The sequence below is a fragment of the Microtus pennsylvanicus genome, chromosome 4 (genome assembly GCF_037038515.1).
Source record: "Microtus pennsylvanicus isolate mMicPen1 chromosome 4, mMicPen1.hap1, whole genome shotgun sequence".
NCBI lineage: Eukaryota > Metazoa > Chordata > Mammalia > Rodentia > Cricetidae > Microtus > Microtus pennsylvanicus.
Genome location: NC_134582.1, coordinates 104,165,621 through 104,226,568, shown reverse-complemented (window position 1 = coordinate 104,226,568; position 60,948 = coordinate 104,165,621). Strand labels below are relative to the sequence as shown.

The 60,948-nt window shown below is 42.1% G+C and overlaps 1 protein-coding gene across 1 annotated transcript; it reads right to left on the bottom strand.

The window, feature by feature from the left end:
- Positions 1 to 816: 816 nt before the first annotated feature.
- Positions 817 to 19,986, bottom strand: Nrsn1 (neurensin 1). The gene is made up of 4 exons (XM_075969985.1): positions 19,841 to 19,986; positions 18,073 to 18,141; positions 11,856 to 12,052; positions 817 to 2,553 (listed from the first exon to the last, which is right to left on the bottom strand). Exons 3-4 carry the CDS (start codon positions 12,042 to 12,044, stop codon positions 2,155 to 2,157), a joined length of 588 nt encoding a protein of 195 aa, XP_075826100.1. The 5' UTR covers positions 12,045 to 12,052; positions 18,073 to 18,141; positions 19,841 to 19,986; the 3' UTR covers positions 817 to 2,154.
- Between the last annotated feature and the right edge of the window lie 40,962 nt (positions 19,987 to 60,948).

Genomic DNA, 60,948 nt, shown 5'->3' with positions numbered 1-60,948 from the left:
ACCTCCAGGTCAGATCTCATTTCTAAGGCTCTTCAGACATAGTCGCAACCTCTCATAGCCAGCTTTCTTCTATAGCTGGGGGCATACAGAAGTACCACCGTTTCTGAGGTTTGTGTCAAAGGGAAGATGCAGTATAAACAGTCCGCCAGAATCAAAGCTCTCAGACTATCCTCTACAATCTAGGCACATGCCTAGCTTTAGAACAATCATTTTTGTTGATTTATACTGGCCAACAACGTATGGCTTGCATCTCTACCTAATAGCCTCTGTCCTTCCTGCTGCCATTTGGTTTTAGTCTTTCCTCCATGTTGCTCAGTGACTCTTAATCTCTGCCTTGTGGGCTGTGGGAGTGCTTATAGATACCCACTTTCATAGAGCTGGGGTTGTACAGGGGTAGGGAATGTCAGATGGCTGGTAAAGCTGTAACTTCTATTTTATTCATTGTGGCTTTTTTTTTAAAAGGCTTTTATCTAAGGGATGGAGCTCCTCCTATACTCGAGTCTATGCTTCCAAGCTGCACCAACTATTAATTTTAATTGCAGAGCCTAATAATAGTCAAACTCATTCTCCAATATCCAGTGGTACCAAGACAGAAGCAAACCCAGGAAAGGTGTTCAACACAGATGTTTGGGGACCTTGGGTAAGGCTTCAAAGAACAAAATTCTAGAGGTGTTTCCATGGGAAGGCAGAGTACAAGAGGAAACGAGAATAATTTCTCCCAAACCTGGTAGATGAGCCCCACGGAGGTGGCTGCTTGCCCTGTGAGTTAGGCAGCAGGATGCAAAATTAACAGCACACACGAAGACCACTAACTGCTTCATTTATTCCTCCATTTATTCAGGGAAACATCAGGGCGTATTCAGTTTCAGAATGGAAAATTACAGGTTGGAGAGAAAAGAGCCACGTTTGGGGGGTGACAGTGTGGTTCTGGCCCTGCTCATTCACGTTTGAGTTTCCCTTAGAAAAAAGAACATGTATACACACAAAGACAAAACTTGAAGGAACACGCACGAGGGAATACCAAAGTCATACCTGTCCCTTTCCTCAGTCTAATCTACACTGCAGATTTAGTGAAAATGTGAGGGACAAGGGGCACATCTCGGAAACCATAGCGTTTGGGGCTCAGTTTCTCCTATTTGAGGACGAAAACTCTTTTTAATGTTAACACCAGTTGAGGGCTTCTTATTTAAGGCTAGCTTGCTCATCTCTATAAATGCAAGGCCGCGTCATCCAGCCTGCTTGGGTTGGATATTTAAGGTAAATACTGTAAGGTCTACAGGGTTGGAGACTCTAGGAGTCCAGTTCTGAAAAATACCACCCCCATACAAGACCATTATAAATATTACCAGGAAAGACTCATGACAAATGGCTGAAAAAAATTCATATACTTGAACGAGAATGTTCTTAGAGCCTCATATGCAAGTTGGGGAACTGAGGCCTGGGGAACAATTTTTATTTTTTTTCTGCAAAGTCAAATGGCAAAGTTAATGACTGGAAGTCAAGCTCCCCAGCTGTTAACCACTGTCAGATACTGCATAAATGTACACTCCCAATATTATTATTGTTGCTGTTTTTTTAAACCAAGATTCCAAAATTGGCAATTTTATCTTTTTAAGTGGAAAAGAATCTGGAGAAAACAAAGTGATTTATGTGGACCACTGATACATTTCTATTCGTTCTTAGGACTTTTGTGCTGAGATAAAATGAAAAATCACCATCCATATCAAAAGTCGGGAAACTGCTTTTCCATGAACATGTGATGAGAATCATACACCAAGAGAGACATGGAAGACAGCGCCACACAGGGGGGTCAGAAAAACAAATGAGGAAATCAAGTGGATCACGGTGATAACTAGCGGGCTGGTCTAGACTGCTCAGTGCTTTCAACTAACACAGACAACACAAGGTTGAGATACCAGAGAGATTAGCTCTAGAGGGGCTGGCAGCACCCGTCAGAAGTGGGTGCAGATTGACATATAACATCCACTGTCACCTGACCTAAGCCTGCATGACACTGTATCCAGCTCCACATGGATCTAGGGATAGGTCACTGCCAAATGCATGTCACCTCAAAAACTGGCTACCCTTTCTTTTTTTCTTTTTAAACGATGATGCATGTGAATCAGAGAGGGGAGGCCTGAGGCAGCGAATGTTTCAAGTGGATGACGGGGGCTGCACATTCTGAACTCTGGACAAAGTGACTGGGATCTTGGTGTCCCCTGGGCCTGGAGCTTTAGTGACAGGCTGGGTATGGGCTTTGATGTCTGCGATTCGTTCTTTAAACTTCTGCTGAAGGAACCTTTCTTCTTTGGAATAGCTCTTGGCAAACACGGACATCAGTAGGCACCCTGCCATGGATGTGCCCCCAATGCAGAAGAGCACAGCCCCCGCTAGCTTGCACGTGTCCAGGGCACCGTTGAACTGCACAGCATGTGTGTCAACCACCATGAAATCAGCTTCACCAAAAGCTTCAATTTTGGGGGGCACAAGAAAGCCCACTGCCAGGATAGTTAGTCCGAGAATCACAAATACAGTGCCTGAGATGAGTCCGACCTAGAGAGACAGGAGAGAAGCAGGAGAGGGTGAGCAGCTGGGTCTTTCTGCTTCCATTCAGTCACAAGGGCACCACCCATTTCTTCAGAGTTCTGGGCTATTCCCAGCCACCTCCAATGTGCATAAAAGATCAACTTAATTGTATACCTAAAGGGGGAGGTGAGATGGAATGCCAGCCGGAAAGCACAGTCCTAAATCTTCATTGCTAATTGGACAAGCTGAAGGAACCGGCTTTCATTCACCTACCTTGCTTGGTGTTGGGGAAGAAAGAAGCTGCCCTGACGTCCAGAGCTGGCCTCACTCTGTCCTTGAAAACCTTGATGTCCCCAGAAGCTGCCATGTCATAGTATGCTATGGCAAGCACAGCACATCTAATAGTGTTAGCTCAGACATGCTTAACCTGTGACCATGATGGAAGAACACAAGTCCAAGCCACTTCATGATTCTGTCATAGCTTCTATAAAACAAGGTCATCATGTTATTCCTTTCTCCAGCAAGGCCGCCCTTTCACTGCAGCCTGCCTTCCTTACAGACAGCTTTATCAGAGAGTTGTCTAGACAATACAGAGTGCCCTGTTGCTTCTGTAGCATCCTCCCAGAATCCCCTAGCCAACGCTACACCCTATAATCCATTCTTTCTCACTCCCTCGTTCTGTTCCTGTGGTGTCATTATCTTCATTGCAACCCAGAATGCTCACCTAACAGATGTGGTTCTTGTATTTGGGGCCTGAGAACACTGACAACCCTTTTCAATGATGATGCCTTTCTAAAGTAATCAGGGAAGAAGGATCGACAGCCAGCAGGTAAAGCTGTGGAAGCTCCAGAAGGTCAGTCACTGGCTAAAGATAGAGCCACTACAGAGTCAGGATTTGGCAGTCGTACAGGTGACCCCAGACCCATGCTGTTTCTCTTCACATGTGATTGAGTGGAGTTTGTGCAGATGCCAATGTGCAAGAGCAAAAGAGGGAAGACAAATGGCTGTCTTAAGTACAACGGTTATGGTAGGCTCTCACTTCTGTAACCAAATGCCTGGCAAAGAAACCTAAGTGAGCAAGGGTTTGTTTAGGCTCAAGGAGAGACAGTCCACCATGGTGTGGAAAGCATGAAGCAAAGACAAGGCTTGCTTACATCTCATTGGGTCAGGAAGCAGAGGAAGGGGACTACAGGAGTCAGTGGGTGTGATGACTAATCTTGGCTGTCAACTCGACTACAGCTGGAATCAACTAAACTCAAGTGGTTGAGCAAGGCTGTGAGATTATTTTCTTGATTGGGTGGATCATGGAAAGTGGGAAGATCCACTTCTTCATTGCTGGTGGGAGTACAAACTGGTACAGCAGCTTTGGAAATCAGTACAGAGATTTCTCAGAAAATTAGGTAACAACCTTCCTCAAAACCCAGCAATACCACTTTTGTGTATATCCCGAAAGGATGCTCAATTGTATCACAAGGATATGTGCTCAACTATGTTCATAGCAGAATTATTTGTCATAACCAGAATTTGGAAATAGCCTAAATGCCACTGACTGAAGAATGGATAAAGAAGATGTGGTACATTTACACAATGGAGTACTACACAGCAGAAAAAATTAATGACATCTTGAAATTTGCAGGCAGATGGATGGATCTGGAAAACGTCATATTGAGTGAGGTAACCCAGACCAAGAAAGACAAGTATAATATGGACTCATTCATAAGTGGCTTTTAGACATGAAGCAAAGAAAAACCAGCCTACAACTCACAATTCTAGAGAATGTAGACAACAATGAGGACCCTAAGAGAGACATACATGGATCTAATCTACATGGGAAGTAGAAAAAGACAAGACTTCCTGAGTAAATTGGGAGTGTGGGGACCATGGGAGAGGGTAGAAGGGGAGGCAGGAGGAAGAGAGGGAAATGGAGAAAAATGTATAGCTCAATAAAAAAAAAGTGGGACGATCAATCATAAACCTCGGTCACACTTTCTGGCATCAGCAAACATAAGAGGGCGTGGAAGAAGGAAGTTTCCCTTTTGTTGTCTGCTTGCTCTCGCTCATCCTGTGGCTGAGGTACTCCATTTGCTGTTATTAAGATCTGTTTATTTGGGATTTCAATGTAGACCAAAGACTCGCAGCTCTCTAGGAATCCCCTGAGACTCCAGCACCAGATTGAGACTGCTGAGAATCCAGCCTCGTGGACTGAACAACTACTGAATCCTTAGTGTTTTGGTCAGGAAGCAGCCATGGTTTGACAACCCTGATCACAGCCTATGAGCCACTCTAATACTCTCCTATGTATTTATATGTCTATATATCTATATGTCTTTATCTACATATTCACTCTATCAGTCCTGTTCCTTTAGAGAACCCTGGTTGATCCAGTTGGCATTCTCCGCCTTTTTCCTTTTATAGTCACTCTGGGACCCCAGCTGATGGGATGGGGCTTTCCATATTCAGGGAGGAGCTGTCCTCAGTTAGTTCTCTGTGGAATTATCATCACAAACACTCTAGTGATTGTTTCCTTAGTGTCCTAGGAGTTCCTTATGGCAACCAAATTGACAATGAAAATTAATCAGCGAAGAGCAGGGAGGCAAAGTGATGTGCCCGGTGGTGATCGGAGCCCAGAGGGGTGGTAGATTCACCTCGGGCTCTCATCCTGCCATTTGTACTGAATCGTAGAAGTAAAGTTACTTGGATGCTTGTATTACCATTTTCCCTATTTATAGAATGACAAATGATTATAGTATCTACGTTATGACACTGTGAAGGTTAATTATGACTGTGTTCAAAAGCACTTAACTTTGATTTGGTAAGTTACAAATTCTAATGACTAGCTGTTATGAGGGGGAAAAACTTTGGTTAACAGTATTAAAACATTTACTTATCATTTGGAATGAGGATTATTTAACACAGCTATCCATTTTTAAACATCTTTTTTCATTTCCTCCCATTTCTGGTTGCTTTAAGTTAGAGTAGCAAATATATAATCCTACCTAATCTTGGAATTAAACGTGTTTATTTTTCTGTTGAATTTTAGAGGTCATGCATTGATTGAGGGGGCTTGGCTAATAGAAGAAAAATGCCCTCATTAACTCATGACCTTGGCAAGGTCCTCACTGCTGTTCAGCATCAGGTGTGGCCCAGACACCAATCTAGATGCAGGTGCATTTAATAAAGATGCTTATGAGAAGCAGAGATTTTCATAGTCACCATCGGAAGCCGCAGTCTTGGAGAAGCACATTTCAAGCTTCTGTACTTAGTATTATCTGGATCTCTATGATTCCCCTGCTTTCCTTATGCCCACAATACTATTCCAATTACTGTTTTGCATAGTCTCTGTCAATTATTTTAATTTCAAAAGTTTTATTCACCATATATGGGCACACCTCCTTTAATATGATACAGCGAAGAAACGAGAAAGCAAGTATGACAGTGTGAGCTTAATTAGAAACAGAGAAGCTGCTCTGCATAAGACGCAAGGAACAGGAAAAATTGGATGGTAAAATCATGTTTTGGATTGCTAAATATGATGGTAAGTAAATTCACCTTCAGAGACTAGCCATTATTTATAACTCTTCAAAAATGACTCACATTGAAAAATTCTGGAAGCACAAACTAAATTAACTTAAATATCCATGGTGACGTGCTTCCCATGTCACTAAATTACCTCCCTCCCCAAGAACTGTGCTGGAGCCGAGAAAAATATATAGCTCAATAAAAACAATAATAATAAAAAAAAGAAGGTGCTGAAGATCAAAAACCAAGGAGAAAAGCGGTGGCTGTTTTCATTTGCAGTTTCTGCAGAGCGAGGAAGGTGGCACCCCTGCCTTTTCTGCCTCTCCTCTTCAGAGTTCATACTCAAGTCTGACTCTCAGAAAACACTCCAGCCTCCAGCCTACTGCAGTGGGCCCCGGTGATAGAGCTCAGCACAGCCTGCCTCCCAGCTGAGCAGTACGCAAGACAAAATCCACTCTGAGAATATCACTCACAGGCAAAACGCAAACTGTGGCTTCCACATGGAGGAAGCTGCGACCATTGTTGGAAGTAGAGGGTGACTGGACAGGCAGAGTCTCCTCTCTTTCCTTATCTCCGGTAGAATCTCGTAGGAGGAGGAGACTGCCATCACGGGCTGTCTGTAATCAAGGCAAGTGTCATAGAACCTCCAAGCAGTGTGCCCAGAGATGGACTGAAGACAGGAAACAACTTGTGACTGTAGGCATGAAGGACTGATGAATGAACGAATCATGATAAACCTGCTTTTTAAATTCCCACGAGAATCATGAAGGGGAGGGAAGGTGATCCTGAGATCATGTCAGAATACTGGAGGGAACTAAAATCTGGGGAGCGATTCCATCAGGCTCAATGTGGACTGTATCTGAATGTACTTGTGAGTTGAAGTCGTCTTCGGTCTAAGACAAAACTCAGTTAAAGAGCATGGACACGCAAAGGTCATTTAAGGTTCTAAAGAAACCCTAGAATTTTGTGCAGCACCATGTGTTGGGAGGACCAGAATGCTGCTGGAGCGGTCCCAATAGAGCATCCTCAGGCTACGGGACAGTGGGGTCACTCTCAACGGTGAGTTTAAAGGTGACATCATTAGGTGATGATAAACTTCCACAGCAGCAGCAAAGCCAGGGCCTATGCTGAGACTCCTGATGTCTACCTGAGCTATGCAGAGTGTGTGTGAAACCCATCCCCTGCTGCAGCCAAGGAGAGTTGCCTATAGGGAGGCATTTGGGCTCCAGAAACCAGCCAAAAATTGCTGTTATTTTGACCAGCATCTCCTTTCTTGTTCTCCAGTGTGCTGGAGAAGTCTGGATGCACAGAGTGTGCCAAGCTGGTAGACAGAGCCAGCAAGCAGCCTCTGTAGCCCAGCTGTTCTGGCATAGAGGAGGCAATAAAGACTTCCGGAGGCCAGAAGCAGCTAGGCAGAGAGGAACAACCTGGGGAGGCAGGTGAAGGCCGGATGGAGGTAGGCGAGAAGGAGCCATCTGGGGCGTAGATCATTCAAAGCACATGGGGAGTGAGGGGGATTTTGATTCTCCCCTGTCCCCAAGGACTGCTGTTGCTTTCTCTGTAAGCCTTGAGCTCTGAGTAGTGACTCAACCCCTGGCCATGGCAGGGTCTTGTTCAACATTTCCTACCTACCTCAGGTAGATGCTGGGCTCAAGCGAAGCCTGATGTAAAACTTTGGCTCAGGTGCTTCTTCAGGCCTGACCCCATGCAGTGTGCTTGTCATCCCTCCACTGGGATAACAAACTTGCCCATCAGCCCTTGCCCTTCACAAAGATTATCCCCTCCAGCACACAAGCAAAGGCAATAGCTTTCATATTCAAATAATGTTTTAGTTCCCATGTTCAATTCTTGGGGTCATTCCTAACCTTGACATCCAATCTTTGGCTTCTGCGATGCCCTGAAAACAGCATTCTCTTGGTTATCAAAGCTCCTGAGTCAAATACACTTGAAAGTATGTGTTTACCTCAGATTACGAGACACTTCTTAAATAGAAATACTGTCTTTTTTCCTCATTGTACTCAGAACACTGTATGGCTGAGGAGAAATTCCTGTTGCATCCAAAGCTTTCTGTGAGCCTCTGGATGCATTTCCAGCTCACCTTGGGCCCTTCTCTCCAAACCTGCAAACACTCCTGCCTGCTCTGTCTGGGTCCCTGCTGCCTGCTGTGCTCTCCACCCCTCCACATTTGCAAGGCACTTCTTTCTACCTTGGTGCCCTGCTTCTGCAGATGCACAGGGAGTCTCTACTGGGGTAAAGTTCTCCAGGCTGCTCCAGATGCTCACTTCCTTCGGCCTCCCAAACTCTGTGTGCCAATATGCACCATGACCATTTCAATAGGAACAGTTAGCATGCTGGATTGTAATAACTTGCGTCTGTCTCTATTTAATTGTGGATTTCTATATTTTATTCAAAGGCAAGAAAGTGGACCTTATGTAATCTATTGCATTTACCAGGAGGTCTAGTGTGTGCTGGGCCAACAAGTATTTGTAGAAAGAAAGAATGGCGCTGAGATAGATGCCATGTATGAATAAGCAGGGAGGGCAGAGTACAGATTTTAACTCAGGTCCATGTGATTGTACTCTTTGTTCTCACTAAGCCTCTCCTGTCTGCTCTCTGCTCAGGGCAGAGTGTTAGCTAACAAGGTACTCTAAGCACAGCCCCAAGGGACAGACTGGCTCGACTTTTGCAATTCCATAGTGGAAAGCAAAGGGGTTGCCAGCACCTTGAATTATACCTATAGTTGCAATTTGAAAACCAAGAAAAAAAATTAGACAGGGTCTTACTAGGTCATGTGTGCAATGGGACCTTTGTCTGTATTATTACAAAGTTCTTCCTGAGAACATTTCCACTCAGCCTGCTTTGGAAGTTCCCCAGAATAGCCAGTCTCTGCCCCGAGTTAGAGCAAATGTCACCAAGACAGACTCCTTAGGCTGTGCAGGCTGACATTAGGCTTTTATATGAAGGATTTTATTGGAATGTAGCCTCGGAGAAACTTCAACCTATATTTTTCTCAAATAGGCTTAACAAGATAGGGAACAAAGATTTTGGACCTTCCTTGTGTAAGATAGAGGGAAGATATTAAAATTCTAACGGAGTTGGTCATCTGCTGTGAGTTCTTTATTTTCAGTCCACATTTCTATATTCTTTAATGGATTTGCAGTTCCCAGGTCACACACCAGTGCTCTGGATGTATACAAATGCTTCAATAGTCTTTATGTCAGTGGTGTTTAAAGATACTGGCAGTGTAAATATACTCTACTCATGCATATACATCCATCTATATGTATGGAGAGAAAGAAGAGGGGAAGTGAGAAAAAAGAGGGAGAGAACTTCGGAGTGAAGATGCCTGCCGTTGGTCCAGGCCAGTAAGGATGCGTCTGAGCTGCAGTGTCTGCAGAACAAGGATGCTGACTGGTCTAACTCTAATATAGTTTTGTGACAATGGTATGATTTTGAATGAACATAGGTCATTCACACTAACAGTCATGTTACCCAATATGAAAATCACTAGATTTTTCAGTTTTATTTTTATTTTAGCACCATAGTATTCTAAATGGCATGAAGTCATGACTGCTAACACATCCAAACCTTATTGAACATATAGCAGCCATGGTCTTAAGCAATTTCTAAATACCATCTCAAATCTTCTATGGTTTCCATGGTGAGTGAAGCGTCACTACGCAAAGTTACGGCGCTATGGAATGCAAGAGTGTGGGTTTGAATTCGTATGACCTGAGATAGGAATCTATGCTCATATTCACTAGGCTACACTGCCTCTTGCTATACTGTGTTACCAACACAACAGTTTTAGGTCAATGTCTGGGTCAAATGTGTGGAACCTTTCAGAATAAGCATGGAATGTTGGAGCTGGAGGAAACCCTGGGCACCCTTTAAGGTCAAATCTCAGAGACCTTCCCTAAATCTTCCTCCATTTCTTAAGCCCTGGGACATTCCAGTATCCCTTTCTCTTCTATGATAATTGCCTTTCCCCAGGCACCTTCTGTACATTTTACCCCTAAATGAAATCAAATCCATGAGCTGAGACAGTACATTGAAATGGCCATTAGAGTTTTACCTCTCTTAGTGCAGTAGTTACGTTTGGTGTGACACAGCCAAAGGGCCTGAGATCTTGCTTGATGACTTTTCATTGACATATCTTGACAGCCTGGCCCTCAAACTTATTGCTAAGCTGGGCTGTTTTAAAGCATCACTGATAGCTGCCTAATCTAAACTGCCACTGCTCTTGCCTGGGTACTTTAACCATTTCGGAATGCATCTAGCTGTGTTTGTCCAATAGCGTCTGTTCTGCTCATTCAGTTACCAGAATGATCTTGGTAACATATCAGTCATCCTGAATTCCTCAGATGATGGAGTTCCCTGTTTCTTGAGGCAACAACCTATGTCTTCGCTATTGTCCGCTATTGTCGACAGGACCCCACAGAGACCATCTGGGCTCTTATTTTTCTGAGTTCAGTGTCTTCCCCAATTTAACTCTACTTCCAGACTGGACCTCTTCTCTCCTCTTCTCCCAGGGGCTTTACAGTTGCTATGTTCCCAGCTCCAAACGACATTCAGCTTGAAAATATTCTGATCTGCTCCACCAGCCCATGAGCCCATCTGTATTTGCCCAGTTTCATCTTTTCTGCCAAGCTTTCTCCACCTGATCTTGTCTATGCCCGTACTTCTGTGCCCATCTGCATTACCTCCTTCCTCCTATGTGGATAGCTGGTGTTACTCGACATGCTGTAGGGCCTTTACGTAGGTACGCCAGCATTCATCTCCCTCTTCTTCCTGACTACAGAGGCATGGGCCCAACTGCCTTAAGTTTCTGCTACCTGGGGCAGACTATAAGCTTCACATGGGCAGGAAGTATTTTGTTTCCTGTTCATCATTTCCAACATTTCAACACAATCCTTCTACAGATGCAGTCAGTGCTGAGTATCTCTTGAGACACTGAATGGATTTTTCTAATGAGTCTCCTCAGAGCCTCCTCAGTCCTCTGAGCCACATGGTCTTCTATATGGTGAAGGCAGAGCTGGTTTATGACTATGAAGCCATGCCTCAGCCTTAAGGCTTGCTCCACACCTAATGGTTTCTTTCTAATAGTTGTTCTAATGTGCCAACTGATACTGAGTTAATTCCTTCTCTCAACCCTGTGATACAGCACCTGAAAGAGCAACTGAAGGGAGGGTTTATTTGACTCACAGTTTGAGGGAATACAACCCGTCATGGTTGGGGAAGGCTTGGCTCCTACTGGATTGGCAGGGGCTTGCTCCCTCTGGACAATCAGGAAGCACAGAGCAGGTAGGAAGCCAGGGTACAGTGTAAATATCAAAGCTCACACTCTAGGGACCCCCTTAGTTTAGCTAATCTCCACCTCTTAAAAGTTTTGCAAACTCCCAAAGCAGCACCAGGGCCTGGGGACCAATGTTCAAATTCAGGAGCCTGCGGGGGAAATTTCACATTCAAACTATTGCTGATACCTGTCCAGACTGTAGGAAGGCTGAAAGAACACCATGTTCTGCACACGAGTGACTTCACAGCTAATGAGTGAAGTGGCCAGTTAATGACTAGCAAGACTACTAATTGCCTGGCCTTTGAACCCTCTTCTGTTTAATCAGCTCGTCAAGTAATTATGTAGCATTAAGAGGGTTTTTTTTTTGGTTCAAAATTTATAATCTCTTTTCCAAGGGAAGAACAATGCATTCAATGTCACCAGGATTGAGGCTCACATAGACAGCTTCTCAGTTCTCTGTAGCCCCAGTATTTTCCACATGTGATATTTTTTCCCTCAACGTTCCTTTCCTCACCTTCCAGAATACCGAGCTCCACCTGTTAGGCGATCTCTGGATCTGGAAATCATCCTCATACTCCCAGATGGAGGCAGTGCAGTCCTCATAAAACTGATGCAGGTAGGACCGAACTCCATAGCGCTGGTACCCGCCCTCAGTCTCAGTCTGAGCTTGCTTGGACCCACAGGTGTTGCTGCAAGAAGTCATCTTCCCAGCTGGAAAGACAGCACAGACAGAGATCAGCCCTATGGGCTAATTCATAAATCCCAGGACCAAAAGGCATCTTAAAGGCACGAACCAGGCTGAGTCCTGCCAGGCCTATTTAAACAGGCCAGCATCTTTTCTTAAGGGAAATGGCACCTTTAAAGACTCATTAGGTTATCACACACCCTTCTCTTCTGTTGGATGCAAAATCACCCCTCCCCCAGTAATTGATGTCTAGAGCTGGTTCTCCCCAAACAAAGGAGATACAACAGCTCCAGCCACTTAAATTATATAAAACACAAGGACAAGGTACACAAGAAATGGCAACAAAGAAGCCCTGACAGCTGACCTTGAATGTAAGAAATTTGTGGGCAATCTCACTGGCCATGGCGGAATTGGTCTTAGGTCATCTGGATCTTTAACCACATTCCTCTCTAGATTGTGTACAGTATTCCTCTTAGTGATTTCCAATTTTGCATTCAGAGCTCATGAACTGCCTCCGATAATTTAACTGATTGCTACGTCATATGGAAGCTTTGCTAGAAAGCTGTGGAGCAGCTAACATACTTCATTAATCACAAGCGACTGAGCCATTAATTTGCATCTCCCCAGTTCCAGCACTGTGTGTTTCTGTGGTTATTTGTGGCTATGTCTGTCCATGTATTTCCGTGGTTATTGTGGATACGTCTACCCATGTATTTCCGTGGTTATTTGTGGATACATCTGCCCATGTGGGTGTGAAAGTGTAATGCAGACAGTAGACCTTCCTACTATTTCTTACAAAGTGTCTAGTATAAATAAGACTTAAGAAAATTAAATAAGACTTGCTATGGGTGAGCTCCCTAGATACAAGATGAAAATTTAAGATTGATTTTTTTTCCAACTGTTACTCTTGGAGAGAGCACTTTATATAGATTTCACTAAAAATTCACATTAATTTTTTAAAATAAAACTTTATTTAATGCTTTTGGGTGTTTGGTTTGCATGTATGCCTGTGTACCATTTGCATACCTGGTGCCTGCTAAGCTGAGAATAGGGTGTTGCATTCCCTGGAAATGCAGTTGCAGGTGATTATGAGCCACCATGTGGGTGCTGGGAATTGAACTATGGTTCTCTAAAGAACAGCCAGCCAGTGCCCTTAACCAATAAACCCAATGTTTTTTTGTTTATTTTTTTTAGTAAGGAATTACTGAGGGACCATAGTTTTGGTGGGTGACTTCTCAGTTCTATGTTCTTTGATTTTTTTTTATCTCTGTATAAGCAGATAAGTGTTAAGCTAGATATGGAAATTCCTGGTACTTCTCAGTTTCTTGTGGATGATTTTACTTTTATGGACATAAACTGTATAGGAAAAAGTGAGACACAATGTTATTTTCTCACTGTGAAAATATTTTTCCAGGAAAGTCTAGGACTGTGCTATAATCTAGACCAAGAAAGATGCATTAAGTGTTCTAATTGCTTCTCAAGGTACCAGCTAGTAAGGTCCATAGGACAAAAATGTTCTCTATAGTTCTGGTAGATTACTTTATAATCAATTAGTTTAGTTTGATAATGTGATGGCTGTCTTAATTGCCAACTTCAAAGAATTTACTATCACCATAGAAATAGTTTTAGGTTTGCCTGTGCAGGGTTCTCTACACTGGGTTAATGGAGGTGGAAAGAATTACTGTAAAGGCAGGTAGTGCTATTCCATGGGTTGAAGACCTGAACTCAACAATGGGCTGAGAACCACTGGGTTGAGGATCTGAACTCAACAATGGGCTGAGCACCACTGGGTTGAGGACCTGAGCTCAACAATGGACTGAGCACCAGCTTTGATCTGTCCTTTCTGAACATGGATGTAATGTACCAGCTGCCTCAAGTTCCTGCTGCCATGATGGGCTATGCCCTAGACCTGGGACCCATAATAGCTCCTTACTTGCATAGGTTGCTTTGGTCAGTATCTTGTAACCAATATAGATAGATGTGGTGCAAGCTGAGGACAGCCCTCTGGGAACCAAGCAAGCCCTCAAGTGCACCGCTTTATAAGTACGCCTGTCACAGATGGATTTGCTTAGCACATATAGTCAAATTTGAGGAAATAGGCTCTTGATGTCAGAAAAATGGCATTCTTGGCCATTGCCCTCATCTTCCCATATTCTGGCTAGCATTACATTTAACACCTGTGTACATTCTTGGTTCCGAAACAACTACCTTTAAAAACAATTCATTCAGGAGAACATGTCAGTAGAGGTAAAGGTAAGCAGTTATGTTTTTTTTTTAACTTTCAGACATCCAGAGGGGTTTTATTTCACAACTAGTCAAGGTTTTAGAAAGCATTTTGTCTGATGGATCAAAAGAATGGTACCTATTTTTTTATGTCTTAAGTGCTAGGATGATCTCTGCAGCACCCTCTATTTAATGCTTCCACAATGACTGTGATTAATAAGAGCCTATTACTAGTGACACATAAGAAGAATAATTTTAGAGTTGCCTTCTTTGAAGGCATTCCAAGAAAAAACTTTCAGTCAACCGGAGAAGGGGTTGGTATTACTAACTCTGCTTTGTCATTGAGGAAACTGAGGTACAGAAAAATCATCTTGCTAAAGGTTACACTGTGAGTCAGGGAGGAGACAAAAGATGACAGCCACTACAATATGCAGGAGCTTGGTCTGAATCATGGCTTCTTCAGTCGGAGTCATATCTCCTAAAGGTTTTATATAATTTTCAGGTCTCCTACAGAGCATCTGAATCTTTAACATGAAGAAAGAACAAAGCCAAATACAAGAGGAATGAAGTGTCCCTTATAGCAACAAGAAGAGCTGCTTCCCCCTATTGCTGAAGTCCCAACTCTTAGGACTCATTTTATTCATTCTCTGCCCTGCTCATTTCCAGAAGCCTAGGCTAGTGTTTTTTCATGAGACTCATTAGTTAAACTTTGCTATCCACAAAACAAAACACCATTATGAATATAAAAAAAGCAGAGGGAGAAAGCACCATGAAGCAAACATTTTTAGCCTGAGTATGCATTCTGCTTCAAAATGGATCATTAGTGATGCTGGATCCATTCCCGAAGAGGAATCTTGCTGGATTTTACTTCATCTTTCAAGAGCACAAAACATGACTAGGAAGGGCATGGCATGTATCATGCTAGCCACACAGAACAGACAATGGATTCAGATATTTGGTTCTGGTCATGGGATCATATTAAGCTTATTAACATCTCTGGACTGTGGTTTTATCATCCTCACATTAAGGAGCTTAGACAAGACATGTTCTGTTTCTTCCAGATGTGTTTGTCTAGGAGTTGTCAGTTACATGTCTTCAGAATGAGTCATTTACTTTTTGTTGGCCAAACAACTGAACTTATTGATTCCTCACTTCCTGGTGGACTGTCAGTCTCAAATGTCTTTAATTCCAGTGTGTATAACGTTTAGCTAAGGGGGATGTAAGCCACTACCCAGGCTATCTATTTGCATTAAACAAACCGAATGCTTGCAGACTGTTCATGTAACACGCTACTTCAGTATCGTATATGTTGTCTTCAATAGTAGCCCCTGAATGGGGGGTGGTGACTGAGAAGATCCACACAGCTTCCTCAATATACCACTAGTGGGGATTGATGTCTAGAGGAGAATGACTACTTTGGAAATGAGTTTTAAAATCTAGCATGGTGGAGTGAAGGTTTGGGGGTCTAAGAACCTTAATAGAGTTATATAACTCAAGAGTAGTTAGTAAGTCAGAAGTTAGCTGTCTCCAGACAAAGAATGTTACGGTTATTTGGCATTTCCTCTGTTGATTGACACCTGTGGTGTTAGACCAAGGATACACAAAGTCATGTCACAAAGTGATTGTGAAGCTGGGATTATTAAATTATATGCAAGGAACTAGGATGGAGTCAGGAACTCAAGGCTGGGCAAAGGTTTTTGAACTCCAATCAGTACTCCCTTACTGGGCAAGACTTTGTTAGCTTGTACTAAATATCTGGATCAACCGTCACCAAAACAGTACTGCCAACATTATTTATGGCTATTATAAAGGGAAAGACCTTAGGGGCCTCCTTTCTTCTTTTTTGTCTTGTTTTTGTGTGACAGGGTTTCTCTGTGTAGGCTTGGCTGTCCTGGAACTCTCTCTATAAACCAGACTGGCCTGCCTCTAGTCTCCCAAGTGCTGGCATTAAAGGCATATGTCACAACTGCATGACTGAAGACTCCTTTCTTTAGGGAAATCATTATTATCCAGGAGGTACGAGCATAGACGCTGATAAGAGAACCTTCTAGAATTATATTTAAATGAGATACTGCTGGCATATAACTTGTAAATATGCTAGTGGAGCTTCTCGTACCCCCTCTCTTTGTGTGGAGAGGTCCAGGTCTGTGGTCCAGGTTCACACTGAATTAACTTTGTGTAGCTGAGACTGGATTTGAACTTCTGATCCTCTGAACATTAGCAGTTCTGGGATCTCAGACGTGTACCACCATGCCTGGTTTGTGCAGGGCTAAGGATCAGATCAGGGATTTGTGCATGGGAGACAAACATTCTACCAACTGAGTTATATCCCTAGTCTGGAATCATGACAGAATTAGGCAGTATTCCAGCTGTGTGGGGCTGTTGCTCCCCTATAAAAAGGGATTTCTTCACATCCTCCCTGAAGGACCTTGTAGATACTACAAATGAGGACCATCCACAGCTTTCTCCTCCCTATTATTTGTCTTCAACAAAATGGCCTTCATGTGCAACATTTACAGTAGGTAAGAGCACAGATGCTGAAAACTACCCCCGGCAGGACAGACAGATCTCCATAGGTAGTGCTGTGAATATGTGGACCACTGTACTGCAGTTTCAATGGTTGGGGATTTAATTTTGGGCTAATAGTTACTTTCATTATTCTAAAAGTACTCACAGTCATGGAAATAGAAAAATGTCTTTATGCTTCCTGCAACTCTGAGGATATCAGAGACATCACACTGTTTATCTTCATGGTCTCCTTGAGAGAAGGGAGACAGCAAATTGAGGCACAAAGTGGATGAGTGTTTTCCCATGGCTCTCTGTGAGTCACTGTGGGCCAGGCTCAGGTCCTGTGCTCTTTATTTGCTTTGAAATAACTCTCAATTTTTTATACTATTTTCTCTCCCTCAAAAGGATGCTGAGATAATGAGAATGCTATTCCCATTAGAGTCACTTTCCACAGGGCCAGTGCTACAAGACACAAGGTATAGACACAGGCCATTGAGGACACTTATCCAGAACCAAACCCAAAATGCCGCTTCCCTTAAAAGACTCTGTGAGATTCACAGTGCACACAGGAAGGCATGAAAGCCTGCTAACAGCTTTGCCACTTTGAAATGGAGAATTCTTGAATTACATCAGCATGATCATAAAACTTGAAATGTGTTTTTACCAACGGATCAGTTCAGAGATATTTTACCTTTTCGGAATAATGACAGAGATCACAGTTTTATATAATGAGGCCTTTTTATACTCCCCATGTCAGTACATTGTTAGTCACTTTCACATTTTAGAAAAGAGGAATAATAGTGTATAATTAGCTCACTCATTATCAACTGATGGAATCCTTCAAGCTATGTATCTATATGGTTATCTAGCTCTACTTATACATCCATCTATTACTCGTACATCTATTTATCCTTTTCTATCTGTATTCCATCTGTCCATCTATTATCTAACCTATATCCATTTATCTACCTATCCATCCACACATCATTTGTCTACCTATCTACTATCTATCTATCTATCTATCTATCTATCTATCTATCTATCTATCTATCTATCTACCATCTATTTATTATAGTCACCTTTCTTTTTACTTATTTCTCTTCTACATACCTACCAATTTACACCCTATCTATCTATCTATCTATCTATCTATCTATCTATCTATCTATCTATCTAACTCTACCTATATGTATATATTAATGAGGTTTGCAAAATTTAAAACCAAAACAAGCATCTGTATTCTCTTTTTAAACTTCTTCCTTAGTGCATTCAGGGTAGAGGTGCCTGAGAATCCACACATGGCAAAAGCTCTTACCTTCAGTGTTGTCCTTGTCCTCTGCCTGCTTATTCTTTCACTTTTCTTCTAAAATTTCATTCTTCAATTCTAGTTCAGAAAAGAAAACATATGACCCAGAGCAAAATCCAAATTTTACAAGCAACATGCAAAGCCATTGACCAAGAACTTCTTGTGAAAGAACAGCGATGGCTTTTCTTCAACATCAACACAATGCAAACAAACAAAAACAAACTCAAAAGTCTACATTACAGTTTAAAACTTCATAATGGCCTCTTGTGATAATTTTTTGGGTGAAAGAGGTGGCATAAACCCATGAATTTTGTGAACCCCAGAACACCATATAGGTGCTGTTTTTATGTTGGTGTCATTGATAACACCAACTTTATTGGTCTGCTTATATCCCACATACTATAAATGAAAGAGGACTTTTTTGCTAGACATCCCAGACCTGCTCTGCAAAGTGAACGAGCTTTACAATCCGTGTGTCTCCTGACAACCTCATGGGCATCACACTCACGGCAAATCTCCTTGGACAATTTACTCATTATGTTTAGTTTAACTTCCACATCCATTGTCTTCCCATCATGATCAGTTTACTCTCCAGCTGCTCAAGAGAAGCAGGTGCCTGGACACAATTCAATTAAGAGACTGCTGCCAGCTACTGAGCTATTGGTTTTCTGCATTACTCCAGTCTTTTGAAATTTAAAAAACAAAAACCAGGGCTATACCACCCAAAGGGCCATGAAAATTCCTCTGTTAAACAGATTCTCCTGTGCCTTTGAAGGAGAAACTGAAGACTGGAGTGGGGATGGGAGTGGGAAGGGGTAAACCCAGAGAAGGCCTAACAAACTGTCTTCAGCATTTCCAGGGTCAGTCTATAATGGAGAATAGCTGTACCATCTTCAAGATTCATTTCCTTGCTCCCTAAATTTGGGCGATAAGCGAGCCAATATTAGAATCCAGGAATTGAACTAACAAAAGAGAACAAGTCAGCTAAAAACAACGACCTCACTACCTTCCTCTGTTTCCTAGAATCCCCCTGTCCCCCTCTCCGGGTTCCTGTCTCTGTCTCTGCCTCTCAGCAGTTTTCTGGCTCTTTACCAGACACCTTTCTTGTTGTGTCTGAGGAAACTGAGGATAGAGACAGCCTCCACCAAAGGCGGCGAGCCTTGAGAGCTCTCCAAGGTCCTGAAAACATTTGTGCCACAGAGACGGGAACCAGTTAAGCCAACACTAGTTGTTCCAACTCCAGCTGGTTTGTGAAGCCCCCAGCCCCGGTCTGACCTCCACCCACGTATCCCTATCTAATAACAAAAAGAAGTAGGTCCTGAAATAATATCAAAACATCTTTAGACATGGCCAAGGAGTGGGGAGGGCCGGTGGTAGTGATGCCGGTGGAGAACGGGTCAGGTCAGCCTGGAAAACAAATTTGAGCTTTGCAAACTCTAAATACATCTATTTCATCCTTACTGTAAACACAACTTTCTTGTCTTATAGGAAGGAAACTCCTTTAAGTTTTAAGCTGTACAATCCCCTAATTCTTACATAACATAGACCACAAACCCCCAAAAATGAAGTTGGTTGTCTAAAATTGCTACGTTTTTGTGTAATTTAATATGCATGATGTTTGTGAATAAGTAAGGAGGAAGAGGGGAAGAGTAGGTTAGAGGGAGAGAGGGAGACTGATAGAGGTTTGTGTGTGAGGAGGGCGGGAGGAAAGAGAAAGGAAAGAGGGCGAGGTGAAGAGATAGTCCCAGAACAGCCCTCAGGCCTCCTGCGGTTTTACCTGTTCCTCCAATCCCCGACCCGTGGAGCAAGTGCAGCCGACCTAGCCGCAGATCTCTCGCTGGGGTCCCATCGCCGCCGCCGCCGCTGCCGCCGCCGCCGCCGTTGCCACTCCCGCCTCTCCAAGCTCAGCTGCGCGTGATTGACAGCCGGCAGCCCACGTGCCCGCGCAGCCCAGATGCGCGCATCCGCGAGTAGGGGCCGGGTCCGCGCAGCGCGGGCAGGCCGAGGGCCGGTGGGAAGGGCCACCCTTGGAGCACCGCCCCTTCCTGCCAGTGGAGGCTCCTTGTCCCCCACCCTGGTTGGGCGGGGCGCCTGCCCTATTCTCTCTTTCTCTTACTTCTTGTTTTCTTTGCTGACTCCAGTTGTATTCGGTCTCAAAAGACTTTTTCCTTCCAAGGACTGGGAGTTGAACCCTGGGCCATGAGCTTGCGCTCTACTATTGAACTATATCTCTGCCCTCTTTCTAGTTTGGTTTTGCCACATGGTCTCCAAAGTTGTACAGATTGGCCTAGAAGCTACTCAAACCCAGGCAGGACTTGAACTTTTGACCTTACTTCAACCTCTCAATTAGTTGGAATGACAAGCTGCACCAAGTTTGTTTGTTTGTTTAAATTTTAAGCGCCATTTTAAAAAAGTAAACAGAGCAAATGGGTGGTGGTCCACACCTTTAATGCCACCCAACACTTGGGAGGCAGAGGCAGGCAGAGCTCTGTGAGTTTGAGGACAGCCTGGTCTACACAGTGAGCTACAGGACAGCCGGGGATACATAGAGAGACCCTGTCTCAAACAACATCAAAGACAAACAAAAAACAATAACTGATAATAAATTAAGTGACCAGAGTCTCAGAGAGGCAGGAAAATTCACTGTCTGTTTCTTTCACTCCTCCTGCTTTGAGATCTGCAGAGGCCTCAGCTCTTTGTTGCTTGTCCTTGAAGAGGTAGGAAGCAAGCCAGTAAGCCGCTGCCCAACAGTCAGAGCCTTTCCTCGGCTACAGCTCCTCACTTTGCCCTTGACTCTGACATGGGGAAACCTAAAAGTCCGAGAGGAAGACAGATCAAAGTAATGAATTAAATGGTAATAGATGAAAACGAAGGCTTGAAGGCAAGAATCCCAGAGAAATGACCGGTGAGTGCCTCAGAAAATGTGTGTGGGTGTGCACACTTTAGCATATAAAGACGATGGTAGCTGTTTCAGCGACTTTATGAGTATCACTGGCAAATGATACTTAATTAGAAGGATGATGTAATATTAATATTTGTATGCATAGGCCATGAATAACGATAAAATGATATCATGTTTACCCAGTACTTTACTTATTAGGCATCGCTTTACCACACTCTGTGTGTGTTCGTCTTAAATATAAGAAATAGTGACTGTCTGCAGCAGTCTTCTATGGTGGGTACTCTCTACAACCCCAGTTCAACAGGTACAGAGGCTGGGGTAAGAGAAGTGCGATTACATGATGATCCAGACTCATAACTGCTTGCCACAAGCCACACAGTCCCTGCTCTGATTGAATGAGATGGTACTATAGGGTCGTGTGTTTAAACACTTGTCCCTAGCTGGGGCAGTGTCTGGGCGGAGTGGGGGGTTGTAGAACTTTTAAGAGGTGGAGCCTCCTTGGAGGAAGCTGGTTAAGGCTTGAGGTTTATTTATTTTCTTTATAGACAGGGTCTCCATGTGTAGTCCTGGCCATCCTGGAACTCAGTATGCAGACCAGGCTGGCTTTGAACTCGTAAAGATCCTTCTGCCTCTGTTGGATTAAATGCATGCACCGCCACATCCAACTTGAGGGTTTTATTTTATTTTAACATACTTTTTAAATGTTTTGAAAGTTGCAAACATTTATAGAGTGTGTACCGATCATTTCTATCGCCCATTCCTCCCCTCGAGTCCTCATGGTAACCCACATTTCACCTCCTTCATGACTTCATGTCCCCTTCGTTTGCTAACATTGTTATTAATAACTCAAGTCCAGTTTTGCTGCGCACATACACATGGGCATATGGCAGCCAGTAGGTCATGTGCAGCCCACCAGTGGTCATATCTCCGAAGGAGAGTGACTGTCCTTTCAGCAGCTAACTAACAGCTAATTAGCTCCCCTGGTAGGGATGGAGCCTTGCAGCCTTTTGCCTACCCATGCTTGAGTTTTGATCGACTTGGTCTTATGCAGGTAACCCTAACTGCTGTGCAGAGACACCTGCAACAGTCTTGCCATGTACAGAAGCCAGCATTTCCCAGCTCTTCTTCCCATCTGCTGGCCCCCTTCCTTTCTGCACCCTTTTCCATGAGGATCCCAGAGCCCGGGATGGTAGGAGGTTGATATGGATGACCCATCCACAGCTCAACACTCAAAATTATTTAGACCCAACACTCTGACCAGTTATGAGTCTCTGCATTAGCCACAACCCACCGCCAAAAGAAGTTTGTCTGAGCAACATCACAAATACCCTCCCTGGGTCTGTGACTTCTGCCACTGAGCTCAGTCCTTGAGATTTTATAGTCTAGATTCACTTCCTGTCGGTTCTGCTTCTTAGTCTGTCAAGATGTGGAGAAGTTACCCAGATGCACACTCCTGACACTTGGAACTGCCTGACCCAGGCCTTCCCTGCTGTGGGAGACTGTGTCTCTTGAGCTGTGACCCAAAGCAACCCCACACCTTTCCTGAAGCTGGTGTTGGTAAGATATCTGGTCACAGCATATGAAAAGTAACTAAGCTACCACAGGGAGGCAGGGCATGGGCTTCACTTTGCAAAGGTGATTTCCTGCCTGGAGAGGATCAAGGTTAGAGGTGTTGTTTTGCTTATTTCCTTAGCTCCATGGAGGTTTTAGAAAAAAAAAAAACCCAAGAAAGAACTCTATTCTTTAAATAGAGAGTAGCCCCACTATAGTAAATGCTGAATGAGTGTTTGAAGAGGACCGAGGAGACAGGGCATTGATGTCTTTGTTCCCTTTGTTCAGATCTGTATCTCTAGTGCTCTCCAGCAAAACCTACACCTGATTCCCTTCTCCCTTCCCAGTCAGCATAAGAAGTTCACCTTTCAGGACTTTAGAGCCTCTGCGCACTGGCTTCCCTTCCTCACATTTCCTGTGCAGATCTAATGAACATTTGTTCTTAGCATGACTGACCATGTTTTCACATCCTCGAAGGTCCCTAAGAATCTACACATCTGCAAAACTCTATGTCTTCGTTGGGGTTTTTATTGCTGGCAAGAGACACCATTATCACGGCAATTCTTACAAAGAAAACATGTAATTGGGGTGACTTGTTTACAGTTTCAGAGGTTTAGTCCATTATCATCATGGTGCGGAGCATGGTGGCGTGAGGCAGATATGGTGCTGACTACATCTTGATCAGAAGGCAACAGAAAGACATTGGGTGGTATCGTGAGCTTAGGTAGTTTCAAAGCCCACCTCCACAGTGACACATGTCTTCTAACAAGGCCATACCTACTCCAACAAAGTCACACCTCCTAATAGTGCCAACCCCTATGAGATTATGGGGGCCAATTGCATTCAAACTACCACACTCTGCTCTGATGTGTTTTTCTTCTGGGCTTCTAGAATGATAGAGGTGACTTACTGCTTGTCTACCAGCTTGATGCTCGATAATTGCCCTGGCTTCCTTAGGAAGGCATCTACTGGTTCAGAAAGGTAGGCTCATCATGACCTAAAGCTGAATAGACCTGAATTTAAATCCTGGGTCTACTTTTTCCTACCTGTTTATTTTGGTCAAGTTTCTTCATTGCTCTGCACCCCATTGTTTTCATCTATAGAATGTTTATAAAAATCACTACTCAATAGGGCGGTTATAAGAATTAGATGAGATTGTGTTTTTAAGGTATTGATCCCAAAGTAAGCAATCAGTAAATTATAGCTATCGTTATATTATTGATATCATTTGACTGGTATTTAGACAAGCATTTTGGAAGCCTGTGACTATCAGCTTGGAGTCTTGAGCCTCCTAAGCCCCCCAGCCTCTCCATTTGCTTTATATCGTCTTTTGCAAGCTCCATTTCTAACAGCCTCCATTCCTTACTTAGCCGAGAGCCTGGAGGTAGAAATGTCTTCTACTAGCACACCAGCCTTTGATGGGGCTTTGAAAGCCGAAGTTAGCTGAATGAGTGAGGTGAAGCAGAATACGGCAGACAACATCAAGATGCCCTTGGTGTGTAAGGCTACTGTGTCCCAGTGGTAGATTCTACTTTGTCACTTTTCAAATATCAGGAAACAAAGATGATTACTTTGTAGCAACTAAGTTTTGATTTAGAGCATAACTCAGCAGTTTCTCTGGGTTACATTTTTTGGGGATTTAACAGGAGAAGTGTTTTTTAATTCATTATTCAGCATGCGTTTGTTGAATATCTGCCATTTAGAGCTTAAAGGGCAAGGTACAAACAGAAGCATTATGGAAAGTCAGAGAGAAGAAGGGTCAGGAGAGGTTGTCTCTTCCTGGGCAGTCCTCCAGAAGGGAGGCTTGGACTGTAGCCTCAAGCTGCCTTTCTAACCTCCTAACTCATGACTTTCTTTCTCTGCCCATTTCTCATCACGGGGGACATTTGGTGTTGTTTAGACATCTGGCACCATCTTAATTCACTGCTGTTGTGCTCACCATTTCTTGCCTCGCTCCTTTGACAGCCACTTATTCTTCACGCAGTGCCACAGCTGCCACCTGGGCAGCCAAGCCTTCCTTAATACACTTGTTTATCACTCCTACCTCCGCATACACCCTGCACACATGCCTTGTCTATGAGAATGACTTTTCAATCTATGTACTTTCCCATACGAGTCTTTTAAACAGTATAAAGAAAGGATTTTGCCTCTAGATCACCATTTATTCTACACATAGACCAGCATGTTGCTTTAGTATATATAATGTATTTTGAGTAATTCATAAATTAGTAAATGAATGACAAAGGTCTGGAGTTGTGTTTGACACCTGGATAGATGGAGAACCTTGACAATCTCAGGAATAAAAAACAAGGTTCAGTGTATGCCCTTAGAGCTGAATCTTGTTCCTGGGATCCAGAGTCCATAGGAGAAAGAGGAGCAGTGTCCTAGATTCTCACCCAGTTGCTAAGAGGCAGAGTCACCAGACACTGGCCCCTTTGGTGGTGACCTTCTCTGCTGCTGTGGCCCGGTCAGACTCAGCTCACTCGGCTCTGTAGCCTGTCCAAGCTGAGGCCAGGATGTTCTGCTCCAAGGTTTGTGATTAGGATGCTCTGTCTGTTCTCGGAGAGAACAGATGTCTGCTTGCCCCCCTCCCCCCCCGTGCCTAATGATGATGGCGGGTTCTCAATGATCAAGATCCAATTTCACATTTTCTCAATTGCTGTGGCTAAGAAATTCTGTTTGTTCAGACCTGAGGCCCAGCCTTCATTTCACAGGGAAGCTTTGTGTTGCAGATGAACATGTGACATGTTGAAGGTGTAGCAGGGAAGGCTGGTGGCACACTGAGCTTTGATGGTGGGGAGCATCAGGCAGCAAAGTGCTGGTACTGATGTTCTAAATCCATTGCAATATGTGAGCATCTGCCATATTAAACAGTTTCTTTTCACATGCTTCTCTTTAGAGGGGCAGGTGCTAACTGTTACTGTAGTAATTAGAGACCCAACCAGACCTTTGCCTGTAACACAGTGAATTGAAAAAAAAAAAACATGGTGAGAATGTGAAAAATTACCTCAGGATCTCAAAGTGATCCATCTCCGTTGTTTTGTTTTGGTCCTTTTTTTTTTTTTTTTTTTTTTTTTTTTTTTTTTTTTTTGAGGAAGGAGCCTACTGTAGTTCAGACTGGCATAGAACTCACTATGTAGCTCAGACTGGCCATGAATTTACAGCAATCCTCCTGCCTTGGAATCTAGAGTGATTAGATCACAGGACTGTTGCCTTTACAGCTGGCTGCAAAGAGGATCTTAGAGGGCACAGAGAAATGTCACAGAAGTGGTGCCTTTTCTTGGAAGTCTCTTCCTATGAGGGTTATTGTTCTTACAGCTGTATGAGGGGCTTCCAGGGTCTCTAAAGGAGGACTCAGCACAGCTGGGACAGCATCAGGCCACATGGGATCAGCAGATACCTATTGACTGACACAGGCATAGTCTAGGATTTGGGGGACCTGGAATATCAGCCCTAATGATGTGTTCTAGGCAAGGTACTTAATGGTATATATCTAGGCATTTTCAACTGTCAAGAGAAATAGAGTATAATACGAAATCAAACCCTCAAGTATTTGGGTCAGTGAGGTAAAGTTGTTTGCCTCGAAAACATAAGCCATCAAATAGCATCGTTTTCCTTGCAGACCTGGAGCACCTGATTCCTATGGCTGCCTTATGGCACTGCTGTGGCCGTCATACATTGTATCTACCTTCTGGTGCTTCACTATATTCAGTCCCAAAATGCATGGGTCCCAGGTCCCCATGAGAACCTACCCCAGTGTGCGCTTCCAGAGCGTGCTGCACAAGGCTCTAGAATGACAAGCTGGTTCCACACTGAGGATTATGATGGCTTGTCTTCATTGCCAACTTGACTGGATTCATAGGTACCTAGGAGACACACCTCAAGACAGGTTTAACTGAAAAGGGGATGTGCACACTAAATGTGGGCAGTGATATCCTGTGGTCTTCTCTCCTGGACAGAATGTGACAGCGTGCTGAACTGAGTGTACAGGTGACAGTGAGCTGTACAGCACGTTCGTCTTTCTTTCTCTGCTTCCTGACTTCAGATGTGAAGTGACCAGCTGCTTTACATCTCCACCACCATAGCCTCCCTTCTATAATGGAATGCACCCTGACACTGAGACCAGAATAAACCCTTCCCTTCCTTAAGCTGCTTTTGTCTGGTACTTTGTCACCAAAACGAGAAAAGTAGTCAGCACAGGGCTTAACGCTCTATAGTTGCCATCTTGAAAACTTTCATACCTTTTTTTGAGTTTGTGTTTGTGAAAATATCTAATGGTAAAATAGATCCATGAGCTGGGGTTGAAGGCTCAGTGTGTGTGCTCAACTCCTGATGACTCTCATAGGAACAGAGAGCTGGTTGCTTTCTCCTCTGCCCCTACCCTTGGCGGGACACAAGCATTTGGTATTTACGTGCATGCTGAGTCTGAGAGTGAGCATGGTGGGAAGGTCTGCATCTGCCCACGATGGTTCTTTGTTCACACCAGAACAGCGTTAAACAAATGGTAAATAGCCCACTATGGCAGACTGGGAAAAGACCATTGACAAAAAGAGCAAGACTTTTGTCTGCCATTTGGACCAGGATTTTGCAGTTTTCTTTTGAAGCAGGCTCTGCAAATTATACAGCCAGTTCTAAGCATGTCTCCTGAAGAGGTGCTTCCAAGCCTTCGCCAGTTCCACACTAGTTGTGTACTTATCAACTCCACCTCATCCTTGAGCATCAGAGGTGAAATTCAAGACACTTGGCAACTGCTTCAATCGGAGCAATCAGAATGGATATTGGTCGCAGAAGTGGTGCTTTTTCTTGGAAGTCTCTTCCTATGAGGGTTATTGTTCTTACAGCTGTATGAGGGGCTTCCAGGGTCTCCAAAGAAGGACTCAGCACAGCTGGGACAGCATCAGGCCACATGGGATCAACAGATACCTATTGGCTGACACAGGCATAGTCTAGGATTTGGGGAACCTGGACTATCAGCCCTGATGATGTGTTGTACGCAAGGTACTTAATGGTATATATCTAGGCATTTTCAACTGTCTAGAGAGAGTATAATACAAAATCAATCCCTCAAGTATTTGGGTCAGTGAGATGTCCAAGTAGGTAATGGTGTTTGCCTCGAAAACATAAGTAACCCGAATTTGATCCTATAATTCACACAGTGGAAGAATAGAACCAACTTCTACAAGTTGTTCTTTGATATATGTGGAGGCATGGCATATGTACACACATACACACACACACACACACACACACGTGAACAAAACATTTATATTTTCAAACCCTTGTTGTGTGCTGTAGTTGAGGCTCTGTGCTGGGTTATGCTGGGATTCATATGCAGTGACTCTGTCTCTCAGAAGTCTATAGTTATATGTAGCCCTGGAGACAAGGAATGCACATAAATAATTATGAAAGAGGGAAGAAGGTATCATGGGGGGCTGTAGAGATGGTTCAACCAATAAGAACACTTGTTGCTCTTGCAGAGGACCCAGGTTCAGTTCCCATTTTCCACAAAACAGCTTAAAACTGCCTATGACTCCAGTTTCGGGGGGGGGGGGGGTTGACATCCTTTTCTGTCCTTGGAGAACACCAGACACTCAGGTGTCGTTCACATACACATATAGGCAAACACTCATACACATACAATAAAGATAAATAAAGCCTTTAAAAAGGTTGTGTCATTGAGGAGGAACAGATCCATTGCTGAAAGGTTGATAAATGACACCTGATGTGGAGGGCAAAGGACACACATCTGGAATATTTTGAGAAAAGTGAAGCCAAGTCTGGGTCTGGGTCTAGGTGTATCTATAATATTTTAAAACCCATCACTAGAGAGAGTCATCTCAGGGATGGAGCTGAGTGGTTGCTCACTGTGGACCTTCCAGCTCTGGAGCTGCTGAGTCTCTAGTTCTAATCTAATGTCTTCTTCTTCTTCTTCTTCTTCTTCTTCTTCTTCTTCTTCTTCTTCTTCTTCTTCTTCTTCTTCTTCTTCTTCTTCTTCTTCTTCTTCTCCTTCTCCTCCTCCTCCTCCTCCTCCTCCTCCTCCTCCTCCTCCTCCTCCTCCTCCTCCTCCTCCTCCTCTTCTTTTCCTTTTCTGTCTCTTATACAATACTTCTGCTTATTCTGCTTAGACTGAAGTTTTACCATGTGTCTAATTCATTTTTATAAAATATAAAAAACACATTCTGACAATAATAGTTATTTTTAAAGCCTCCACTCTCCTTACAAAGACAGACATGATATCTCACAATCATAATATTGAGTCCTTACTAGAATTTGTATGGCACTCTTTTATTTTATATATGTTATTTATCATTCTTTTGCTTACACATGTTTATGGGGTGCACGAATGTATATTCCCTACATCTGCTGCACAGCATGTTGAATGACTCAGTGGTTAAATGAAATTTTGCAACTGATTCTAAGTTTCCACTTTTTGTCCATTTTCATATATAGATTTTACTCTTAGCATTGCACTTACTCGCCTCTACTATGGCTGAAGTCTTGGATCTGGATCAACTAGAGTCAAGAAGAGGAAATACATAGAACAAAAGCAAAGAGTTCACTAGCTTATTTCTCTCTCTGCTTTCGGGAGAGATGCCATAGCAATTTCCTTCCATGGCCTTTGCTTAAAAGGCTAGGGGGAGTTTTATTCACTCGGTTTGAATTCTTTGCTTACCAGTAACTTTCTAGTGGTTAAAAAAATATAAGCCAGCCAACAAACGGTTTTTAATACTACTGTTAGACAACTTTAAAAACCATTTCAGACCTATGCATTTGAGTTTCCACTGTAAGTCAGGTTGACAGTGTTCGAGGTTAATATAGATAATTGGTTCACGGTTCTTTTTGATGAGCCTTAAATGATACATGGTTGATTAGGTTTCCCAGAGGAGATTCTGTGTCACAGGTCACAAAATTTGGTTGACTTATAAAATCCTGTCATTTTCGGAACCACTCCAACAGGCCACTGCTCAAAAGAACTTATTTCCCAACTTCTGTGTTCCCTCTGAAATACTACACAGTGCACTAGTGTGTAGCTGTCATCCCTGGTGATGCTCCATGGACTGACAATTCTTCACATCTTTCCGCCAAAACGGGGACCTGAGAGTGTTGCAGAGAGTGGGGATGGTAACTCTGAGATGCGAAGAGCATCTGGATTAAAAATCTTCAACATCTCCCTCCCGTTTAAGGACAAACACAAATGCCATCAGCACCGATGCCAGCACACTGACACTTATTTTCAAGATTTATGGGTGACTCCCAAAGTTTCTGCTGTCCTGTTTACTGGGGAGCAATCAACAAAGGTTTCTCTGATTCTGAATTCTCCATTATACCATAAGCAGGTAGCTTAACGAATAGACGACTGGATTTCCTGAGGAGATGTGGAAGTCGACTTTTGGACTTAAATAGACGAATGTGCTGGTTGTGGTTTCACAGCTAGTTGTGGTTCCGGATTCACCAGTTGCACATGCAAGCCCTAAATAAGTGCCTTTAACTAAATATTAAAATATGGGTAAAGCGGAAAGATTTTTTTCCCTCAATTGATGCCGTGGAGACCAATAAGATGCATAAGCTAGGCGAGATGTTTGTTGTTATTTAACAGATACCTAAAAAGCCTGGATTAGAATAACTCCTACTAAAATATTCAGACAATAGAAACATAAACACTATTTCATAATAATCAACAATTTAATTAGGTTTTATTTCTTTTCACTCTTTGGAAATAGACCAGAGTCATGGAATGCTGAAGTTTAATCAGACCACATTTTAAAAGGATAATAGTCACTGATGCTTACAGAACCCTGCAAGACTCCATCACTAGTCAGGAACAAAACTTGAAGACCCACATTTTCTGATTCATAGTCTAGTTCTATTTCCACTGCTTCCTGGTGTGCAGTCTGATTCATTTGTGTCACACTGAAGGAGGAAGGGGGGGTCATTAGTCATCTTCTGCTCAAGGTCCACTCAAACCTGATACAATAAAAACAGAACAGGGGAGTTATATGTCATTATTATGGTACCCATGTGACCATCAAGGCCATGAGAAATGGCCTTAGAGAAATGAAGCTTAGCTGGTTCATTTCTTCTAACAGGAAGCCAGAAAAATGGAAGATCAGTTTGATTCACAAGAGTTAGAAGCAGAATTGCTAACTGGGCTTATCAAAGGTATTGCACATAGAAAGAGGATACTGGCAAGAAAAGGCTGCTGGCTTCACAGACCCATGGCGTAGACATTGTGTTTTAGAAATGGAGAAGGAAGAATATTATATTTTGCATATTTTGAAATTTGTCAAAATAAACAGTAACAAATAGTGAAATATCTTTATGCTTATGTCAATGAGGTTGGTTCAGATTTTCTACTAATAAACATTTTTGTTTATTAAAACATATACTTGAGACTACATCTTTGGGAATACATATGCTATTCCTACAGATGCTCAGGCAACTGTGAGGGACTGTTAAGGTCCTATCTATTTTTATTTTCATGTCAGTTGTCCTTGGGTTCATCCTCAAAAGGTCCACCAACATTAAGATCCATTCCTTTGACCCCAGTGTGATATTTTCTAATATCCTCAAAATAGCCTTTTGGAGTTAAAAAGATGGTGGAGCAGTTAAGAGTATTTGCTCTTTCATATGACCCAAGTTCCATTCCCAGAACCCATGTTGAGTGGCTCAACTGCCTGTGACTCCAACTTCAGAGAATTTACTGCTCTCTTCTGGCCTCTGTAAGCCCTGGCACATAAGACATGGCACACACTCACATAGACACACAAATAAAAAAATTAAATATTTTTTATTCGAACATCTAATTACTTCCTTGTATTAATGCTCTCCCTCCCTTTCTCCCTCCCTCCTTCCTTTCCTTCCTCTTCCTCTCTCTCTCTTTCTCTCTCTCTCTGTCTCTCTGTCTCTCTCTTTTCTTACAGGTTCTCACTTTGTAACCTTGCCTAGCTTGTAACTCACTATATAGAATAGGTTGAACTTGAACTCACAGAGATCTGCATGCCTTTCCTTGCAGAGTGCTAGGATTAAAGGTATGTACTACCACAACTGACTCAAAAATGATATGTATGTATGTATGTATGCATGCATGTATGCATATATGTTCATAGTGTGAAGATCAGAGAACAACTTCAGGGAGTCAGATTCTTCCATCATGTTGTTCCCAGGGATTGAACTATGGTTTATTGGGTTTATCACCAAAAATCTTTACCACTGAGCCATCTCATTGACTTTGGTTATCTCTACTGGTCCTCCCCTTCCTGCTTGCCTCCCACATTGGTGAACTCAGTTTGCAAATAACAATGTCTGGAAAAGAGTGTCTAGAAAACATGATGTTTAAAGGAAAACAATAAGGGTTAAAAGATTCAATTCTCAGTTTACCCTATAAGGTCAGAGTAAGGCAAGTGACACAGAACATTTACATAGCATTTCTAAAGCAATAGTGACCCGAGGTGGGGATATGACGATGCAGACTCTGATTTCTAAGGAAGCACTCCACTTCCTGAACATGCTAAGGATGTTTCTGTGGAGAAAGAGAAGGAATGGCTGGATTTAAAGTAAGGTAGGGCACACAGCAAAGTGATTGCTGTCACTTGCAGGCTTTTTTCTTCAGGTTTCCAATCTGTCCCTTGCTTGCTGTAGACTCTAACTACAAGATCATCTTATGTGGGAGACATTTCCGAAATTGCTCTAATCATCACCGTAGGTATTATGACGGCTATCCCAGTGTCTCATTCCATGTGTCCCTTCATCCTGTTCCTCCTCAGGCTTGAGTGGTCCAGAAGAAGCCTTTACCAAACCATTTTTAAAAATCATTGTTGGTATTAAGCATGTACCATAGAAGACATAGTTAAGATGAAACAACAGTAAATAAACCATGAACATTCATGTACATATATGAAACATCAAAGACTGACATGGGCTAGCATAACACAATTATCATTCTTGGTAAGCAGTTTGAATATTCTCAATGTGAGAACAATTAGCTTGAGGTTACTGTATTAATAGGGTTCATGTGAAAGGTTAAAATGACAGCTGATTATACTTAAGAATTCTTGGACAAGGGCTTGAGAGATAGCTCAACCATTAAGAGCACTGGTTGTTCTACCAGAAAACCTAGGGCTTGATTCCCATCACCCACACATGGGTCACATGCCTGTAATCCAGACTCAGAGGACCAGATGTCCTCTTCTGCACTCCGTAGCCACTAGTGGTGTGCAGACTTACTTGAAGGCAGAACACCCATGTACATAAAATAAAACATAAACAAAAAATTAAAAAGAAATGATTCTTGGGTCTGTGCTTGGAAGTGCTCATGAGGACATTGATTCTTAGGTGTCAGCTCTACCCTGAGTCAGCTCTCTTTGGAGAAATGAGGAAGCTGTGGTTTGCAAAGATGGAGGTGAGAGCTTGGGGGCTTGGAGAAAGAAAATGGGGAAGCAGAGTGGTTGTGATTCTCAGGTCTTTGGATTTCTGCTTCACAGTGTTGGGATTCTGAGAGTGACAGGCTTAGATGAAGAAAGAAGGGCATAGGAAGTAATAATCCTCTCTTTCCTCCTGGATTGATTTTTAATTACCAAAGATGTTCAGCCGAGAACTTGACAAGAGCAGCCCATTCATGAAATGTCTGCAATGCCTGCTGCTCCCAAGCTATTGCACTCTTATTAATTCGCTCTTGAAACAGGAAATGTGCTTTAAACACAAAGAAAAAGTTAAGCTAAGTAATTCCATACTGTGTCTAGTCTATGTCAAAGAGGTTCAGGTAAATGGCAAGGTCAACTCTTGACCTTTGAATAAGTGGAAGTAGGCTAAGATGCTACTCTCCAGAACCCTGGGTTTCTGTAACTAAGTAAAGAAGACTCAGATGGTTATTAGAGTCATTCTGGAACATTCTGAGCTCTGGGCTGGATGCTAAGTAATCTAAAAATCCCAGGAATTATCTTTCCTGGAAATATGTGAACAGATACTTTATGCAAGAAGAAATTAAGAGGTCCAATACATGTGGTTTCCAATTTAGTTAAATGTCCTCTTTTCTTTAACAGTACACTGTGAAAGTTTAAAATCCTTACTGCACATGGCATGAGATCACAATTGGGTAACTTGAAGTTACAGAAATTAGTTTTCATCTAAGTCTGGAAGTGAGAAGGTCAATAGGTGTTAAGGGTAGGATGCCTGGTGTCTTGCCTCTTCCAAGTTCCTGGTGATGGCTGAGAATCCTTAGCTTGTACCTTCGTCACTCTACTCTCTTGCTATGCTGTAGGTCTCTCTTCTGTGCATCTGTCTTCTTTTAAAGTTGTGAGTGTGATGGCTGTTCTTGGTTGTCAGCTTGATTTGTAGTTATTTTCAGATCTAGGCCAGTTGACAACCAAGAATAGATCATTGAAAACCCAAGTATCTGGACACACCTATGAGGCAATTTTCTTGATTGAATCCTTTGAGGTCTGAAGAGCAGCTCTAAATCTGGGCCACACCTTCTCATGGTAGCCTTTGTAATAGACACGGAAGAAAGAAGCTTTTGTGTTTTGCCTGATTGCCTTCATTCTCACTGGCAAGTTCGTATATCCTATGGTGGCATTCCTTCACTGGCATTAGAGCCTGCTTCTTAGGATTACAGTGTATATGAAGACCAGCTAAGACATTCAGCCTTAAGGAACAAGGATTCCTGGCCTTTTTATTGGGAGACAGTTATTATTGGACTAGCTGAACCACACCCTGTAAGTCACTCAATAAATCCTCTCTCTCTCTCTCTCTCTCTCTCTCTCTCTCTCTCTCTCTCTCTCTGTATGTGTGTGTGTACTAACACAAGGAAAGACACACATCATACATATTAACATAGGGTCATGACACATACATGTTTGCGTGTTTAGGGTTTCTAGTGTTGTGAAGAGACATCATGACCATGGCAACTCTTAAAAGGGAAATATTTAATTGAGGTGGCCTACAGTTACAGTTTCAGAGGTTTAGTCCATTATTATCATGGCAGGATATGGCAGCATGCAGGCAGACATGGTGCTGGGGAAGGAGCTGAGAGTTCTACATCTTGATCCATAGGCAACAGGAAGTGAATTTTGTACTACACTGAGCATAGCTTGAACATAGTAGATCTAAAAGCCCCCCCCCCTTGACACATCTTCTCCCAAAAGGGCATACCTACTCCAACAAGGCAACACTTCCTAATAGTGCTTCTCCCTTTGGGTGGTATTTTCTTTCAACCACCACTCTCTCTCTCTATATATATCTATATCTATATATATATGTGTGTGTGTGTGTATGCATATATTACATATATATCATTCTATCAGTTCTGTTCCCTAGACAATACTAAATATTACAACCAGAATAGTAGATTAGGCCCTGCCTAATTGACCTAATGTTAGATAAGTTCATAGTAAAAAATTCTGCAAGTCTGAACTGTAATAAATCTTTTTAGAAGACACAACTCAAATTATAGCAATGATCATTATATTTTGCCAGTGTTTTAAAAGTCTGATATTAATATCTATCTATTTCATAATTAAAATATTCACAAAAGTGAAAAGGTTTAGTGATTATGCTTAATTTTGGTGACAGTTCAGAGAAATGTGCATATTTAAATTTTATAACTGGTATTTATGGCCAAACAATCCACTTTTATGGCTGCACCTTCCCATTTCGTTTTAAGGTATTAAACTATTATTTTGAAGCAGTAGCTTGCTTAGCACAAAAGGGCAGGATGAAGTCTAAGAAATATTTTGGCAGAGAACCTGTTATGATCAATGTTCCTTATACTAAACAACAGATTGATTATTTCAAAATAGTGATTCTTGGGCAATTGCATTTGCTCAATATAAAGGCCAGATTCATAATCCTTTCCCAGCTGATCCATTGCTGCAATTCGTTCAACTACATTTCTTTATTTTCCCTAAAGTTGCAGCAAAAGTTCCTTTAAAGGATGCTATGTTAATTTTTTACAGATGGTTCTTCCAATGGAAGAGCTGCACATGTGGTTAATGGCGAAGGACATGTAGTGCAAACAGAACCAGCCTTAGCTCAAATAGTTGAGTTGCGAGCTATGGCTATAGTGTTTCAACTTTTTGCAAATAAGGCATTTAATCTACCTACCAACAGCCAATATATATTTAATGCTATTCAAGTCCTAAAAACTGTCCCATGTATTGGGACAAGCAATAAACAAGTTAAGATGCTGTTCCATCAAATTCAAAATGACATACTACAAAGAAGATTGTCATGCTTTGTAGGGCATATCAGAGCACATTCAAATCTTCCTGGTCTATTAGCTAAAGATAATACTTTAGATAATAAACTCGCAAAAATAACAACTTTATCTCAGGTTGAGCTTGCTCAGCGATCATATACTCTGAATCATCAAAATAGTATAAGTTTAAAAAAACAATTTAAATTTAACAAAAAAAGCTGCTCATCACATTGTTAAGCAATGTGATATATGTCCACAGTATTTACCTGTGCCTCATCTGAGAGTAAATCCCCAAGGACTACTTCTTAATCATTTATGGCAAATGGATGCTACTCGTATTACAGAGTTTGACAAATTAAGATATGTACATGTGATAATTGATACATATTCAGGATTCTTGATGGCCACCACACAAGCTAAAAATGCCACCAAGAGTGTAGTAACTCATTACTTAAAATGCTTCTCATATATGAGGACCCCAAAAGTCATAAAGACAAATAATGGATCTAAATATGTTAGTAAAACATTTCAACAATTTTGATCCCAATGTAATATTGAGCATAAGACAGGTATTCCTCATAATCCTTAAGGACAAAAAATTGTGGAGCATGCCCATGGCTCCTTAAAAACACAACTTCAAAACATAAAAACAGAAAAATTATATCCTCAAATGCCTTGAGTCATGCTCTTTTTATGCTAAACTTCTTAAACATGTCCATGAGCAATGTGCTGGGGACAGATTTTGGCATGATGCCACAAGGGTAACTTTGGCTAAAGCAGGGTGCAGAGACCCTTATATTTGATCCAATCCTGTGTTAATATGGGGTTGAGGGCATGTCTGTGTTTTTTCAAAAAATGAGGATCAAGCAAGATGGCTTCCAAAACATCTGGTTTGATGTGTCTAGCAGATGAATGCTGGCCCTGATGTCATTGCAGCCACTCCATAGGAAAAGTGGAAAAGAGGTTCCTAAACCCATGCTCCTGACTTCCTCATACCTCCATGCTACAGGCCGAGAAAAGGGATACCTGACATTGATTCCTGACTCACAACATCATGCTACAGTCTAAAAAAAAAAAAAAGATTGTGGCAATGACTGGTGATTCCTAGTTTTCTAATAAAATTGCTGCTCAAACTTACAGACTAAACACTTTAAACTAATTCAAAAGTGGATATTCCCAATCCTGGTAATCCTCCACTCCTTTATTTAGGAGATATTATAGCCATAAAAGTATTCATAGCACAAAATATTATCTGTTAGCTTATCAATAATAAACTTTCTTGACAAAAGCTTGGTTCAGAGATGCAGAGCCCAGAGGAAATTTTTACCTTAACACTTTAATTATAAAGGTTGACAGTCAATGATGGGTTTAATTCCTTTCCCCCCCACAGACAAGACATGAACTTGCATAGTTGAAATGCATGTTCCAAAGACAGGTAAGCCTGAAAAATAAAAAAAGTGTTCACCTAAGGAAGATGTGATCATCTCTTGGCTTTATTAAAATTAATAAAAATGAAGGAATTGTGGAGCCTATTTACACATTGACCAAAGATCAGAGAGTTGAAACTTACCTTTAGTTCCTTCAAGGTTATTGTGTTTCTACCTCAAAGGTTCCACCTAGATTTAGATCCCAGAGAGTTCTGCTCTCTCAAGGTTATTGTCAACAGGTGTGCCTAATAGCCAGACCTTGTAGTTCAAGTATAAAAAAGTAGATGTGTTTCTACCTCAAACAAAAGCCTAAGGATTCAACAAAGGCTTCAGTTCTTTGGATTCCACTAAGGGAGTGGTTTGCCTACAGAATGTTTTGGCCTAGGGTGTGAGCGTGACTTACTTTGTTCTAGAAACAGAATGTTGAACTGTGGGTGTATCCCACGACCTTCAACTGGTCTGTTCATTTTCTTGTATCATGTTAATGTAGTTTTTGTCTTACTCCTACTTTTTGGGGTCAGGGGTATTTAAAGCAATTAAAAATTAAATGCAGACAAATTTCAGACTCATTGAAATACCCTCCCAATACTATCTATATGTTTCTCCATTTTATTATTTTCTTTTGTCTTCATATTCTTTACTAATATTTTCTAAATCCCCATGCCTCTACCCTGGCAAGAGGTATTTTTTTTGTTGAGACTCGTCCCCAGCAAATAATATTCTCCTTAGCAGTATAATTTTATTTTTCCAATTAAAGAGGCAGTAATTAACTGTGCTAGAAAATAATGTCCACACCATTGGGTGAATGCATACCAGTTGAGCTCTGAGCTGATGTTATTTGTATAGGAGTTTTCTTTGGGAAAGAAAACAGAGTTAATGTCACCCTGGCAGTAATCAGTGTCAATTCTGCTTCCCTGGCCATGACAGCTCTAATCCTGAGAGACCCAAGGTCTGAGAAGATTACTTCTCAGGTAGCACTTCCAACAGGCAGCTGAAGAATCTCATGTACTCCATACTGTCTACCTTCTATGGGCTTCAGTGCCAGGTCATACTCGTTAGGGCTTTTGGGAATGATGAACAAGGAATTAGAAGTCCACCTTTCCTATGGCCCTGTGTTATTTACCTTTCTTTTGCTGTCATAAAAACACTATGGCCAAAGTAAACTTACAGAGGAAAGAGTTTATTTGTTACAGTTCTAGAGGGTTGGAGTCCACGATGGAAGAATAGAGGCACGCTGACATGGTAGAGGCACGCTGGCATGGTAGAGGCACGCTGACATGGTACAGGCACGCTGACATGGTAGAGGCACGCTGACATGGTAGAGGCACGCTGACATGGTAGAGGCACGCTGACATGGTAGAGGCACGCTGACATGGTAGAGGCACGCTGACATGGTAGAGGCACGCTGACATGGTAGAGGCACGCTGACATGGTAGAGGCACAGTGGCAGGAGCAGTAGCTGTAAGATCCCCTCTGGAAATGCGATCAGGAAGCAGAGAAAGTGAACTGGGAATGGCATAAGACTTTTAAACTTCCAAACCTACTCCAAGTAATATGCCTCTGCCAGCAAGATCATACTTTTTTACCTACCCAAGCAATGTCTTCAACTGGGAACCAGCTATCCAAATGCCCAGGACTACAGGGGACATCTTATCCACACCATCATTGGTCACCTTTGATCCTGTGTAACATGACTTTTGGTGGGGAGTTATGAGCAAATGTATCTTCACTCAAGATAGGGCACTGACAACAGAACAGGGAAGCAATCCCAACCTAGTCTAGCTGGGTGCACCAATGAGCTTATTTTGGTTACTTGCAGGAACATAGTTGACTCAAAGGCAGCTACAGCACCAGGAAGCCCTCTCATCATGGCAATGGGTTTTTCATGAAAGCTCCTTCCTCAGAGTTCTCTTCTCAACTTGCAGGAAGCTCCAGTGAAGTTGTCTTCTCTCCTCACTGTTTATTCCTTGTATAACCTTGGAGAAGACCTTGTGAATCAGCATAAATTCTGAGCTTCTGAGAAGTCCACGTTTTATAAGCTGCCTGAGATTTACTAGCCTTTGACTCCTCCAGGAGAGAATGTTTGAATTTGCTGGCAACAGCCACACTCTTCTCAGGATGACCTGAAAGCCCCTAAGAGCTCTTAACTCAACCCTAAGACTCTACAGATCTAGGAGGCTTGAGCCAGTAACCTCTGCCAGAGCAGGCCTGAGGCAATGACCTCCACATGAGCAGGTACAGGGAGCCATCGCAGATCCAAGGAGGGGGCAGATCCAAGCCAGAGGTCTCTGCATCACCTGGCACAAGTTGGGGACCTCTGAGAGAGCAGGCCTGAGCCAGGGACATCTGTGGGAAGAGGCCTGAGCCAACAACCTCTGACAGAGAGGCATGAGTCAGCTACTTCCATGGTGGCTGTACAAGTTTGCAGTGCCACAAGCAATGAATGAGTGTTCCCATATCCCCACCAGCATAAGCTGTCATTTGTTTTGTTGATCTTGATCGTTCTGACTGGTATAAGATGAAATCTCAAAGTAGTTTTGATTTTGACTTCCCTGATGGCTAAGGATGTTGAATATTTCTTTAAGTGTTTCTTAGCATTTATATTTAATCTTTTGAGAACTCTCTGTTTAGTTCCATACCCCATTTTTAAATTGGGTTATTTGTTTTATTTATGTCAATTTTTGTAATTTTGTATATGTTTTAGATATTACCCCTGTATTAGATGTGTAGCTGGTAAACATTTTCCCATTCAGTAGTCTGCCACTTTGTCCAAAAGTTGACATCCTTTGCCATACAGAAGTTTTTCAGTTTTGTAAGGTTCCAATTTTTAATTGTTCTTAGCACCTGTGTTAATGGTGTCCTGTTCAGAAAGTCTTTTTCTATGCCAATGAGTACTAGACTGTTTTTCATTTTCTCTTTTGTCAGAGTCAACGTACTTGGCCTAACATTGGGGTCTTTGATGCATTTAAATTGAGTTTTGTGCAGGGTGATGAGTATGGATTTATTTAGACTCTTCTACATGCAGCCATTCAGTTTGACCAACACCAGTTGTTGAAGTTGCTTTTATTTCTTTTCCAGTGTATATTTCTGGCTTCTTTATTAAAACTCAAATTTCCACAGATGTAAAGACCTTTGTCTCGGTCTTCAGTTCTATTGATCAACTGTAAGCTATGTAGTACAATTATAAAATAGGGATGGTGAGACCTCCAGTGGTTTTTTATTATTCAGGATTGTTTACCTATTCTGTTTTTGTTGTGTTTCCATATGAAGCTGAAAATTGTCCTTAAAGTTTTTGTGAAGAATTATGTTGGAATTTTGATGGGAATTGCACTGAATCTGTAAATTGCTTTGGGTAGAATTGCCATTTTCACTATATTAATCCTACTGATCCATGAGCAGGGGAGATCTTTCTATCTTCTGGTATCTTCTTCAATTTCTTTGCTTAAAATCTTAAAACTTTTTATTACACAAGTCTTCCACTTGCTTGGTTAGAGTTACCCCAAATTTTTGAGGCTTTTGTGAAAGGTGTTTGTTTCTCTGATTTCTTTCTTAGTCCGTTTGTCATCTTTATATAGGAAAGCTATTGATTTTTGTGTTAATTTTGTATTCTGCTTCTTTTTGGGGGGGAGAGGAAGTGTTTGGATTTCCTCAGTGTCTATTGTTATGTGCCCCCTTTTATTTCTGATTTTGTTAATATGGACATTCTCTCTCTATCTTTTGGTTAGTTTGGATAAGGGTTTGTCTATCATGTTGATTTCTCGAAGAAACAACTCTTTGTTTCATCGAGTCTTTGTGTTCTCTCTTTTTTTTCTATTTTATTGATTTCATCCATCAACTTGATTAATTCTGCCATCTACTCTTCCTGGCTGCATTTGCTTCTTTTTGTTTTAGAGTTTTCAGGTGTGCTGAAGGAGATCAAGGGGATAAAAATTGGAAAGGAAGAAGGTAAAGTGTCTGTGTTTGAGGATGATATGATTGTATACCTAAATGATCCTAAAAACCCCACCAGGAAACTTGTAAGCTAATAAATATTTTATGATTTTAGTTAGCTCTAGTATTTCTTTTTAGTTTTTGTCTGGATGACCTGTCCGTTGGCGAGAGTGGGATATTGAAGTTTCTCACTATTACTGTGTGATGGCCAATATGTGATTTTAGGTGTAGTGGTGTTTTTTTTTTAAACTTGGGTGCCCTGTGTTTGGTACATAGAAGTTTAGAATTGCAATGCCCCCTTGGTGAATTTTTCCTCTTATAAGTATGTAGTGCCCTTTCCTATTTCTTCTGATTAGTTTTGGTTTGAAGTCTGTTTTGTCATATATTAAAATGTTTACACTAGCTTGTTTCTTGGCTATATTTGGAATATATTTTTCCAACCTTTATCCTGGGGTGATATCTATGATGATAAGGTGTGTTTTTGGATGCAATAGAAGGATAGATCTCATTTGCAAATCTTTTTATTGGGAGAATTTAAATGATTGATGTTGACAGTTACCAATGACTAATGTTACTGAAATCTATTATTTTGTTGATATGTAGTGGGTTTTCTCCCACCCTCTTTTGATTTCCTGGTATGGAATTGTCTGTTCTTTTAGTCTTTTGGGGTATGGTTAGCCTTTTTAGTTTGAAGTTTTCCTTCTAACGCCTTCTGCAGAGCTGGCTTTGTAGATTAGATACTGATTAAATTTGGTTTTATTGTGGAATATTTTTTTCTTCATCTATTGAGATTGAAAGTTTTGCTGGGTATAATTGTTTGGGCTGATATCTGTGGTCTCTTAGAGTTTCTAGAATCCATTCAGGCCCTTCTAGCTTTTAGTTTCCATTGAGAAGCCAGGTATTGTTTTAATGGGTCTTCCTTTACATGTTACTTTTGTCTTTTCTTCCTCTTGCTACTTTAAATATACAATTTTATTCTGTGCAGTTAGTATTTTGATTATTATGGGTAATATCTTTTCTGGTTTAATCTATTTGGTGTTATGTATATTTCTTATACCTTGATAGGTATCTCCTTATTTAGATTAGGGAAATTTTCCTCTCTGATTTTGTTGAAAATATTTTCTATGTCTTTGTCCTGAGATTCTTTTCCTCCCTCTATTTCTACTATTTGGATATTTGGTCTTTTTGTAGTGTTCCAGATTTCCAGGATGTTTTGTGCCTGGATTTTTTTTTTTAGTGTTAACATTTTTTTTTGACTGAAACATTTGTTCATTTATCTTGTATTCCATGCCTGAGATTCTCTTTTCTATGTCTTGTTCTCTGCTTGTGAGATCTTCTGAGGTTTCTGTTTGACTTCCTAAATTCTTCATTTCCAGTTTTAACTCAGTTTGGGTTTTTTTTTAGTGATTTTATTTCTACTTTCACGCCTTGAACTGTTTTCATCATTTCATTCCACTGTTTGTGTTTTCACAGACTTGATTAAGGGATTTATTTATATTCTCTTTAGGATCCTTGAACATATTCATAATTGCAATTTTGAAGTCCTTGTCTTTTGTTTCAGATATATTGTATTACTCAAGGCCTACTTTAGTAGGGTTGCTGGGTTCTGGTGGAGGCATATTGTCTTGTGTGGTAATGATTGTGTTCTTTGCAGGGGTGTCTAGGGATCTGGGTTTGGGGTGATTGTAATTCTAGGTATTAGTCTCGTCTTTCTGGTTGAGTGTTTTATTCCTGGGTTTCCATTGCCCTCTCTGGATCTTAGGAAAGTGTGATGGCTAGCTATAGGTTGCCTGGTAGGGTGGTTCTGAATTCCTGACAAGTGTGGTCACTGGGATTCCTGAGTATAATGTGTTTCTAGGTACTGACTCAAAGGAATGGGACTGGTCTAGAAGGGGGTGCTGGGAGGGTTCACAGGAAGGGGAAAAACTGGGTTTGCCATGAAGTTCCGTGGAGTTCCCACGGAGCAGAGTCAGAGAGGGAGGACAGGTACCTGAAAGTGTTTTGATATAGGGCTGGGGATGATACCAGGAATTTGCAATTGAGGACAGGAAGGAGAGTGAAGACCACCTGCCTGATTCCCAGGCCACCATGGCCAGTGGGTTTCTAAGTGAAGAGTTCCTCTGAGTATTATTGACTGATACAAAGGGATTGCAAAAGGTGAGAGGGGAAGGCTGGGTTCCATGATGATCTGTGGGGTCTCCAGGAGGTAGAGGACAGGTACCTGCAAGTGGTCTGGTTTTTGTTTGATATTTTAAAATTATTTGATGGACATCACATTGGATACCAAGTTGAAACTTAGTATCTTTGCTTTCAGTCATGAGCTTTCTGTTCATGGTTTATCCTCACTTTCTGGCTTATCTGAAGTTCACCATGTACAGGGAAAACCCCTGTAGTAAGTCTTTCAAACAGTAGATGATAACAAACATTGGGCGAAGAATATAATGAGAATCCAACTTGTTGTTGACTGGTATCTTGCTACCGAGGAATATTTCTGGCCTGTATTATAAGGAAGATAGCTAAGAAAGGGCTCAAATTTCTTAGGGAACTCTTTGCTCTCCCCACTTTCCTCCCTTCCTCTTCCCTCCCTTCCTCTTCCTTCCCTTCCTCTTCCCTCCCTCCTCTTTCTCTCACTTGAGTAATTAAATTTGATGAGTACTCATAGCTTTCTGAGCAGCACCTGGGTGTGGGTGGCATTTACTTGTGTCAAGCTCTACCCAGCAGTAACAAGTTCAGGAAGACAGATGGGTGGGTGCCCTTATGGGTCAGCTTCAGTTCTCAACTCACTGGCCTCCCCCCCCCCTGCACTTTTCCTTTCTCTGGTTGGTATGACATAGCACCATGAAAGTTGTTCTTGATATTTAGAATTCTTTATCCTTTAACCTTAACATATTCCATTTTCTTAGGGAAATAACATGCATAAATGAACCTGTCCACAGTACATTTTTTCCTTTCTAAGTAACTGAAGAAAATGGAAATTTCCTACCAACCCCCACTTATCTGAGCATAATTATGGGTTATGAGGTGATTTGTTTGTTCTCTAAATGATGTATAAAATTGTTTTTCTTTGTTAGAGATCAGATTCTTTCTGCCCATGTGAATCACTGGCATCCATATGCTACATCCTGAGGGTTGCTCAAGCAGGTTTTGCTAGTCAGGACCCAGCAAGACCTTGAATGTCAGTCTCCCCAATTTTCGAGGCCTGACTACCGAACCCCGACTCCAAAAAAGAACTACCAGGAACTTTAAGATCTTTAAACAAACAAACAAAATTCTAGAGTGACAAAATTCACCAAGACGTTGTGCTTCTCTTTCCAGAACACACTTGGGATACCACTCTTTGAAGCATGTTATATTCAGTACCTTCTTTCTAGGATATATAGGAGCAATTATTTATACACCTGATGTGTGCATGATTGTGGGGTCCTGGGCGCTTGGGCTAATCTGAAAATGAGATAAGCATTCACAGAAGCCACAGGTTATTGTCCCTGCTCTGAGCAAGCATAGTGACAAATGAGGATGTACCTAAAGTGGTGGGGGGCTGGGCTGGGCTGCGAATCCCACACTTAGGTAGGATAACCTTTCCTGAGCAAATAACCTTCAACCTGGAGAAGTGAATCAGGATCAACCAGATAAAAGGGTCAGGGGGTCATTTTTAGCTAGAAGTAATGGAAGATATGAAAGTCAGGGTTGGGAACAAAGCGTCCTGGATCTAAATTTTGAATGTCTGGGCTGCAGGTGGAAGCACTGATGAAAATGGAGAGGGATAAAGGGAGATGCCAGGCCCTACTGAGCCTTCTCATTCCTGGGAAGGAGTTTGTTCATCTTAGGTACAACAGGAACCCATTGTACGCTTTCAATTGATCAGTGATACCATCAGCTGGATTCTTTGAAACGCTGATTTTGGGGTAATGTAGTTCATCCATTCAGAAGAGGAATTGCACAGCATACACATAGCCATGGGTTTGATCCCCAGCACAACAGGAGTGCTTATGCTGTGTTGGAGATCAAATTTATGGCTTTGTGCACGGCAGATCTGTAATCCCAGAACTCAGGAAGTGGAGCACGGAAGATCAGAAGTTCAAGGCCATTCCCAGGTACACAGTGCATTCAAGGCTAGCCCGGCTGCCTGAGACACTGCTTCAAAAACACTGAAAAAGGAAAGATGACTCTGAGCTGCTGTGTAGAAGTTAGGAAAGGGCTCCTAGGTATGGGGACCTCCTGGAGAGAAAGGCATAGAAGCTCAAATTTGGCTCCAGAGGGATGGAGAAAAGGGGTAAAATTATTGAGACACAGTGAGCAACTTTAGACTCCTCTCCAACACCCTCAGTAATGGGGAGCTGGCCGGATGGCTCAGACAGACAAGAGATATGAGGAAAACAAATGACCCCTTCCTGCCCACTGTGGTGTCATTTCTGAGCTCTGATTCAGTAATTTAGAACTGAAAGAGACTTAATAAAATCTCCAAAATGAATTCCAGGGTGGCTCTGGTTGTGAAAATTTCCCCTCTTCATGTGCAGGCAGCATGTTAATGGCCACATTCCCTCTCTTCTGAGCTGCTTGAGTCTAAAGAGATCATTCCTATGGGGGGAAAGAAACTGCTGATGTTTCAAGGTAATCAACTCTCTCATAAGTCTGCTGCCCTTTAGTTCACTGTTCTCTGTGCGGCGGGACAAAAAAAGGTTATTTTTTTTTTTACTAGATATTCCTAGTCTAAAATATGGCTGTTCCTATAGAACTTTGAATATTTGATGCTCAGTAATGCTGCATGCTCTCTATTTTGCTAATCTTTTCATGAAAACATTCCTCTCCCCCTCAGCAAAGTGGATTCACAGTGTTTTCCTTTATGGCTTTCTAAGGTGAAGGGAAAATCCCATGTTTAGAGAAATGGGGGTCTTAACACAAGATGAATTAAACTGATTCAGTAAGCAGGAGTGTCCCTGTGAGAGCTGGAAGTATGTCTTAGGTTTGGCAGCTTGGCACACACTAGAATCACCTATGAAGAGGGGACCTCAGCTGAGGAATTTCCTGGACAGTTCTGTTGGTGGGATATTTTCCTGATAGCTGGTTGGTGTAGGAGGGCCCAGCCATGCATAAGCAATGCTATCCCTAGGCAGAAGGGCCTGGGCAAACTAGGACACTGTCTTCCCATGGCAAGGGGAAATCAAAAGATGGCTTACTGTCCACCTGTTCCCCCAATCATGGAAGTTAGTAGGCCACTGTGTAGACACTCACCGGAGAACAGAGCCTAGAGACAATTACAGGCACCGTAGGAAGCAGCCAGAAGCTGCCACAGATGGGGTTCTCAACATCTTTCTGCATCACCCATGTGGAGAAGGGAATTCCATACCAGGACAGAGAACATTCTACCTCTGCTTGTATGATTAGCAATCCTGATGCTGAACTGCTACCCAGGGAAGCTGCCTCTCCAGCTATGGGGTCATCTCACGAGATCTGCAGTCTCTGGCTGAAGAAAGGCCATTTAATGATTTCAGACTCTCTAAATCTTTGTAAAGTCCTTTATTTCCCATTTCAGAAACACTTCTTGGCTATTTCTCCTGTGCCTGCCTTCTGGGCTTTGGTTTGGAGCTGTGGTGTCTGCTATTGAGGATCACTGAGGCACTCTGAAGTTCCTTTTCTGCTAAGGGTGCTTGTAACTGGCCTGAGTCACAGGTTCTAAACCACTTCATTATGTGTGTGTATGTGTGTGTGTGTGTGTGTGTGTGTGTGTGTGTGAGAGAGAGAGAGAGAGAGAGAGAGAGAGAGAGAGAGAGAGAGAGAGAGAGAGAGAGATTGAGAGAGAGAGAGAGAGACCCTGATTTAGTGTTAAATGAAATACACCTGAACCTTGATTCAACCTTCAGGGCTGAGATATTACCAGCTTGTCTGGAGGGGTCTTTTAGATAAGTGTGGGGCGATGGACTCTTTCCCTTCATCAAGTATGTTTCTCTGCTCTGAGTTAATCCAGTTAACTGGAATTGTCTTTGCCTGTTTATGCTGTTCTTTCTCCTTTTTATATTGTCTAAAGTTAGAAATCTTCATGATGGCTTCTCCAGGAATGTTATATTCATAGGAGCCTGACTTCAACAATGGGTTCTAAGTTACAGAAAGAATTTATATCACAGCATTGTGAAACACTTAAATCAAATGCAAATATTTTTATTATGTACCAGAGGTGCCTGTCACAGAGACACAAACACCGTCCCTCCTCTCTATGCCCTTTTAGCTTAGTTGTTTTAAATCACAAAACATTTCACCAAACAGGTAGGTTTGCTCTTTGTTTTTCTGCCTTTGGGTCTCCTTCTAGAGACTTCTATAAGAATTTACTTGTGCTGGCTCAAAAGATCTGGTGGCTCAATATTCAGGAGTCCAAAGCATATTGCTATTTTGAAATTGGTCATATTGGGAATATTTACACCACAGAAACTAGCAAGTACTCTGAATTCTTTGCTGCTTTTATATTTACACTAGGTGTGTGTGTGTGTGTGTGTGTGTGTGTGTGTGTGTGTAAATTGAATTTAGCAGCATATCAAGGTTTCAAAAAGCTCATGATATGGAGAAACATTTCATCATTTTCCTTGGTATACGGACTAACTGGTTATGTTGTGACCATTTTCTGTCCATCTCATGGAAAGAAGTCAGGCTTGTTTGTGATGGATTCCATCGCTAAGCTGAGGTCCTCTCCAGGATGTGCTGGGTGTTCACATAAGTCTTGGCTGCTGGCATGGGGACTCCTCAGTAGTGATTGTGGTATAGACCCTGGTGAAGTTCCATGTTCTGGCCAAATCCTACGTCTATGTGGATAGTGTATAAACTGATGCTGTGACAACTCCATGGTATGGCTAAGAGAATAGTTTTCATTGGGGTTATGAGAGAGAGAATAGGCATTTGGTGGAGTCCAGAGCAGAGGAGAGGGCGAGAAGTAGTCTGAACATGACCGGCAGACTGGACCTGATCACAAGAGAAGTGGGAGCAGAGCAGAGATGGAGAGAGGGAGAGAGAAATGTGGAGAGTGAGAGATGAAAACAGAAAGGAGCGTGAGTACAGCTGGAACAGCGGGGTTAGCAGGAGAGTGAGTAGGTGGGGGAGGGAGCTGGGTGGACCTTAGGGCAGGGGAAGGCGAGAAGAGCTAGGATGCTAGCATGGACTCTGAGATGTCTAACAGGTACTTGTGATGATGAGGGAGTGTGGAGACCAGCGTGTGCTTTGGTATGCTGATCGACCCCACAGATAGCTATTCATGGGAAGGAAAATGACTCCTTTTGGCAGAGGGGAACTAGATTCACAGGGTCTCAAGGAGTCCTGGCTTTTGTCTAACCACCAGAACTTGGGGAATTTCCATCTGCAGCCCTTTTTTCCCCACTGTGCAAGGGCCTGGGAGACAAGAGAGATTTTGAGAACACCCTTCTCTGCAGCCCCTTTCTCCCCGCTTTGATCTTATTGGTCTGCTTCTTTGGGATTTTCTTCTTATACCTCTGATGAGGCTAATGGAGGTCATGTTTTCTTTTTGCTTGGCCCACACTAAATAATTCATTAGTGTTCCAAATGAGACTTAATTGTACTATTTCTTTATGATAAATCACCCAGGAGAAAACGGCTTTAATAGAAAACCCAATTAAAACCCAGTGTCAGTAGCTGCAGGGCCCTTCCAGCAGATTAGCCCTTTGGCTTGCTTAATGGGTGTTAACCAACGCTCTACCCACTATGAGTTTTGTGAAACATTAGTTCCATTTTGTAGACTGTATGGATTTTACTCAGGGAGGGGGAAGCTAGGACTCTGGAGTCCTTGTTCCTCTTTCCCTTACGTGAGCTCATCACATCTAGGAACTGAAAAGCTTCCACTGGAGTCTAAAGAGAAACCTAGAAAAGTTTAAGAAGATTGAGAGAGTGTAGATGCTATGATCAGAAAGTCAGGTTTCTGATATCTAGTCATAATGAAGATTCGTTTGTAGACAAGTAGGCATGATAGCTCCAAACACCCTTCAAAGCATCTTTAGGAAAGGCAGTATTAAGGATAGGTATGGAATGTCCTTTGTAGGTCTGTGTGTTTGAATGTTAGGTCCCCAGCTGGTGGCACTGTTTTCAGAGGCTGTGGAGTCTTTAGAAGGTGAAGGCTCACAGGCAGAAGTGAGCAGGTTTTCGTGAGGATAGCCCAGCTCCATGCCAGCCTGATCTTGCGGTCACTGAGGTGCAAGCAGACCACCCTATGCACCATAGGCTCTGGGGGCGCTCACTGTCATGTCTTTTCCACTAGGCGGACTGATCCCTCAGACTGTGAGCTCAGAAAAACACTTCCTCCCCTGAGTTCTTTCTTGCCAATTACCTGATCACAAATGTGAGAAAAGTGACTTTAATAGGTCAAAACTCTAGGTAGTAGAGTCAGGTAGATCACAACTTACTGTCTCCTAGGCTTAGCATTATCACTTGTAAATGAGGATTATAGCACAAAGAGACAAAAATTTTCTTTCAGTCTTTTTTTTTTAAATTTATTTATTTATTAAAGATTTCTGTCTCTTCCCCGCCACCGCCTCCCATGTCCCTCCCCCTCCCCTAATTAAGTCCCCCCCCCCCTCAGCCCGAAGAGCAATCAGGGTTCCCTGTCCTGTGGGAAGTCCAAGGAACCCCCACCTCCATCCAGGTCTAGTAAGTTGAGCATCCAAACTGCCTAGGCTCCCACAAAGCCAGTACGTGCAGTAGGATCAGAAACCCATTGCCATGGTTCTTGAGTTCTCAGTATTCCTCATTGTCCGCTATGTTCAGAGAGTCCGGTTTTATCCCAGGCTTTTCCAGACCCAGGCCAGCTGGCCTTGGTGAGTTCCCAGTAGAACATCCCCATTGTCTCAGTGTGTGGGTGCACCCCTTGCGGTCCTGAGTTCCTTGCTCGTTCACTCTCTCCTTCTGCTCCTGGTTTGGACCTTGAGATTTATGTCCGGTGCTCCAATGTGGGTCTCTGAAGAGACAAAATTTGAGTTTCAAATGACGTGATGCCTGAAAAGCATTGTCCACAGTGTCAGACATATGCACTTTCAGTAAACATCAAGTAACACTTTGGCTTTATGAAATAACATAGACTCTAATATACTTGTAAAAATGAACCTATCACCGTCCTTTACCCTCCTAAATCCTATTCCCATTCCCTGTATCTCTACTGAGGAGTAAGGACCCTTGCCATATATTTTTTTATGTGTATATTTGCTGATCTTTTATTATGAACTGATACATGTTTTTCCTCCCTGAAGGCAATGTTTACTATGTAATGACTCCCCACACCTGGAATGTTTTAGATGTCATTTTAAGTTAGGTAGATGGAGGTAACATTTTACCTATCTCAGAATCTGTCAAAATGTGTGTATATCATATTTTAAAATCATCTCCATATTGATGGTATTTTAGTTTAATTATGTTTTTCATTTGTACAAACAATGCTACAGCCCATATACACACACACACACACATATATGTATATATATACATATATATTTGTTTAAGGTTACTTATTCTTTTACTATGTGTTTGTTTAGAACTATGTATGTGTCCTTTATTTATGGCTAGAAACCAAATATGAGTGAGTACATCCCATGTTCCTCTTTTTGGGTCTGGCTTACCTCACTCAGGATAGTGTTTTCTATTTCCATCCATTTGCATGCAAAATTCAAGAAGTCCTTGTTTTTTACTGCTGAGTAGTACTCTAATACGTATATATTCCATACTTTCTTCATCCATTCTAGCAGACAATGAGGACTACTGAGACCTCAAGAACAATGGCAATGGGTTTTTGATCCTACTGCACGTACTGGCTTTGTGGGAGCCTAGGCAGTTTGGATGCTCACCTTACTAGACCTAAATGGAGGTGGGTGGTCCTTGGGCTTCCCACAGGGCAGGGAACCCTGATTGCTCTTTGGGCTGATGAGGGAGGGATTTGTTTGGGGGAGGGGGAGGGAAATGGGAGGCGGTGGCGGGGAAGAGACAGAAATCTTTAATAAATAAATAAATAAATAAAAAAGAACTATGTACGTGTGATTGCAATACCCATTATAGCTAGAAGAGGCTGCCACATTTGCTAAAGTTACAGGCCTTTGTGAGCTGCCTGATGTGGATGGTGGAATCAGAACTGGGGTCTTCTGTGAGGCCTGGACGACTTGTACTAATAGAGAAGGGGTTCTTCTTTAAGGACCCTGTGAAAGCCTCTTCTCTTGACTGGAATTTCCCAAAGACCGTGGTCTGCTTTAAGTAACCTCACTTTTTTTTAAAAAAAATTTCTATAGTAAAATTTTTCTAATAATAACAAATGCCCTGATGCTAGAGGAGCAATCTATAAACTGTGAGTATTATACAAATATTATTTTGCTACTTGGCACTGTAGAAAACCTGCAAATGAGATAGATGTCTTGGTTTCTGACCTTGACATACTTAAAAACTATCCGGAGGCTCAGGTCTAGGAGGAACAATTAAGGAAAGACCACAAGGTATCTTGGAAGCAATTCTTGAAAACAAAATAAACTTTGCTGTTTGGCACGAGAATTGCTGCATCCACAGTCAATCCTGGTACTCTGGAAATGTTCAGAATCATATCATCCAATCAGCTCCAGGATGCTTCTACATGGTAGGGGTGCCAGGCATCACTAGAGTCTTCCTCCTCTTCTTAAGAAACTCTCTCCGAGAACTTTCTAGGCTGAACCTCCCAGTTGCTAGCCTTCCCTGGATCGAGCTGTCCTTTGCTTCTGTGACTATCTGTCTTCTCATGTAGCAATATCAAATCCGTGGTGTCTGGACTTGTGCTCTGAGGGACTTAATGCCGTTGAAAATGGTGTTCACAAGAGGCTGGAATGAGCCATTGTCTATTGTTTCAAGCCACAGCCCTGTGTTTTGATCATTTCATTTTTTATGTTTGTATTTTGAAATTGTGAACATGGTTCCCACTAGTCCTTCATCTGAGAAAGTCCAGAAATGCTGGATATGTTCACTGGTTATTAATTTGTCAGGGTAGAAAAGCGGTCTTGTCAAATACAAGCACAGGTTAAAAAAGAAATTCAAAACCCTGGACAGATCCCTAGCTTATTAGCTGAATATTTGTTCTACAAATGACTGTGAGTAGCATGAGAAAAAGGGGCACAGGACAGAGGGAACTGCGAAGGGATGGCTTCAGTGCGGAACCTGCTGGAGTCCGACATTTTCTCATTTGAGGTGGTAAGTGAATCTCTGTGACTAAGAAATCAGTGTCCCACACAAGCGACCACGCATGCCCTACGCTATCTATGTACGGGTGAGGAGGAGGAAGGAAGCTCGCCTTCTCTCCCCCTTCCTTCACCTTCTACCCCCTTCCTTCTCCTTCTCTACTTTCCTTCCTTCTTCTCTCCTCCATGCTTTATTTCTTTGTCACTTCCTCTTCTCTCCCTCTTTCCCTTCTCTCCTTCCTTCCTAAAAATCCATACTCTTAAAACTACGTGTGTGTATACATGTCTTTTTGGAAGTATGTGCTCATGATCACTGCTGGCCACCAAGGCCAGAAAGGGTGGCAGATCTCTTGGAGCTGGACTCACAGGTAGTTGTGAGCCTCTCATTGTTAGTGATGGGCCCAAAACTCAGGGTTTCTGCAAAGCAGGACACACTCTCAACTGCTGAGCGAACTCTCCAGCTCCTTCCTAAATTAACTCTAGATTAAAGGAGATGTAGTCTGATGAGAGGAGAGAGCATCTGAATCCCATTGGAAAGACCCAGATGTATAGACACCGTAATTGTGGACAAAAGAAATCGCTGCAAACTGACTGCTTCTTTAGGAGCTGGATGAGTGACAAGATCCCAGGGTCTGAATTATTAAACGCATGGTGTTTTTGAGCATTAGGAGGAAAGCAGGTGGAATTTATGTGATAAAACTAGCATATGATAGATATGCTAATTCAAGTTTCCGCTGTCATTTTGAAGTCACCATTGATTTAAAAGTAAAAAACGGGGTGATTTTCAATTTTTATGTAGTTTTGAATGATTTGCTTTTAAACTAATTTTAAAAACCTAGGTCGCCAGAAAGAATGTAGTGTCTCAGTTACTAAATTTCAGACGTACCTTGTCTAATGAAATAAATGTGCCCAGGAACATGTAAATGCTAATGGCTGTTCCTGAACTGACACTTTAGACATTAGGAATTTCCTTTTGTTGTGCCCAAGGGAATCTTTTTCTTTAGAAATTGAAAACATAAATTTGGTTAAGTCTGATTTTCAGATCTGACCCTGAGTTGTTTTAATGTGAAATATGCAGGTTCAGATAGCATGCAATGGGACTTGTTTTGGGGGCAGGCCCTGCTCTCAGCACTTTTGCAGCATGTATCTTTAGAGGATTTTCTCAACAACTTCATTTTGTACATAAATGTGCTGGTTAGTGTTTTATCAACTTGAGAAAAACTCGAGTTGTCTGGGCAGAGGGGCTTTCAATTGAGAAAACGCCTCCATCACATTGACCTGTAGGCAAGTCTAGGGAGGCATTTTCTCAATCAATGATTGATATGAGATGACACAGCCCACAGTAGGCAGTGCTTAGATAGGTGATCCTATTGTATGAGAAAACAGGCTGGTGGTTCTAGATTGTAAAGGAAAACAGGCTGAGCAAGCCATGGGGAGCAAGCAACTGAGAACTTTCCTCCATGATGTTTGCTTCAGTTCCCGCATCTTGGCTCTTGCTTTGAGTTCCTTCCCTGCCTTCCTGAGGTATTGAACTAAGAGCTGGGAGTGGTAAGATAAAATAAATCCTTTCCCCCAGCTTGCTTTTGGTCAGTGTTTAGTCAAAGTAACACAGAAGCAAACTAAAGCAATAAGGGTTCTCTGTGTAGGAACTTTCCCAAGGCTTGCCGAGTCTGTGAAGGGCTTAACCAAGAGGTAAATTTAGGTCTGACTTATGCATCAACCTGCTGCAAGGCCTGTTTCACTACTTCTTTTACCTTGAGCAGGCTGGAACGTCAGAGGGAAGAACTACTCATGATATTATGGTCTGTGGAATTCATGTAGGTTTGAATTGCAGCTCTATTATTTATAGAAGTTTTGAAACTTCTTTTACTGAGTTCAACTTATCTCTATAAACAGAATAGAAAGACCTACCTCAGAGAATATGTACAGGATTGGAGAAAACAGAGATCCAACACCTGGTACAGACAGTTCTTAATTGCGTCTGACTATAACTGCCATCAGTAGTAACATTAATAGTTACTTAAGTGTTTATCAGTCTTGACTGTGGTGCCCTCGAGGTAGCAGCCATAGGCAGTAATCAAACATGTGTGGTTTATTTCATGTCACACTGTACTGATTTCAGTGACAAATTCCTCCACAGGCTTCAGTGTTTGAATATTTAATCCCCAGTACTGCTTTTGTGTGTGTGTTTGGTGGTGGGGTAACGGGTTAAGAGATACGGCCTCCTGGAGGAGATATGTCCCTGGTCTGATTTGAGAGATGAAAGCCTCTTCACTTTCAGTTTGCTGTCTGCTTCATGCTGTGAACTCAGCTTCCTGCTCCAGCTGCCTGCTCTGCTGCTGGCTGCCAAGCTCTCCTACCATGAGGCCCTCTTATCCTTCTGAAACCAGAAGCCAAAATAAATTTCCAGCTATAAATGGCCTTGACCATGGTCATTAATGTATCAGAGCCATGGAAAAGTAGCTAAGACACCAAGAACCATAGAAACCATTGTGGGCTTTCAAATTGGGTGAGAACACCTTAGGTTTGCTTAGGCAGCATTTTGCTACCCATAGTACCAGTGGGAAGTCTCTTGCCATGTTTCCCATGCTCAAAGGAGATCTTATTGACATGTGGCTTGAACTGGATTCAGGTTCTAACTCTCCTCCACTCTAAGTGCCATGGGCTGTCCTCTCTATGCCTCTGTTTTCATGCCTCAGTACACATGATGTCCCTGGAAATGACATGCTTTCTCCCAAATGGAAATGATTAAATCTCACACTTGTATTTAGAGTTTGGGCTGATAATTCTTTTTCAGATATTAGATTCCTAGGAACTGATTAATTAAAAAATCAAATACAGTCTTTGTAACTCTGCATTCCAGATGACAATCTTGATAAATTAGGAATCGGGCTTGTGTTAGTCAGTTTGAACTGCTGTGCCAAAGGGCAAGGACAGATGGCATAACAGTAAACATTTGCTTCTTACAATGCTGGGGGCTGCGAGTAAAACTAGAGTGTAACCCTGGTAGAGTTTTGGTGTAGGCGCCCCCAGGGTGTAAGCTTTGTGCGCATTCTCACAGGGTAGGAAGAAAAAAAAAATGAAGCAAAATAAAGGTGCTAATTCCATTCTGTAGCATGAATAATAAAATCCCAGAGATGGATACTGTGATTCAACCTGACGATCAGAGAAGCAAAGCAGCCAAGCCAATGGAGAGCTCTTACCTCCATGAAATCTTCAAACAGAAAGAGAGCGAGTTCCTGTCTTATTTTGCCGTATATTCCTCTCTAGTGCTGGGATTAAAGGCGTGTACCATCACTGTTCGGCCTCTATGGCTAATTAGTGTAGCCACACTTCTGGGATTAAAGGTGTGTGTCACCACTGCGTGGCCTGTATGACGGACTAGTGTGACTGTTTTGTATTCTAGTCTTCAGATACGCTTTGTTTATTAAAATACAAATAAAAATATCACTACACTATTCATGAAGCTTTATCTCTATGACTTAGTCACTTCCCAGAAATCTTCTAACACCATGGTTTTGAGAATTCATGCTTGACATAAAAGTGCTTCACTGGGAAGCATTTTATGTCTTCTTTCTATGCTCTGGTTTTAGGATCTACACACAGATGATAAGATCTGAGGGTTAGGAGAGGTGATAACTTAATCTGTTTGCTTCTAAAGGAAGACTTCCTCAAGTGAAATATATTTTGATTCTTATATCTATACACGTCAGTATTATATAGTCTTATTCAGAGAAATTGCTCAGTTAACATTCAGTGAATGAACAGACCCGCTGTGATGGTTATCTTTCACTGTCAAGTTCCTTGATCTATCATCACCTAGGAGATACACCTTTGAACATGTCTGTGAGGATTCGTCCATAAAAGTTTAACTGAAGAGGGAAAGCCTATAATGAATGCTATCAGTACCATCCTATGGGCTGGGTCTAAGACTGAATAAAAAGGCCAAAGTGATCTGAGTCACTAACATCCATCTCTCTCTGTTTCCTGACTGTGGATGCCATGTGAGCGTCTGTCTCTTGTTCTGGTCTCAGTGTCTTCTCTGTCATGAAGGGATGGGATGTATCTACAAGCCAGAAACAAAGCCCTTCTTTCTCAAGTTGTTTCTGCCAGTGTATTTTTCACAACAATGAGTAGAGTATACGTGAACAATACCCAGTGAAGAAAGAAAAGGTATTGGGCTTATGCCACTACCAGTTCCTGTAACTCTGTGGTGAGACCAGGCATTGCCCTGCAGATGGAAATACCCTCCACTCCGTGCTGCATTTTCCTCATTTTGAAATCTCTTCAGCATTGTCTCTTCACTGATACTTCTAGCAGCTTTCCAAGCAGATGTTCCAAACAGGTCCATCTTGCTCTCCTGTTTCCCCTTCACCCCATGAAGCAGGAAGCCTATTATGGTAGAAACAACCCTGCACCTTTAGTTCTGAGCTTCAGCTTGATTTGAGTTTCATCAGGCCTGTTTTCAAGTCCTAAACTCTACAAATGGTTAGTCGGTGTATTCTCAACAACACACTAACTCACTAGATTAGTGGAAGCACTGGGGCCCCTGTATCTTCTGCGAGCATTTTTTTTTAAATGTCATTTGAATTCTCTCAATTGCAAATAGTGTTTGACTTCTCTGCATTTCCCTAGATTCTGTTTCACCGCCAGGCTTTTAAGAGCCTCTCAAAAAGGCTTTGTGACAAGAGAGGAGGATTGTCATAATCATGATAATGATGTGCATGCATCTGGCCCACTTCTAAGTGTTTGATTTGTTAATTTAGCAACCACAGAATGGTAGTTATAATAACCATCATGGAATGGAATACTCCTTCTCTCTGAGTGTGAAGCTAAAATTAAAGGGACAATGCATGGGAATGTAGGCTTAAATGCACAAGTGTGTATGTGTGTGTATGTGTATGTATGTATGTATGTGCATGTGTGTGTGTGCACATGTGTGCTTATGTAGGTGTGTGTGTGTGTGTGTGTGTGTGTGTGTAGAGCAGTGCTGGAGATATGAATTCTTATTTTTATTTTACAACTCAACTTGCCAAGTGAAGGAAATTCTTGGAACTTTCCTAATAGGATTTTCCTTTCGCTTCCCAAGTGTTTTCCACTTGTTTAACACGGTCTCCTCTTCAGTCACTCAAGCAACACATACTCTATCTTACTTACATGATTTCATAAAATGAAACAATCTGGCTCCCTTGTCAGAGTGTAATCCAAATTTTATTTCCCAGCTTCCTTTCTGCTAGCTCACATTTTAGCCCCTGCCTGCTTTTCTAACATCAGCATGTCCTTCCCTATCCTGCAGGATGGAGGAAAGACTCTTCTTACTTTGTTCAAATACACTACACTGTCATTCCTTCATCTTTCTCTCTGTCTGGAAGGCATTTCCTTGTTTCCTCTTTATTCTTGGCATATGATGTAAGTACAAGTGCTTCTGCACGCGGTCCCCCCAGGTGACTGCTCACACATGATCTTGTTGACATTCTTCATCTTCCTGTTGCTTCTCATATTAGACTATGAGTTTATTAGCCCCTGTACTTCAGCTACACCCTATTCAGTTCAGATCCTGAGAACATTGTGTGTGTTACAATTTTTGCATGCTCGAGTGTGCATGCCTATGTGAATGCATGTGTGCATGCATGTGTATGTACTGTGTATGTACATGTGGAGGCCTGGGGTCAACATTGGGAATCATCCTCAATTGTTCTTCCACTTTATTCATTGGGGCAGGGACTCTTAATCGAACCCAGCACTTCCCAATATGCTAGCCAGCTTGTTCTGGGAATCCTCACTTTTCAGCCTTGTGAGTTTGGAAATGCAGGTGGCTGCCATACCCATCTAGTGTTTACATGGACTCTGGGAATCTAAGCTCTGGTCCTGTTTCCATGTCAGGTGTTTTAACTGTGAGCCATCTTCCCAGCACAGAGTAGACTTTTCTTTATTTGTTTGCTTTGCTTTCTTTTTTAACTTAAAGAAAGAGAAAGTTTATTATACCACCAAAAGCACTGGTGGTGGTGAATCATGAGCTGTGAACCCTCTGCAAAAGAAAATCTAGGTTTGGAATCTCAGACTGTACATTCTACAGATTTCATGATGCCTGGTCTTTGAGGAAACTTATAAGGACCCTTAGATTAGTCATCTTTCTTTCGTGTGGCCGGAATCTTCACTACAGTAGGCAAGATCCAAAAGAGGGATGGAGTGGGCTGACTTGCCATGTGCCCTTCTGCATCCCTTCCGCCTGCCTTTGAGTAGCTAGTACTTGTTAAATGATTTAAGCAGAGCCTCAGTGGAATCGGGCATTTCCTGTGTAGTGTAGAGGTTGCAGTGCACAATTATCCAGCCAGGACTCTGCTGAGAAGCGGTAATTAGGTGGGAACTGTTAACTGGTTCACAGCAGGGATCCCTCTGCTTCTCATTCCCACCTCGTCAGGGGTGGGACCTTGAGTGGTGTCCTCCTACTCTACACAGTTGCCTCTGCTGACCTTCCTTCTACAGTCTCTATTTTATCTTTCTGTCCAAGTTCAGAACATCCACATTTATTTGCCTACTTGATCGAACCAGCGTCGACAGCGCACAGGCAGACCCATGTGAGGATGGACAGAGCCAAAGGGCTGAGAGTGTGCCTGCTTTTCTCAGGACACCCATAATTTACTCTTCTCACATAGCGTGATAGATTTCTGCTTTGTAAAAGGACCCACAAATGCTGGTCAAAGATTGATTGATTTGGTGTGTGACTTGTCTGGTGTTTTTGCAGTTCACATGTGACATCGGTGAAGGCTGACAAGGAGGGAGTTCCTGGATTAATTAATTGTTGATTTAAAACTCAACATATTTTTGTTTAAGTTACTAAAAATAAATCTAAAATAAATTTTTATTTTATGTGTATGGGTATTTTGACTGCAATTATATATGTGTGCCATCTTCATACAGTACCCACAGAGGTTGGAAGAGGGTGTCAGATCTTCTGGAACTGGAGTTACAGATGTTTGTCAGTTGCCAATTGAGTGCTGGGAACAGAACCTCAGTCATCTGCAAAAGCAACCTGGAGTGATATTTCATTTGTATTTTAACAAGCAAATCTTGACTGAAGAACAGAATGCAAAACAGCCACACAAATCATCCCTACAGGTCAGGCAGTGGTGGCACTCAGCTTTAATCCCAGCAGCCACACTAGTTAGCCACAGAAGCCTGGCGGTGGTAACACACACCTTTAATCCCAGCACTAGAAAGGAATATAAGACAGAATGAGACAGGAACTCACTCTCTTTCAGTCTGAAGATTTCATAGAGGTAAGAGCTGTCTAGTGGCTTGGCTGCTTTGCTACTCTGATCTTCAGGTTGAACCCCAATATCTGTCTTAGGGTTTTTATTATTTGTGCTGTATTTGGTCTATCTCAGCGGGTAGAGTAGGGTAGAATATGAGACTCTTAATCTCAGGGTCATGGGCTCAAGCCCCATGTTGGGAACCCAACTCAGTTTGTCAGGTTGAACTATCTTGCCACCCCAGTGCACACATTTTTAAACGTAGGTTTATTACGGGACTCAAAATGTACCATTTTTTCTTTCTGAGCTTGTCTTCTTTCATTTAGCATCATGATTTCAGTCCCACTCATGTTGTGAAGAGCTTGAGTTCTCAGCCACTGTGCTGCCACGTGGCTTCAGACGTCTTCACTCCTGAGCTCTTCTTTGTAATCACTTGGCATGGAGGATGGAAATGTCACCAGCCCAGTGCTCCAACTCTGAGTGCCTGGAGGAGGACTCTGTGTACAGAGCAGGCTGAAAGTGTTTAATGGGTCTGGAAAGGGGTGCTCTGAGTCTAACAGTTAAACACCTTTGTCTATAAGATATCCCCCCAGATGCCCTCAGTAAACTATTTAAGCATGCTGGTCTGCAACTACCTTCTCTGCTGACTTTGATGCAAAACCAAACTTGTGCCAAAGATCTCCAGATAAGTGTAGATAAGTTCAGTGGGCGGTGCCATGATTTAGAAAGTGTTCCTAAGCTATCGACAAAGGGAATATGTATTTATTCATCCAGGTCTCAAATCACTTCAGATGTCACTGTCAAAGCCTGAGTGATTGAATTTCTATTCATTATGCAACTAAATTTCTTAATGGTATTCATAAAGCGACTATGGATTTCTCTCTCATACTATCTCCCTTTTCATTTTATGCATGACAATAGAAGTAGCTACTGCTGAGTAAACAATAATTGTCCATTAACTTCAACACTTTAGGTAGGATATTTGGGAGAGATTAAAGCCCCACATTACTTGAAGCATTTTTGTTCTTTTCAGTAGTAAATATAGCTGGTCTTCGAGTAATGTTTGATTTCCAACTTGTATTTTTTTCCTAGTATTTACCCATTGACATTTATTGTATCAATATAATTACTGTACCATCATTTTGGATCAAATCTACTGTGAAATTATATAAGCAGTCATTTATTTAGCTGTATATACATTTATAATTTATTATTATTATTATTTTACTTACGTGTATGTATGTGTCTGTATGCCTGCATGCCTGCATGTGTGTGTGTGTGTGTGTGTGTGTGCACATGTGAGTGTAGTAACTATGAAGGCCAGAAGAGGGCACTAAATCCCCAGAATAGTAGCTACAGGCAGTTATGAAGCTCCCAGCATGGGTGTTGGGAACTAAATTCCAGTCTTATTCGAGAGCAGTATGTGGTCTTCACTGCTGAGCTGCTTCTCCAGCCCCAA

Bases quoted from the DNA above. Each gene is read 5' to 3' on its own strand.
- Nrsn1 (XM_075969985.1), bottom strand. From the start codon at position 12,044: ATGACTTCTTGCAGCAACACCTGTGGGTCCAAGCAAGCTCAGACTGAG. The intron at 2,554-11,855 runs GTGAGGAAAGGA...CTGTCTCTCTAG, and splicing joins GGAGCTCGGTATTCTGGAAG to GTCGGACTCATCTCAGGCAC.